At 44.3% G+C, this 72,089-nt stretch overlaps 3 protein-coding genes across 6 annotated transcripts in view; 1 reads left to right on the top strand and 2 right to left on the bottom strand.

The window, feature by feature from the left end:
* The first annotated feature begins 37,847 nt into the window (after positions 1 to 37,847).
* Positions 37,848 to 48,676, top strand: LOC123142296 (F-box/kelch-repeat protein At3g23880-like). Its single transcript, XM_044561277.1, has 3 exons — positions 37,848 to 37,999; positions 38,420 to 39,455; positions 48,596 to 48,676. The coding sequence occupies exons 1-3, from the start codon at positions 37,848 to 37,850 to the stop codon at positions 48,674 to 48,676; spliced, it is 1,269 nt and encodes a 422-aa protein (XP_044417212.1).
* LOC123142941 (disease resistance protein RGA5) lies at positions 48,253 to 54,448 on the bottom strand. 3 transcript variants are annotated; one of them, XM_044561661.1, is made up of 9 exons: positions 54,077 to 54,448; positions 53,093 to 53,975; positions 50,687 to 52,565; positions 50,476 to 50,525; positions 50,300 to 50,356; positions 49,289 to 49,336; positions 49,090 to 49,172; positions 48,757 to 48,874; positions 48,253 to 48,668 (listed from the first exon to the last, which is right to left on the bottom strand). In XM_044561661.1, exons 2-8 carry the CDS (start codon positions 53,905 to 53,907, stop codon positions 48,843 to 48,845), a joined length of 2,964 nt encoding a protein of 987 aa, XP_044417596.1. In that variant the 5' UTR covers positions 53,908 to 53,975; positions 54,077 to 54,448; the 3' UTR covers positions 48,253 to 48,668; positions 48,757 to 48,842. The 3 variants fall into 3 exon arrangements, with proteins under 3 accessions (XP_044417596.1, XP_044417595.1, XP_044417594.1); XM_044561660.1 differs by adding an exon at positions 50,050 to 50,171 and having other exon boundaries at positions 48,753 to 48,874; positions 49,090 to 49,700; positions 50,476 to 50,544; positions 54,077 to 54,447; XM_044561659.1 differs by adding an exon at positions 50,050 to 50,171 and having other exon boundaries at positions 49,090 to 49,700; positions 50,476 to 50,544; positions 54,077 to 54,447.
* Positions 54,449 to 65,594: 11,146 nt separating this feature from the next.
* Positions 65,595 to 72,089, bottom strand: part of LOC123142940 (disease resistance protein RGA5) — an 8,123-nt gene continuing 1,628 nt past the window's right edge. The window contains exons 2-4 of one of the 2 annotated variants that reach the window (XR_006470636.1): positions 66,542 to 68,696; positions 66,218 to 66,436; positions 65,595 to 65,765 (exon numbers count right to left, since the gene is read on the bottom strand). Coding sequence is in view for 1 of the 2 variants with exons in the window: in XM_044561657.1 (XP_044417592.1) it covers positions 66,353 to 66,436; positions 66,542 to 68,696 (2,239 nt within the window). In the remaining variant the exon portion in view is untranslated. Of the gene's footprint in view, positions 65,766 to 65,904; positions 66,437 to 66,541; positions 68,697 to 72,089 lie in introns of those variants that run through there. The other variant, XM_044561657.1, reaches the window with a different exon arrangement.

Raw genomic sequence — 72,089 nt, 5'->3', positions numbered from 1 at the left:
ATTTTACTTAGATTTGGTCGTCTATAACTAGTAGTTCCTGTAGTTAGTTTTTTCATCGTTATTATTGTTGGTTTATTTTTTCCTAATATTAAGTACATATATTACATAAAAATAATGTACTTAAAATTCTCAAAATTGTTTACTACGATTTTGGTAAATGTTAGCAAAGTGAATATGTTTTGTTAGTGTAATTTTATAAAAATATTGATAGCATTAAAAAAATGGTCATAACACTTAAAAACTATTCATGTATTTCGAAAATATATACATAGCATTTTTTAGTAAATTTTTAATAGTGTTAATACACTGTAAAAAAATGCTAGTATATTTCAAATGACATGTTTAGTACATTTCAAGAAAATATATGGTACATCTTAATATTATTTAACCATGTATTTTAAAAATAAATGTGTATAAAAATGTTTCTGATGTGTACAAAAAATGTACATTGTGTATGCAAAATGTATAAATGTGTTGAAAAATAAAATCAAAAATAGAAATAATAAAGGAAAAACATGAAGGAAACCGGTGAAAACCGAGAAAAAGCAAGGAAAATTTAATAAAACCATAGAAAAATAAAAACAAAAAAGGAAAAAGTACAAGGAAATTAGAGAAAACCAAGGAAATCTTCTACAAAAAAAATGGAAATATGGTAAGCAAGTCATACAGAGGAAAAAAAACCCTAAAAGCTGGCCCAGATACAACAACGCACCATCAATACCGCAGCAAAGAGGGTAAGTTTGAGGTGGCCATGAGAGGGAGACGAGGAAGCATAGGCGGTTGGCACCGGGGACGGGCGCTTGAGGTCGCCGGCGCTGCTCATTTCTTTCGCCCGGTGGGTCGTTACCACAGCGGTGAAGTTTCTTTTTCCTGAGAGATACCTGTAAATTTATTCATACTTATAACAATTACAGGCACACTGATATGGATCTAGAATTCATGAAAATACAAAGTAACTCATATGACTATGAATTACAATGAGATATAATCAAAACACCTTTTCTGTGTTATCAATCTCTGCTAGAAAAAATAACATTCTCAAGACTTTGATAAATAAGCTGTAATTGAACTGGAGTAAGGATGTTATCACTCTTTCACACACTTGGCAGAGAGCACCAGGTACAAACTGGTACCAATGCTATATGTTGATGGATCCTATTAGCCCTCACATGGGTGAGTCTATGTCTCGCCTCTAGCTAGAAAGAAAAAGGCGTCGTCTCAAGGTAGCTTGTAACATAGCTCTGATTTTACTTAAATTTGGTCATTTATATACAATAGTTCATATAGTTAGTTTTTTTCATCATTATCATTGTTGGTTTTTTTTTCCTAATATTAAGCAATGAGGTCACTCAGAATATTAGATGATGGAGTGGTTCGTGTTGCAGCAGCTACCAGGTTCAGAACGCGTGTAATGTCCAGGTTGTTATATTAGATCACTTTCGCTTCGGTACACCCCTCCTAAATACATCAACGGCTATGATTATCTCATACCTCTTCATAATAGAGGGCATGATCGTCGTTTTTTAAAGTATGTTGTACGCTTTGAGCACGCACAACTGGGCGGGCCCACTAGGCACTAGGCCAGTTGCCATTCAAAGAAAGGTGTAAAAATCCTGGAAAAAAGGGGCAAGGTTCACTAGAGGAATCGAACTCGTTACCTCGTCCTCCACGCTACGCAGTCTGCCACTCCACCACGCTGCCCGGCCACTGGTGTTTAAATTAGCACAAACTGTACAGCGGCGAGCTCTGCCATCGCCCCCACCTCCACCTCCACCAGCGCGAGCGGAGGTGCCCGCACCGCCTCCCTCCTCCTAAGAAGACAGCCTACAAACCCTCAATCAGCTCTGCACGTTGTGAATCGCAACGAAGGTTGCAAAAAGATGGACTGGACGGGGATCAGAGAGAGAAATGAATTGGGAGGTATTCTCATCTTGGCCATGATGGATGGATGGATGACTGCTTGATTGATTTGTTGCCTCCGCTAGCTGGTTCTAAATCCAAATCTCGTCCGTGGAGCTCCGCGATAATTTAGGAGGATTGGGTGGCGACGCATTGAGGGGATGGGGAGCGATGTTTTGGGGTGGACATGGGGCGCGGAACGTTCCGCTAGGCAGAGTTTTCGTCCGCCCCGGAGAATTGCTAAACGCACTTTTAGCTGAGGGTTAGCGTAATTTTAATGGTTATATCAAATTAAGTGACTCCGGTCGAGAGGTTGCTATTGGTCTGTGTTGTTATACGTAACTTAGGTTGGATGCACTTAGCGATGAATATGTTTGCTTGTTTAATAGTAGTAGAGATTTGTAGCGGCTGGTTCCCATTCCTTTAGTACGGGCCGAAAGCCCAAGAGCAGCCCATTGTCTAATCCATGTAATAGTGAGGAAGGGACATCAATCAAGAAACTAACTGCAGGATGACTAGGGCTTACAATGGAACGGAGAGAGGAAAGGGGGAGCTCACCTCAATGGATGTCGCGCTGATTTGGAGAGCTGCCCCTAGTCGCCATTGTAGCCGCCGGCCAGACGGCGAGCAGAAGGAAGGAGCAGCAGAGGAGCTAGGCGGGCTGGGCTCTGTTCTGTTGGGTCCAAACGCTTTGATGGACTTGGGTCAGAGGGCAGTTTCGTCTTTGTGTTTCAGCCTTGAGATATTAATGAACTAACACTTTGCTCAGTTAAAAAAACACTAATACCATGAAAAAAAGTTAAGAAAAAACACTAACACTTGCTCTTTCTTCGCTTATTAAAAATGGCGACGTATCGACTGAAAACGGCAATTCGATGAAAATCTGGAAACTAATGGCATGGGTTATTGGATGAAGAGCGAAGGGTAGAGATGAAACGTAGGATTGCTAACAGGCCACTTACCCCCCTTTTACACATAACCTCTCATTAATTCCTATGATTAGAGAAATCCTTGGGTCCCTTTGTCTTTTCGTCTTCGAATGATTCCTCTTCCGTCTGGGTAAGGGAATGGACCCACCACCGGCGAGGGCTCGTCCTTAACCGCCGGAGATGGCACCCCGTCCTTCGCCGACGGAGGTCATGCCCCCCCCCCCCACCCCGTCCCGCGCCCTTCAGACCATGTAGTGCCGCCACCCCTCCTATCTGCTGCTCTTGTCTATCCTCTGTACCCTCCCATGCCCCCGCAGGTCATGCCACGATGGCCTGCCTGAGTTCATGGAGACTCTCCCTATAGATCATGTTGCTCCTCTGTCTCCTGCCATGCCCCCTCCTCCTCCTATCTGTACATATGTAAGTCCCTAACAAATCCGTGTATGATGCATCTCTTTTTTTCTGAATTGATATGAACATGAGCGTTCCATCCTTACTCCTTGTATTGATGCATATTTACATGAATTCTAATGAACGTGTCATGGTAATGCCTATTTTTTTGGAAATTGATATGAACTTGTGCGCTCAGTCCATACTCCCTGTGTGAATGCATCTTTGTTTTTTTCTGAATTCTAATGAATGTGTCATGGTAATGCCTATTTTTTGTAAATTGATATGAACATGTACACTCAGTGCTTGGTCCCTGTATGATGCATTTTTTTAAAGTTCTAATGAACATGTCGTGGTCATCCCTGTGTGCTTGCAACAGATCGAGCCCAAGTTAGAGTGTGATATTGCTTTGCAAAACCAAGAATGCAATGACAAACGGCACCTTGATATGGAAATACGTCCTCCCCCGATCATACTTGACAACTTCGGTACCCCTAAAAAGAGAGCTACCAGCGGCCCATTTTGTGTGAGTATTGTTATCACCATAATTTTTAAAAATTTCTTTAACATTCACTAACTTGTGCGACCAATGCATCATGTAATTTCGGGGTTCAACATGTACTCCTGATTGTGATGAGAACTCAAAACCAGCTGTGGGTATGACATTTGATAGTGTCGAAGATGTTGAGAATTTTTACAAGGCTTATGCACACAATGTTGGATTTTCAGTCAGAATTGGGCAGTAAAGGACAATAGATAATGTGGTGATCTTGAAGCGATTTCTTTGTTCCAAAAAAGGTTTCCGAACAAAGAAGGATGAGGAACGCAAGAAGGATTTGAAAGGAGGGAAGATGAGAACACATGCAAGAAAGATCACTAGATGTGGTTGTGAAGCCATGATAAGTTGATAACTGTCAACCATATGCGGGGTGGCAAATACTCGATATCTGCTTTTCATGAAGAACACACCCATCAATTTGTCACACCTACCAAGCAACATTTTATCATGTCTAATAGAGAAGTCATCGAGAATGCCAAGATCACACTATTCACATGTCACGCAGCTAGTAATGGCACATCTGCGGCCTTTCGATTGCTTCATGTTGGTGAGGGTGGATTTGAGTTTGTGGGGTGCACGAAGAGAGACTGCAGAAGTATCACTGTGACATGAGAAGTAGTTTCAAGGATACAGATTCTCAAATGTTTATTGACAACCTCAGAAAGATGAAGCAAATCAACCCAGGTTTCTTCTTTGAGTATGTTCTTGATGATAAAAATCAATTGAAACGTGTGTTTTTGGGCAGATGCGCTTTTGGTAGAAAGAATTATGCTTTATTTGGAGAAATGGTGTCTTTTGACTCCACATACAACACAAATCAGTACAATATGATTTTTAGTCCATCCATGGGAAATCAGCACAAATCAGATCATTTCTACTTGCAGGTTCTTTTTGGTGGAAAATCAAAGCTTAAGTGTTATGTACTGTACCACTTTGTTTTTATGTTAGATTGTAGTAGAAGAAGCTTATGTGTATCTCTGAATCTTGTGTAGGTCTAAAAATACTGGATGTTCTACGAAACCGTGATATGCACTGGATGTTACCACTTTTTTTACTAGATTGTCTTATTTATCCGAATGCGACTATCAATTTTTAATTGAAATGCTCTAGTGGTTACTATAGGTATTATGTTGGTGGTACTTGTCGCTGATTATTTGAGTGCTCTAGTAAGCCTTATACATCATGCATACTTATTCCATGAAGATGTCAAAGCAGACTGGTGCATCTGGTTTAATTAGCATTAATGTACATATTTGCCATCTCAATCAGTTAGTATGCCTCCAAGTTTTTCTACCACAAACAGACTGATACAAGGCTTGCTCTTTCTAACTGAATGTATCAGCCTGATGGTCTCAGGAGGAGTGCATCGGTGGTAGTCTTGCTGGGGTGCGCAAGTTTCTTCACTAGCACCTGGTTCGGGGAAGGAATCATCCTCTTCCCACCTGGATCTGCTGCCAAGACACGGGGAGAGAACTGCAGTAGAAGATGGTGTCGATCTGATGCCGATGCACCAGACACAGCCGTAAGCGCGATCCACCTCCCTAAACCTAATAAGCGCCAGCTCCTTCGCATGGTCGCCCTCACAGGCTGTTGTGTTTCTTGGCGAGCGGTCGTGGAGCTCCCGATGGTGGAAGGAGTACAGTTTGAGGAGGGGTGTTACGGGATGGCAGCCGTGAGTTCCCTGGGCGGCGGCGCGTCAAGAGCGAGAGGCGAGATGATAGGCGGTGGCCGGTGGGTTGCTTGGGCGGTGGGAGCAAGATGAGCGGGATTCGAGGGCGAGATGACAGGGCACCGGGGGCGAGCTAATTTGGGAAATGACAGCTTGTTGGACGGGATTTGGTTTACATATGGTTCAACCGTCTAGAATTGTGGTATGATTTCCGACGCCCAAATCCGGGACAGCCAAACATGTTGGTGTTGGAATTCGCGAATGAATTCTGCGAATTATGGCCCAAATGATGGATGCCAAACAACATGTTAGTTCTTCAATTGCAAAATGTACTGGTTTGATTATAGCATCTGGACTCAATTTTCACAACGACACTTCCAACCTTGGTGCTCGTTTTCTATAGTTTAATTTTGGATGTCCTACCAAATCACCACTGGTCGTCCACACTAATGCCGACACCCGTATTCCAGTGAATTTTTAGCACATACCCATAGTCTGTCACTTTTAATTCAGTTGCAATGCAGGGCTACTTAAACTTCTAATTTAACAGTAATTCTCTAGGCCTAATCTTCTCAAGACAATTTGAGAAGTAAAACTGAAAATATATTTGATTTTTCATATTTAATTCCTGGGTGGATCTTCTCCCCTGCATGTTTGCATGTGGCGGTATACACGTATCTTTCCATGCATGTTTGCATGTAGGATGTGGCTAGGTTATGAGTAAAAGCGAGGCTCAGAAAAACAATATGGAAACATAACTTATTTGTAGATCATTTATAGCGTAATTTCCGGATGCCTTCAAACATCAAGATTTGTGTTTTATGGTCTTGTAGGTGTTTCAGAATGCCTTCTAATAACATACGTGTTGTAGTGAGTGTAGCTATGTACGGAGCAGCTAGTAATGGTGTCATCCAACACAAGAGAATAGCTGGAACAAGAGGACCAGCAAGTAATGGTGTCATCCAACACAAGAGAATAGCTAGAACAAGGGGACCAACTTGTAATGGTGTCATCCAACTCGAGCGAATAGGTAGAACAAGGGGACCAGCTAGTAATGGTGTCATCCAACTCAAGCGAATAGGTAGAACAAGGGGACCAGCTAGTACCGGTGTCATCCAACTCAAGCGAATAGCTAAAGCAAGGGGACCGGACTAGATGAACAGTACCGTGCTAGAATGGATCATATATGTATGACCGTGTGGAAGGCATTGGTTCAACACTTGACTGCATCGATCCAATCCTGTTACCTAGAAGCTATATTTCCCCTGGGACCTTCCTAAGCATGTCATTATAGGCAGCCATCCTCCACCTCGTTCTTGTAGCATATATTGTGTGCTCGCTCCTGTTCAAGACTATGATACAGGGGAAAATGGTCCTCGGTGACGAGCTCATAAACATCCAGAAGATGCTGTGGTGATGGTGTGCAACGTGATACCAACTATCTTCGCGCACATGTTAAGTTTATGTCTGGTGTTCTCTCCTTCTTTCTCTACAAAGGAGAATCAATTCAAGCCTCTCGGAATGGGAAGCACCGAGAAAAATCGGACTAGTATGGCCTCCAACATATGTACTGTCCATGCCGGTCCTCCTGCTAGACTTATAGAGTTCTCTATCACCCATTATCCAACTTGACGTGCTAATTCTTGATGTGTAACTTGGCAAGAAATTCTTCGTGTTCCCGGCAGAAACACAGTTGAGTACAATAAAGAACATATCTGAAAAATGGGTACGTCATAAATCACCAGAAATCGAATGTGTTTGGAGCGTAGAATATTCTTGTGTTCCTCGATATATGGAGACACCAATGAGGAATTTTGTAGAACTGTGTAGTGTGCTTGAGTGAGAGAATGTCCGTCTATACATATTATTGCTTTCGGTCCTAGCGTGCCTTTTCCACCCAGTCTGCCCTCATGTCGTGATTCAGGAACACTAATCGGCTTAACGTCAGGAATAAAGTCAACACAAAACTCGATGACCTCCTCATTTTTATGGCCCTTGGAGATGCTTCCTTCTGGCCTAGCACGGTTATTAACATATTTCTTTAAGACTCCCATGAATCTCTCAAAGGGGAATATATTGTGTAGAAATACAGGACCCAGAATGACAATCTCTTCGGCTAGGTGAACTAGGACGTGCGTCATAATATTGAAGAAGGATGGTGGGAACACCAACTCGAAACTGACAAGACATTGCGCCAAATCATTCTCTAACTTTGGTATAATTTTTGGATCGATTACCTTCTGAGAGATTGCATTGAGGAATGCACATAGCTTCACAATGGCTAATCGAACGTTTTCCGGTAAAAGCCCCCTCAATGCAACCGGAAGCAGTTGCATCATAATCACGTGGCAGCCATGAGACTTTAGGTTCTGAAACTTTTTCTCGTCCATATTTGTTATTCCCTTTATATTCGACGAGAAGTCAGACGGGACCTTCATACTGAGCAGGCATTCAAAGAAGATTTCCTTCTCTTCTTTGGTAAGAGCGTAGCTGGCACGACCCTGATGTATGCCGTCTTTTCCGTGCATACATTGTTGGTCCTCCCGTGCCTCTGGTGTATCATTTGTCTCCCCGTACACGCCCAAGAAGCCTAGCAGGTTCATGCAAAGATTCTTCGTCACGTGCATCACGTCGATTACAGAGCGGACCTCTAGGTCTTTCCAATAGGGTAGGTCCTAAAATATAGGTTTCTTCTTCCACATAGGTGCGCGTCCGTCAGCGTCATTCGAAACAGATTGTCCGTCGGGACCCTTTTCAAAGATTACTTTTAAATCCTTGACCATATCAAGTACATCATCACCAGTACGGTGGTGAGGCTTCTTTCGGTAATCCGCCTCATCTTTGAAATGCTTGCATTTCTTTCTTACGGGATGCCTGCTTGAAATAAATCGACGATGTCCCAGGTACACATTGTTCTTACAATTATCCAAATATATACTATTGGTATCATCCAAACAGTGCGTGCATGCGCGGTATCCTTTGTTTGTTTGTCCTGAAAGGTTACTGAGAGCAGGCTAATCATTGATGGTCACAAACAACAACACATGTAGGTCAAATTCCTCCTGTCCGTGCTCATCCCACGCACGTACACCTTTTTCATTCCATAGTTGTGAGAGTTCTTCAACTAATGGTCTTAGGTACACATCAATGTCATTGCCGGGTTGCTTAGGGATTGGATGAGCACTGGCATCATAATCTACTTCCGCTTCATGCACAACCAAGGAGGAAGGTTATACATACATAGAGTCACAGGCCATGTGCTATGATTGCTGCTCTGCTCCCCAAAAGGATTAATGCCATCTGCTCTTAGACCAAACCATATGTTCCTTTCGTCATCTCCAAAGTGCCTCCACTTTCTTTCGATTTTTCTCCACTGCGACCCGTCAGCGGATACTCTCAACTTCCCGTCTTTCTTACGGTCTTCTGTGTGCCATCGCATCAACTCGTCATGCTCTTTGTTTTGTAACAAACGTTTCAACCGTGGCATTATAGGAGTATACCACATCACCTTGACAGAAATCTTCTTCATGTGGCGCTCGTCCTCAATATCACTAGGGTCATCACGGCTGATCTTATAGCGCATTGCACCGCATACCGGGCATGCATTCAAATCCTCGTACTCACTGCGATAGAGGATGCAGTCATTAGGGCATGCATGTATCTTCTGCACCTGTAATCCTAGAGGGCAGATAGCATTTTTTGCTTCATACGTACCGTCGGACAATTCACTGTCCTTTGGAAGCATCTTCTTTAACATTATCAACAACTTTTCAAATCCCTTGTCAGATACACCATTCTCTGCCTTGCATTGCAGCAATTCCAGTGTGGTGCCCAACTTTTCTTGTCAGCTTCGCAATTTGGGTACAACAATTTCTTGTGATCCTCTAACATGCGCTGCAACTTCAGCCTCTCCTTTTCAGTTGCGCAGTTTCTCTTTGCATCGGCAATGGCCCGACCAAGATCATCAGCGGGTTCATCTAATGCCTCTTCTTTAGCTTCTTTCCGCATTGCTGGCTCAGCTTCTTCCCCCATTATTGTACCATCGTATTCAGGGAATCCATTGCCAGGATAGCTGTCGTCATCCTCTTCTTCATCATTGTTTTCCATCATAACCCCTCTTTCTCCGTGCTTGGTCCAAATATTATAGTGGGGCATGAAACCAGACTCAAACAGGTGGACATGAATGGTTCTTGACTTGGAGTAATTCCGATCATTCTTACAGCCAGCACATGGACAACACATAAAACCATCTGCCCGCTTGTTTGCCACATCCGCAAGCAGAAAAGTATGCACGCATTAACGAACTGGGGAGATCATCCGTCATCGTACATCCATTGCCGGCTCATCTTCATTACACAGCACCAAAATACCAAATTAATACAAGTACATACATAAATTTCATACACACTTATTCTCATAAAACAACATACAAACTCTCTAGCTAAAGCATTTAAATGCAACAACAAATGCGATCAAGATCGCAACTAAGGTAACAATTGATCCAACAGCATAATGATACCAAGCCTCACTGTCAATGCCATATTTTCTAATCATTCTAATCTTCAAGCACATTTTCTCCATCTTGATCTAGTGATCATCGACGACATCGGCAACATACAACTTCAGTTTCATCTTCTCTTCTTCAATTCTTTTCAGTTTTTCTTTCAAATACTCGTTTTCTTTTTAAACTAAATTTAACCTCTCGACAAGAGGGTCGGTTAGAATTTCCGGTTCACATACCTCCTAGATAAAAATATCTATGTCAACTTGATGGGCATAATTTGTCATAAACAAGAAATGCAACAAATAATTATAAATGAGAATATACCACATCCGAATCATAAACCGGAAGGGGGCCGACGGAGATGGATATCAAAACCTTGCCACTGTATAACAAACAACGTACGGGTAAGAAAATTATACAAGTAACTATATATCTAAATCACATAAACATGATTTTTTTATAAAAAATATAAGAACAAGAGGCTCACCAAGGTGGTGCCGGCGACGGGACGGTGCGGGCGATCGACGGTGCTTAGGACGGGGATGGGAAGGCACTAAGTAAACCACACCTACATATGCAAACTAAGAGTTAATTTGAGCTCAAATTGCATATAAATCAAATAAACTACCACATATAATTACTCCCAAACTAAAACCCACAAATCACTATATATACTTATAGAGCATTGGAGCTAATCTAGCAATAAGAGATGAAAGGACAAAATTTTGCTAATCTTTGTGATCACTTGGATGGATGGGGCCTTCAAATCTTGACAAATTTTGGCAAAAATGAAGGATGAGCTCGAGCACTGGGGAAAAACAGATGAGAGGAAGGAATGAAAGGGGAAAACAGAGAGAAATGGGCTCGGGCTCGACGAAGGGTTTATATAGAGGCATCTTTTGTCCCGGTTGGTTATACGAACCGGGACTAAAGGTGCATCACTAGTCCCGGTTCGTGCCACGAACCAGGACTAAAGGTGTTGGTGGGGCCTCAGCCTGCCACCACCTCCTTAGTCCCGGTTTGTGGCACGTACCGGTACAAGAGGTTCAACACGAACCGGGACAAATGAGTGTCGTCCGTCTAGCCGTTGGAATCGGCACCAATGATCACATTAATTAGTGTCGGTCTGTAATTGAACTGGGACTAATGAGGTGAACATAAGGTCGTTTTTCTATTAGTGGGAAGGAGACAGAACACGATATGAGACACGAATATCTGTGGCGACACACGCTCCTTGGAGACGAACGCCTCGCCGCGCCTATGGCTTTTTTAAATCTCAGCTCGAACATATCCCACACAAATGGGACTAGAACTTCTTAAGTAGACACGCACTAGCTTAACTGACCACCACATTGGCCACTAACCCCATGCACCGGCTACTCCCTACATGCATTTACGTGCAACCACTCCCCTCGAAACTTTCGAACGGCAGCGAGCGCGTGCCATACCCCTGGCCACGCCCACGGCGCCCACAACGCATAGGAGGCGGCCTGCTCAATAGATCACCGAGGCCTCGGACATGCACTCACACACCCGCACGAACCATTGTGACCACGGGCGCACACACGTCATCACGGTTTTTTCCTAACATTCCCTCCCCCTAAACCGTGACCTCACTGTCGCCGTAGTTGTTGGAGCTCCCATCGTCGTCGCCGCCATGCATTCGCCACGCGCCACAGCCGCGCGCCGAGGCCTCCACGCCTGTCGCGCTCGTCGCAGACTCATCGCGCGCCGCCTCCGCGTCCGCCATGGCAGCCGTAGCGCCGCGCACCTCCACAGGCCGACACACAGCCCGAAGCTTCATCGCGCAGCCGCCACCTCTGGTACACCTCTGGCAGGGGCCTGTCGAATGACGCCCAAGATAACCAAGCTCTGATACCAAATGTTGGAGCTACTGTCCGGTAACACACGCCGAACCAACCCTCCGGCGACACGAACGCCGGACGGAAGGAGACGAACTCGATACGAGACACGAATATTGGTGCCGACACACGCGCCCCGGCGACTAATGCCCCGCCGCGCCGACAGCTTTTCTGTATTCTCAGCTCGAACTGATCCCACACAAATGGGACTACAACTTCTTAAGTACAGACGGCGACACCACAAGTCTCGTACCCACTAGCTTAACTAACCACCACATTGACCACTAACCGCATGCACCGGCTACTCCCTACATGTACTTACGAGCAACTACTCCCCTGGAAACTTTCCAACAGCAGCGAGCGCGTGCGATCCGCCTGGCCACGCCCATGTCACCCACAACGTGTAGGAGGCGGCCTGCTCAACAGATCACCAAGACAGGGACATGCACGCACACACCTGCATGCACCATGGTGACCGCGGGCGCACACACATCATCACGATTTATTCCTAAGAAATGATACCCAAAATATTTCCCGTTTTACATGCCATTTTCCAATTTGGATCTGGCCGCTCGAGACTACCCAGGTTGTAGCAATTGAACTCAACTGTGGCAGCCGATACACTGGAATGTTCCACACATGGAAGGCACCTGAGAGGGGGTGGGAGAAACGACGAATCCTAGTCAGATGGGCGATGTGCCGCCTGTTCTAGGCCTCACCCAAAATCAACCAAAACACCATTAACCCACACTGCCAAAACACCCTCCAACCATGGCCGCGAACCTAAGCTAACTCGGCGATGAACCAGAGTGTCCGAATCTGTGGACTCAGACCCAAATTGGGTGAACACCCCCAAATATGTCCGAGAGTGGCTCACCCATCATCATGGAAGAACGTAGTAGTTTGGCTATAGCCGGTAGAGGAGGAGCATCGAGACCGCGTGGCCGCTTGGTCGCCGGAGAACGGGCGGACCCCATTCGCTGGTCCATCCTGCGAGGGTTGCAGGGCCGGCCCTGAGATTTCAGGGGCCCGGGGCGAAACTAAAACCTGGGGCCCTTTTATTAGCATATTAGATAAATTTTTTGTGCATCGCAACGAAGACACTTATTAGCTTACCAAATAGTAAGTCAATAAAATATGGGTTAGTTGAGGCGGTTTTAAGACAAATTTGTGGGAAAAACAAAATATGAAAGAAAAAAAATCAAAATAAGGAGGAGGCATAGGGAGGTTGGACTAAGGACAAACTTAAGACGGAGCGTTGCGTTCTTTATAAACAGTAGAGATGGTAATAAGTTAATAAAACAATAGGACAGTTGAGGTGTTTGTTCGGTAAAATTAGTGGGGAAATAATCAAAGATGGGGGAGAGATAAACCAAAACAGGCGCGAGGACGTAGAAAGGTTAAATGAAGGACAAACTTAATGCAGAACCTTCATTCTTTTAGATAGTATATACAGAGATAGATGAAATAATAAGTATATCAAATATTTTCTTCATATATGAAATGTTACCAAGAGCACTTATAGTATTACCTTAGAATTTTCTTCAAACATTCCGTGATGTCAACATTGACTTCTATATGGTCATCGTCTCTTGATTAGCATTAGTTTGCTCATCCACAATGATTTCTGTGATACTATCAACTCATCTAATCATTTTCTCATCTCTTATTTCTCACCACCGGATATAGTAGATCTGAAATTTAGAAGAGACAAGTACTAATTAAAAACTTAACACAAGGTCTTACCGAAAAATTCTAGGGCAGAAGATAAGACCAAATCACAAAGACATAAGCTACCTTATTTGAAAACAACGATGGTGTGTATGGCAAGGTGCCAAGGACCGAGATAGCCTGTGCGCAGTGGGCATTCTGCATCCACTGGCGAGCGGCGGCCGCCGGCCAGCGCTTAGCGCTCGGTGGCTCAGGCGACTTTACGAATCGCGATTAGTGAGATAGAGACGAGGGCTGGCAATCCATACGCAAACATAGATCCATCGGATGGATCGATAATGCGTGTGTAATGTACGGTTAGGCTGCCGAAGCAGGTACAGGAAGTTCCACGAAGCCCAGTTTGCATCTTTCTTCGCCACACCCAGCAAGGCCCAGATCGCTAACGTATGTACGTATATATATGCAGACCAGGAGGGGGCCCCAAGATATTGGGAGAACGTTTTCCTCTCGTCTCTGGCGACTCGAATCCTAGCCGCCGCCAGGGGAGGCCGATCTTCCAACGCCGCTCTCCGGCGGCTTCCCTCCGCTGGCGACCTCGGTCGTCGGTGGTGAGGGGGGGTCGTCGGATCCACACGTGTGGATCGTTTTTTACTCTCTCGTAGTCTAGGTTTTTAGGTTGTTCATCGTTTTTGCTTCGGCGGTGACGATGATAACGCTGAATAAAGATTCTTCGGATCCTTCCCTGACGAGGTCATTGGTCCTATGGTTGGGGATGGATTTGAAAACCAGTCTGTTCAAGCAAGGATGGCGTGGCAGCGGCGGCATCCTCGTGGTGGACCTGTGACCTCGGGCTCCGCCGTTGCGACGGCGTTTGCTCCAGCGTCGACGCGGAGCTTGGGAGGTAGTCCAGGAGCGGATGCAGATTGTGGTCTGCATCGACGGCATCTGGAAGACGGAGCATGTGCTGGGCTCGTGGTTCGTGGATGGCAGATATGGTTTCCTCCTTCGGCGTTTTAGTCGTGGTGGGGTGCCAGATCTGGAGTTCGATGGCGTGTCCGGGGTGTTGCCCACTAGTAGGAAAAGGGGCTTTTACCGCGGTTGGGAAGGGCCTTTTGTCCCGGTTTTCGAACCGGGACTAAAGGGTCGTTATTAAAGCCCTAACCCTTTAGTCCCGGTTCTTAAACGAACCGGGACAGAAGGTCCTCCACGTGGCCGCTGCTGCCAGCCCAGGCAGGGGGGCCTTTGGTCCCGGTTGGTGCCACCAACCGGGACCAATAGGCAGGGCCTTTTGTCCCGGTTGGTGTCACCAACCGGGACCAATAGGCATCCACGCGTCAGCATTTCAGGGGCTGGGGTTTTTGTTTTTTTTTAAGGGGGGGGGGGGGGTGGGGGTTTTTGGGGGGTTAATTTAGGTGTTTCATATATTGTGTTAGCTAGCTAATTAATAGAAAGAAGAGTCCTCTCTTATCTCCGTGTTTGGTCGACCCTACGTACTATATACGTATGGAGGGGACTAGACACGCTAGCTAGTAAGCAAATGAAGGAAACAGAAGATCGTCATGAACATATGCATACAGAGAGAAGTGATATCGACCACCTCTCCTTCTCCGAGAGATTGGTCGAACAACAAGTTCTCGTATATCTATCTGACACTACCGGCTACATATATACAATAATTATCTCTTACAATATAATCTCCTAATTAAATTGTAAGAACACAGGGTCCACATAGTATTCTCCGTTTTCAGTGATCGCGTGGTCAAGGAAGAATGCCGCCAATTCCTCTTGAATTGCTCGCATACGATCTTCTGCTAGGAGTTCATCCCGCATCCGAAACATCTAATTTGAAGAAGGGGGTCAATACATATATATATATATATATATATATATATATATATATATATATATATATATATATATATATATATATATATGAATAAATGAAACTCGACACAAATGATGGTACTAAAATAAAATTGTGAATATTATTGCTTACACACTTCATATTGTTCGTCAGAGTAGCCCCGCTCACAGGTCGTGTGGCGGATAGACTCGCAAACGTAGTGTCCACAGAAATCATTCCCTTGTTCCTGGCACACTGAACTATCGAGTAGTCATCAGCTTTGCTCTGCCAGACGTTCATAACATCTGGCGTTGTTCCTGCAACGGGTTTGGCACCTAGCGGTGCTTCCAGGACGTAATTCTTCTGTGCAGCAATGAGGATAATCCTCAAGTTACGGACCAAGTCCGTGTAGTTGCTACCATCATCTTTCAACTTAGCTTTCTCTAGGAACGCATTAAAATTCAACGGAACAACAGCACAAGCCATCTATCTACAACAATATAGACATGCAAAATACTATCAGGTACTAAGTTCATGATAAATTAAAGTTTAATTAATCAAATTACTAAAGAACTCCCACTTAGATAGACATCCCTCTAATCATCTAAGTGATCACGTGATCCATATCAACTAAACCATGTCCGATCATCACGTGAGATGGAGTAGTTTTCAATGGTGAACATCACTATGTTGATCATATCTACTATATGATTCACGCTCGACCTTTTGGTCTCAGTGTTCTGAGGCCATATCTGCATATGCTAAGCTCGTCAAGTTTAACCCTAGTATTCTGCGTGTGCAAAACTGGCTTGCACCCGTTGTATGTGAATGTAGAGCTTATCACACCCTATCATCACGTGGTGTCTCGGAACGACGAACTTTCGCAACGGTGCATACTCAGGGAGAACACTTATACCTTGAAATTTAGTGAGAGATCATCTTATAATGCTATTGTCGATCTAAGAAAAATAAGATGCATAAAGGATAAACATCACATGCAATCAATATAAGTGATATGATATGGCTATCATCATCTTGTGCCTTTGATCTCCATCTCCAAAGCACCGCCATGATCACCATCGTCACCGGCGACACACCTTGATCTCCATCGTAGCATCGTTTTCGTCTCGCCAACTATTTCTTCTACGACTATGGCTGCCGCTTAGTGATAAAGTAAAGCAATTACATGGCGATTGCATTTCATACAATAAAGCGACAACCTTATGGTTCCTGCCAGTTGCCGATAACTTCGTTACGAAACATGATCATCTCACACAATAAAATTAAGCATCATGTCTTGAGCATATCACACCACAGCATGCTCTGCAAAAACAAGTTAGACATCCTCTACTTTGTTGTTGCAAGTTTTACGTGGCTGCTACGGGCTGAGCAGGAACCGTTCTTACCTACGCATCAAAACCACAATGATATTTCATCAAGTATGTGATGTTTTAACCTTCACAAGGACCGGGCGTAGCCACACTCGATTCAACTAAAGTTGGAGAAACTGACACCCGCCAGCCACCTGTGTGCGAAGCACGTCGGTAGAACCAGTCTCGCGTAAGCGTACGCGTAATGTCGGTCCGGGCCGCTTCATCCAACAATACCGCCGAATCAAAGTATGACATGCTGGTAAGCAGTATGACTAGTATCGCTCACAACTCACTTGTGTTCTACTCGTGCATATAACATCTACGCATAAACCTGGCTCGGATGCCACTGTTGGGGAACGTAGTAATTTCAAAAAAATCATACGCACACGCAAGATCATGGTGATCCATAGCAACGAGAGGGGACAGTGTCGTCCACGTACCCTCGTAGACCGTAAGCGGAAGCGTTATGGACAACGCGGTTGATGTAGTCGTACGTCTTCACGATCGGCCGATCCTAGTACCGAACGTACGGCACCTCCGCGGTCTGCACACGTTCTGCTCGGTGACGTCCCACGAACTCACGATCCAGTAGAGCTTCGAGGGAGAGTTCTGTCAGCACGACGGCGTGATGACGGTGATGATGAAGCTACCGATGCAGGGCTTCGCCTAAGCACCGCTACAATATGACCGAGGTGGCGCACACGGCTAAGAGATCAATGATCAACTTGTGTGTCTATGGGGTGCCCCCCTCCCCGTATATAAAGGAGTGGAGGAGGGGGAGGAGGCCGGCCTCCTAGGCGCGCCCCAAGGGGAGTCCTACTCCCACCGTGAGTAGGATTCCACCCCTTCCAAGAGTAGGAGTAGGAGGGAAAGAAGGAGGAGATAGGGGGGAGGAAAAAGGGGGGCGCCGCCCCCCCCCCTTTCCTTGTCCAATTCGGACTAGAGGGGGAGGGGCGCGCGGCCTGCCCTGGCCGCCCCTTCCTCTCTCCACCAAGGCTCATGAGGCCCATTACACTCCCCGGGGGGTTCCGGTAACCCCCCGGTACTCCGGTATTCGTCCAAACTCACTCGGAACCTTTTCGAAGTCCAAACATAGTCATCCAATATATCAATCTTTATGTCTCGGACATTTCGAGACTCCTCGTCATGTCCGTGATCATATCCGGGACTCCGAACTACCTTCGGTACATCAAAACACAAAAACTCATATTACCGATCGTCACCGAATATTAAGCGTGCGGACCCTACGGGTTCGAGAACTATGTAGGCATGACCGAGACACGTCTCCGTTCAATAATCAATAGCGGAACATGGATGCTCATATTGGCTCCCACATTTTCTACGAAGATCTTTATTGGTCAAACTGCATAACAACATACGTTGTTCCCTTTGTCATCGGTATGTTACTTGCCCGAGATTCGATCGTCAGTATCTCAATACCTAGTTCAGTCTCGTTACCGGCAAGTCTCTTTACTCGTTGCGTAATGCAACATCCCGCAACTAACTCATTAGTTACATTGCTTGCAAGGATTATAGTGGTGTGCATTACCGAGAGGGCCCAGAGATACCTCTCTGACAATCGGAGTGACAAATCCTAATCTCGATCTATGCCAACTCAACAAGTACCATCGGATACACCTGTAGAGCACCTTTATGATCACCCAATTACGTTGTGCGTTTGGTAGCACACAAAGTGTTCCTCCGGTATTCGGGAGTTGCATAATCTCATAGTCATAGGAACATGTGTATAAGTCATGAAGAAAGCAATAGCAACATACTAAACGATCAAGTGCTAAGCTAACGGAATGGGTCAAGTCAATCACATCATTCTCTAATGATGTGATCCCGTTAATCAAATGATAACTCATGTCTATGGTTAGGAAACACAACCATCTTTGATTCAACGAGCTAGGCAAGTAGAGGCATACTAGTGACACTTCTTTGTCTATGTATTCACACATGTACTAAGTTTCCGGTTAATACAATTCTAGCATGAATAATAAACATTTATCATGATATAAGGAAATATAAATAACAACTTTATTATTGCCTCTAGGGCATATTTCCTTTATCACATACGAGAGAAGAGGCAAGGCACAGGATCAGATTTGTGAGAAAATCCATCAAAGGATACGCATCCATCGAAAAGCAGAAGTTCGTGGCAAGGCAAAGCTAGCATTGGAAGTTTTGTGCAAGGGAGCCACCACGTGAAGGCCAAAGATTTTATGTCTTTTGGTTTTGCTATTAGTATGTGGAGATTCGGTTCGTGTACCTGGGGCATTGTGTGGAAAGCTGAGAAATTTTTTCATAGGGTCAGCCATACAAAGGACCATGGTGCCAACAGGTACCAGGTTTAAGGTGGAGAACTTCACGAAACTGAAAACCTTGGGTGATGGCGGACAAGGGTGAAAAATTTGTTGGTGCAACAAAGATGCTTGAAGGCATTGCAAGAAGTCATGTCAGGTAGGATGGAATTATCATGTGATGGGTGGAAATTCGTGGAACATGATCTGGGGCCTGGGTCGGACTAGACAGTCTGATGGATCGACAGAGATGTCGGTTGGTACAGAAGATGGTGTTGGGATCAACAACGACGATGTAGGATCGTGATGTGATGGCCCAAGGGCTTGTGCAGCTTCGACAAGACTATGGCGCGGGGCTGATTCAAGGTGGTGTGCACGCGGAGCTTGAAGTCGACGGGGCGCGAGGGTGGACTGATCATCTACCATGGAGTCATGTTGAAGGTGGAGCTGGATTGAGGGGCTGCGGTGTAAGGATCCAGAGAGTCGAAGCCTATTTCAGCAAGGGGGAAAAAGCGAGTGACACATAATTCGGACTGGAGCCCAGTGGTTTGATGGAAGCGTGAAACTCGTCATCGGTCGGGGATGATCGGTGGTACTTTGCAGTGGGGGTTGAGTGGTGTGGGTCGGCGGCCCTTGGGACTCGACCGGGATAGCGGAGGCTCGGCGCGGTAATAGCGGCGAAGCGTGCGGTATGCACGGGACATGGAGACGGGCCAGGGCTCTGGTGGTCATACATGTGGTGAGACAACTGCGAATTTGACTCGGGATGAGTACAAGCAATGGTGAAATTCCTTCAAGTCTCAGGCAGGCGGTCAAGAAAGGAGCGGTGATGTTGCATTCAGGTAACTCTTAGGTGTGACACCCAATATGTGAGTTTTTCACGTTTACGCAGGTCAGTGATTAGTGTGTGATGGTGTTGAACAGATACTCTGGAAGTTGGAAGCACAAATTAGAGTAAGGAGAATTTAATTTCGCTCGAGCGTTGACTGTGGTCAAGAAAAGGAGGAACTACACGTTGCAGGTGAAGTCACATGGAGTCTTTGGAGTAGCAGCGGTGCTCATGCGAAACTCAAGTCCAATGTACATGAAAGTTTGACGCATGGACGAATTCAAGGTGGTGGAGGATATTCGCCAAGATGGAGTTTATTGGAATTGTGTCGAATATTGTGTACAAGGTAGTTACAGTTGGACTTGTAGTTATATTGTGTTTAGATAGAATATGGAGTCGTCTCCAAGTAGGACACATGTATCCTACGCCTCTCATATATAGCGTGGGTAGACACACGATGTAACCCATGCCAACATAATAGCACAGAAATGCAGGGGAAGCCGGCGGCTTATGCCGGTGTCCAGTGCGACCGGGTGCGGTATTTTAACGGTGTCATAGGGAGGAGCGCCCATAGTCAGGCCCCCGGACATGTAGCCATATCGGTGAACCTCGTTAACAAATCTCGGTGTCGTGCTCGTGTGATTGTTTGATCCTTAGATGATCAACGGTATGCCTCAGATTAATTCTAACAGGTACCAAGGACTCAGGATAGTTCCTCGTGCGAGTGTATGTTTTGCAAGATGGTGTTTGGTGTCTGCATACATCGGACAGGTGCTAGCTCCGTCTTATCCATAGGGAACCAAAAGCTGTCCTTGTTGACAACAAAATCGATATCCCGACCAGCAACAGTCATGACATTGTTGTCTTGGATTTGACAACCTCCAGTTTCTCCACAATTCAGCTCTCACAAGGAGTAAACTATTACCATTTTAGGACCATTTTATCACCGGCCAATGATTCTTCCGATGTATATCTCATCTATGTTAATGGATTTCAACTTCACATTTGGCTCTCCAAGGGGGACAACTGGTTGCTGGTCGATACCATTTGTTTGAGCATGCTAGATCACACACTTGAGGACGAGCATAACGCAAATGTCCAGATAAAGGCAGATCGCAAACAATGTTGAGTTTTTTTCTTGAGGATGGGTGGATGCACATTCTATTTGGATGTCACGAGCAAGACACTGCATAAATTGCATCAGAAGACGGAAAATGATCCACATTTCAGTAATGTCAAGCCTTTTATGATGATTTGGCCGCCTAAATTCCATATGATCAAGGACGACCCTTGAAGGTTTTCATTTTGGACTTCAGATCATCTGTATATTGCTCTTGTTGAGACCATGAAAAGTTTCTTTTAAACAAACAGTAGCTAGTCCAAGCTAACAGTGGGTACTCTACATGTGTGTGAGGCACTTCTCCTTGTATCATTTGTTTTCTTTTAGTGAAATACAAACTATGAAACGGAAACAAGTGGATCTGCAATATGAGGGCGTTCAAGTTGTACTGACTGTAGCTTTCTAGAAGAACATATGTTTCTGGACCAAGTTGATTATTTTGATTTTTTAGTGTTTATAGCATCGACCTCTAGTTGTGTTGTATCATTGTATTCTGAAGTGTTAGTGCAAACAACAGATTGTGCCTATAAAAATACCCCTAGTCTTGTTATCATGTTGCCCACTGTATAGGAGTTGAAAGATGCTCAATCTGGTTTATATACTGCACACTCTATTTTGTTGCCTTGCTATATTATTGCAAACCCAACAAGTGTGGAATTTTGACTTCCTATTTCTCGAATACAATCCCGGTATAAATTTTCTGTTACATACCTGTGAACTCTAAACCTGTAGCTATTTGAGATTGATAACACTTGTTTTTTCATGAATGTTACTTAGTGGATAGTATTTTTTTTCATGAACACAACCTGAAAGTAGGTACGCAGGGTATGCTTGAGCTAATCCATGATATGTGATTCAAATACTCCCTCCATTTTTTATACAAGTACACAAACTCAAATTACAGGTACCAAGATAAAATTTAATACATGTTTTGTAACTCAACTTTTTTTCTCGTATACCGGGATCTTTAATCCACCACATGCACACAAGAAAATTGAATGGAGGAAATAGTTGAGTGTCATTATGACTGCATGCATGCAAGTATTAAACAAGTTGCTAATGTAAGAAAACATAATCAATTTTTGCCTCGATTACTGTTGGTGGCCTTGTATAGATGCAAAATCTATATTCCATAATGACCTTGTATAAGTAAATGGAGGGAGTATTTTTTTTATATAATAGCGTCTAGTCCAAGCTAACAGTGAATAATTTTAGTTTGTGTGGCATTTCTCCTTCTAGGATGAGTATTTGTTTTACTTGAAAACAAAATATACATTTGGATTTCGTCTGTCTAGGATATGAAGGCATTTATTTTGTAATATTGTAGCTATTTTGGAAAATAAAAACTATAGTTCTGAGCAAAATTTGTTATTTAGATTTCTTGGTATTATATATTATATTGACAAACGTTGTTAGACACTTTTCTTTTTAGTTCATCTGACGGTGAGAAAACAAAAGGATGCTATCCAGGATTGCCATGTGAGGGACTCTGGCAGTTTTTTGATGGTCAGTGACAAAGGCGCCGGCAAGGAAGAGAAGAGAGCTGCATTTACTTGCTTGCAATTCTAGTAACTATCTTTGTTATAACTATCCTATGTGTACCCCTATGTAACCGGAGTATGTACCCCTATCCTATGTGTCATGACAACTGTTTGCGACAGAGGCCTGTGTTTCATGAAGAAGACTCCCCTTTTGTATGTTTATTATTGGTGATATTGTCTGATCGGCTTGCGTAGCAGTGTTGTGTTTGCTCTACTAGTGATGTACAGTATTTGTGGAATTTGTCTTGTTGTTCACCATTGCTGAAAATTTGTTTCAGTTAGTGATACTTCCGTAGCTCTATTTGAACTGTAAAGTTGAAATGTTGCTTTGAGGCTACACTCGGACAGTGATACATGGTGGACAGCACAACCCCAAAGTGCACTTGTGCTGGTTGATCCAGGAGCGCATTTTTCTTCTTACAGGAGGTTGATTAAGGAGTTGGTACTTGCTACCAGGAGAATGAATTAGTGATGAATGACGAACAAGCAGAGATGTAAGCTCTGGTAGATGTGTTGATGAACTTCAAACAGCAAGTAACTCAGTAGTAGGAATATTTTGTCAATCCAGTAGCTAGTCAGACTGAATTATCACTTGATGCCAAGTGTTTTTGTTGCAAAGGTGAAGTGAAAAGGCTTTTTGTGTTGCTGGTCTTGATTGCATCATGCCTTAGTGCATTGATTATAAGCAGGACAACCCCGATTCTGAACTTGTGTTTTCATTCCAGGTGTCGGTGCTGAAGTGGAAAGAAAACGGCAGAGGCAGATAAGGTGAGCATAGTGAGGACCTGTAGTTTTTCTGGATTGCTTCACTTGGTCAGCTCTGAAAAGTTCAGATAAGGAGTGCCTTTATTTAAGTTGCTAGCTGCGGTAAATATTCTCAACACTTCATAATGTCCAAACTCGAGTGTACAATTAGACCTCTAAGATGATAAATCATGTAAACTCATACCTTCGAACAATCCACACATTTTGATTCTGTACATGCATGATTCAGGCAATTGAGCGGAAAAGATACAGAAAAATTTGGAGAGCATAAATCTTGAATAACTGCCTCGTTGCTCCATGAGCGAGCAATCACGCGTCAGATGCAACCCAAAAACCTAACCACCCTTCTCCCACTGCAGGATCACAATCGACAGTATTCCAGAGGCCTACTCTCCCGTACAGTTGTGCACGTGGTTAATGAGATGGGATCACAAGAAGCATCACCAGCGAGAGAAACAACGAAGGTTTGTGCGCGAGGAGGCAGAGCAGATGCAATCTGACTAGGTTTCCCTTTTAAACTTCAACAATAGAGAAAGTAAACTTCAATTGAATCTATAAGCGTCAGAATACTTTCGTTGACTGTATATAAGTAGACTAAAACTTAACACGGTACTGTTATATGTTGGTCCCAACTCTCCTCCAACCAGAACGAAGGACTTGCGCATGGCTGGCCGAACTTCGGCCGGCCAGCCAGAAGGAAAGGTTTCCCTTTTAAACTTCAACAATAGAGAAAGTAGACTTCAATTGGATCTATAAGCGTCAGAATACTTTTGCTGACTGTATAAGTACCCTAAAACTTAACGCGGTACTGTTACATCCTATGGTTGCTTACCTAGATATTGCACATGTCACTAGAACTGGTTCAACATCTTCTTCTCAACAATCACGGAAAGTGCACTTTTTTGGTTGATAATAAAGTAAACAGGTTTGGTGTGTCGCGGTACCGGCATGAAGAGTGTGAGGGATTTTAGAGGGATGGTCCGGGCACTTGATGTAGCGACAGCTCGAGCACGGCGGTGCGCAGCCTCTCTACCCCCCCCCCCCCCCCCCCCCCCTCTGGGTGGCAGGCGAAGGTGTGTCGGCCAATGATAATTGGGGTGGGGTGGAGCGATGACTGGGGAAGAAGGCACTCGACAAAAAGACCACGCAACCGACCCATAGCCACCTTTAATATTATTGAAGGAGAATTGACCTAATTCAAAAGGGAAACCGGACCCCCAAAAAAGGTGCAATTAAGGGTAAAAACTCTGATTAGAGATTGTCGATGGACGAGGGAGTAGATGTTTTTTAGCAGGATAAAACCATAGAGCTAAATTACGCCGACACAACAACCCGAGGCAAATAAAACTAGTAAAATGAAATTATTTGTCTCAACGAAGTCCGGTACACATGCTTGCATGCAGAGTTGCTGAACGATCGAGGTATGTAAATACATGTAGTTCAGACTCGAACTGGAAACTAAAACGAATGAATCACAAGCTACTATTGAATGTTGGAACCCAATCCGCCAAATTTATCTCATATGGGATATTCTCAACCATATCCGGACAAGCATCATCCGAGAACCACCTCACGATCTCCATGGACTGCAGGTCAAGCCAGAAGAAACCGCTGCATGACTTGATGAGCACGGTGCCGCTCCTCTCGGCGAATGACACTAGATCGAGCTGGCTTGGCCTTGGTAGGCGTCTGCTTTCGCCGTCCACATTGTCTAGAAACCTTGAGATTGCATCCGTCTCAATCACCACATGTGGTCTCTGCTGCCACTTCCCTGTTTGCTTTGACTGCGCCCAAGCCAACACCTTGTTGCCATCCGCGACTAACATGATCGGGCTTCCACCTGCCGATAACGTCGCCAGGATTTGGTTGTGCCACCTGCTGCGGGGGAAGCTCTCTAGGAGCATCATCACCATCGTCTCGGCTTTGACATGGAGCTTGAGGACATAGGCCCGGGTGTCGGTCATGAACGACCAATACACAGTGTTGTCGATGACCAAGGCCCTGCCAAGGCCTTCTTGCAAGTGACTGCCATGGAGGATAGGAGCACGGATCTCCGTGTAGGGGCCCCACGCGTCGTGCTCCGACGAGAAAGTCTGGACCTGTAGGAATCGGCGGTGTTGTGACAGCTCTACGTACGCCATGACCACTTGGAAATGCCATCCAACAGCAGTCACACCCTTAGCATCATTATCGCCCACGAGCAAGGCATAACCAATCTCACTAGTCGCCCGGCGGCCCACAACCACAGGGAATACCGGTTGTGATGGCAGGGTCTGGCTGCTGCCGGTGGCTGGGTCGGACACACGGAGCTCTTGGTCTACACGGGTGAGGATAAGACCGTCGCGTGACGCGAGGGGGAAGCTGCTGGCACTGGTGACTCTGTGAAGCTCGGTGGCGTCTGTTGTGTCCGTGACTCTGTGCAGCCTGGTGGCATCTGCCTCTGTGGTGTCCATGAGGAACAGTTCCTCCTTTTTCTTGCGCCTGCCCCGGCCATCGTACGGGTACCCGCGGATGAGGTGGCCGTGCAGTAAGGGGAGCACGAAGCGGTTGCCGTGCCGGAGGCGGAGGCACCCATGGAGGCCCGGGACGTCCTTGATGCGGCAGCGCATATCAACGCAGGTGGCGGCGCAGCGCACGAGGGTGGCCGGGTCAGTGCGAGTGGCAATGTCCACGAGCACGTCGAATGGCAGCGATTGGTGTTGTTGCCGCCTGCCTCTTGCTTGCGTCCGAAACATGGCGCCGCCGGCGATTGCCTTGTTTGATGGGTGGCTCTAGAAGGCGAGTTCTGTGCGGGGCAGGATTCGTGTCCCGATGGCCTTACGTGCACGGTCTTTGTCTAATTAGCTTAGATAGATATAGCCGATCTGAATAAATAAACTACCGGTCGGACGCGGCCAGCCAAATAATCTCCCGTAGTCTTCTCTTTCCCTTCTCAGCTCAAGCTGCAGCCACGGTACCAGACTTGACGCGGCCACGACGCATGCGGCAACGCGTTCACCATGGATATACACAACTAAACAGCCAAGCTTGCAGTTTTTTTTTTCCTTTTTTCTCACAGTGTTACAAAGCTATGCCCTAGCTGCGTATATATACGCACGGCCTAGACAAAAGCTAACCAACTCAGACTACATGACCGACTCAGAGTACTAATCCTAGCTGGAGTTCAAATATATACGCATGTTCCTAGACAACGAAGCAAATTCCTAGCTGGAGTTCAAATCCTACAACGTAGTCATACAAAGGTAATGCTTACGTACCTCACTAGTATTGTAACAGGACACCAAATCAGCTAACTAGAACTAGTACTAACTAGTCATCAACCCGTGTGCCTGCACGGGCTAGGAACTACTCTGTTTCAGATTCTTTTTAAGTCAAAACATTAGTTAGTATGCTCTTTCAGTTTGTAAGGAAATTGATTTTTAGAAGGAGGGCAATAGCTGCCTATTCCTGTAACTGCATTAAAAGCATACTTTCAAGAGATTCAGAAATATTTGCGATATTCCTGTACTGCAACCTAAATAGGATGTTGGAAGATTAAATATTTTTTTAATATGTATTTAGTTTTTGAAATAATACATGGTCAACAAAACGTGTTATTATTTTAATACATGGTCAACATTTTTTCTATACACATTCAGCATTTTCCAAATGCTTGATTAATTTTTTTCAAATAGTTGTTCAACATTTTTCAAATTCTTAAATAAAGTTTTTTTAATCATTTTTAATACATGGTCAACATTTTTTCTGTATACATTTAGTAATTTCGAAATGCTTGATTGGCATTTTTCAAATACTTGTTCGACATTTTTTCATAATTCTTAATTAATATTTTTATATAGATGTTAAAAAAATCAACATTTTCTTAATACATGATCACCAATTTTTCTATACACATTCAACATTTTTCCGAATTCTTAATTAAGATTTTTCAAACACTTGTTCAACATTTTTAAAACAAATTTCAATAATTTTTGAATATGTTTAGAGTGTTTTTTGTAAGTACAAACGAAAGTAAAAAAAGAGCAAAAAACGAAAACCGAAAGGAGGCAAAAAACAGAAAAGTGTCTCTGGCCTGCCGCGCGCGTGGTCCGGCCCATCCCTCTTGCCCCTTCAGCGAAGTCGGAAGCTGGACTCGCTGAAGGCGAAGGCGATTCTTTTTTGACGTGTAGGTCGACACCGCATGCACCCCGTCCAAGGCACAGTCCGATTTTTCGGCCAGCCCATTTATGATTTATTACCCACTGGTTTTGGGAAAATTCATTTGTTTTTTATCTCTTTTATTATTCCTTTTCATTTCTCTCCTTTAATTTTTTTAATTTTTCCTTTCTTTTTTATTTCCCTTTTTATTTCTTTTCGTTTTTTTTCTTTTTTCGTATTCCTTTTTCCTTTTCATTTTTGAGAATAATTTTCAAATTATTGAGTGTAGTTTGAATTTGTGAACATTTTACAAATTCGTAAAGATTTTTTAGTATCATGACTATTTTTCGAAGTTGTGAACGTTTTGTACAAATTTGCGAACATTTTTTTAGATTGTGAATGTTTTTGAAACTTGTGAACAGATTTTGAATATTAGGTTCATTTTTTTATATGACGAACAATTTTTTTGTTTTGTGAATAATTTTCTGACAACAATGAACATTTTCTGAATTAGCGAACATTTTTTGAACTTATGAAGTTATTTTATTTGTGGGAACAATTTTGAAATTCGCAAACATTTTCCATTTTAGTTTGTGGCAACAGTGAACCTAGGAAGAAGAGCTACTGGATCAGTGAGGCTCTGTCGTTGCCATGCATGCATCAATTAGCAAACAAAATTAAATGACATTGAATTATTTAATACAGGTCAACACTTGTTATTTTAGACTATATTGCAGGGAAAATTAAAGTTAAAATAAATTAGAGTTCTCCTTCCCCTTTATCTTGCAGTGATGATGATCTGCATCACGGGCATTGGTTCTTCTGTTTGGATTGAAATAGAATTACGATATGAAGAACCGGGTACGTCGGCGGCGACAAGGGCGGCATAAAAGGTGGATCGGTAGTGATTTTTTTTCTTGAACTTCAGATCTATTCGCGACCTATCTGTTGTACCTGGTAGAAGGAACTGTTGTAGAAGTCAAAGGATCCAAAACCAGCAATATTCTAGGTCACTTTTTTCCATTCTTGTTTCAGGGGCACCACAAAAGTTAAATTGCGTGTTTTGTAGTACAAGATCGAACGGGGGATGCTATGTTTTGTCCATGTAGAGTACCTGAGAGTGTTTTCCATGTCATTTGCGAGCTGCTAAATTGTTTCCTAGTTGATAATTACCTGGACGTTTTTTTTAGTTGGAATCTATGCTTCTACTCCAGTTGAGTGATGCATGGCCGTTGGTCATCTGTCTGGCTTGGTTCCTGGTGCAATGGTAGTATTGCCGTGTTGTTACCTACGGTCTACTTTTATTTTTTAGAAACTGTTGACGTATAGTTGATCTGGCTTACTATGACTTTGCTTGAATGTACTGTGTGCTTATAGACCAGAAAAAAAGAGAGTAATGTGCCGGATATGCGCAGCCGGCGACGGCGTGCAGGCCCGTGGTAAACATCAGCTAGCTAGCTTTTTTTAGAGAGAATTAGCGGCATTTTCTGTTAATGTGTATTTTGCAAACGGGCGCCTGCAGTGCCTCGCACTGGGCCGGCCCAACTAGTTTTCAGTTCTCTGAGTTAAAGAGACAAAAGTCATGCCTTATGTGCGGGATGCAGGATTCGAACTCGCAAAGCTGTGGTTCCATCGAACACGCAACAACCACCCGACCCGCTTCGCCTCTGTGAAATCATTGATATTTTTTCCTTTTTGTTCTTTCCTCTTCCTTGTCTTTTCCTTTTTCGGTTCTTTTCCTGTCATTTTTCTTTTTCTTTTTCCTTTTTATTTTTTAAATAATGTGAGAAATATTCAGCAGATTTATATGAACATTTTTTTCAATTTGATGAACTTTTTCCAAAATCATTGAAATTATTTTCAAATTCGATGAACTCTTTTCTAATTCGATGAACTTTTATCGAAATCAATGAACTCTTTTCAAAATCCGATGAACTTTTTTAAATTCATTAACTTTTCTGAAATTAGTGGACCTTTTTAAATTTATAAACTTTTTCTTGAACAAGTGAACTTTTTTCAATTTTCGTGAGATTTTTTTATATCTGAGCAATTACTTTTTAAAACAATTTCGTGAACTTTTTTTTAATCTGGGACCATCTAAATTTTGGACCAGCGCGGCTGTAAATTGTACTTAAACATCACGCAGTACAAGTGATAAGTATTGTGAGGTGTGCGCAGTGGTTATCGAAGTGCGTGCAGGATCCAGCGGCGCGAGTTCGAATCCCCAACACAACTAACATTTTTCCTAGGATTTTTTGTGGGCCGGCCCAGCCCGGGGCGCTGCGGGCGCCAGGAGCGCGAACGGGCGCGAACGGGCGCCTGCAGCGCCGTATAGGAGCTCCCGAATGGGCTGCTCTCCACTTTACATGGGCCTTAACTGCTTGGACCAAATGGGCCGGCCTTAACTGATACGCTGGCACCTGCACTCCACTGCCGCCTCTCTTTCGCTTCACATGCGCTGCGCTCGGCTCTCCACCGCAGCGCCCGACCGGCGACGCCGGCGACATCCCTCCCAGGTGCCCATTCCCATTGGCGGCCGGAGCTTCTTCTCCCGCCTCTCCCGATTTTACTAGCATGAGGTCTTCTCCTTACCTGTCCTATTCCTCTCCCAATTTGGTCTGTCTTCTCGAGGGTTTGAACCCTAGCTATAGATTTGTTCTCCTCCAAAACTAAACCCCTACCTACAAATTGTATGTACTTGTTCAACGTGAGCACAGCTGAGGGAGGAGGAGGGAAGATAGATGATGGATTCCGCTGCTAATGGGATTCCCCACCAGTAAGACCATCTAATCTACCATTCTCTCCTCATCCCACTTCATGTCCCCCAGTCTGTTTTGTACATGTCCTACTTCATGGATGGATGAATGGATCATGAATTTGGGGTAACTCACTGGGTCACTGCAGCCGGATTTGGAGGGGTGCGAGGGCAGGGCCACCAGGCAGCCGCCCGGCGAGCGGCGGCAGGGGCGCAGGCAGCCGGCGCTCCGGCAGAGCAGAGCCGCAGCCGCGCGGAGCCTGGGACAGGGGCTTGCCGCGCGCGCAGGGAGACGCGCCCGGAGAGGGCCGGACGGGCGGGCTAGAGAACAGGAGAATAGGCAGGAGCTTCCTCGGCGGCTGGGCGGCGGCAGGGGCGCCGGGCGCGAACGGCGAGGAACAGCGAGGAGACGAGGGCATGAGGCAGCTATCGGGGTCGACCGGTCGAGCAGTGCGAGGGAGGCAGGCAGGACTGGACTGGACGGGACTCAGAATCCCTTGGTCTGTTTATTGGGCTGCCTCATCCGCCACTGCCCATGTGGGGTCCCTGAGCCTCCGTTTGACCTAATTCTTCCGCCTCCTATAATTCCCGAAACCCTCAGAAGCAAACCCAAAAGAATTTTATCGCCACCGCAACCCTCTGTTCCAAAGCGATCCCATCTGGAGCACTAATCTAGTGCTATGTCGGAGTGCGAATCCACCACGGGAGGCCTCTTCATCAATCTTGTTGCCTTCATGATGATGTGTGAGTAGTTCCTTTAGGATCAATCGGTCCATAGTAGTAACTAGATTTCTCGGTCTCTCTTTTTCATCTTCAATACAATGAAAACCTCTGAGATCAATACGATGTAACTCTTGTGGTATGTCTTTTCATTGTGGATTTCTGTCAAATTTTCCATTGAATATAACCGAATATTTTGAAGTTTCTGTTGTATGGTTACGTCATTACTAGGGAAAACCTTATACACAGAGGTATAGCAGTAGCACAGGTTAAAAGAGGGCGCTACTGTTACTAGGTAGTAGCACGTTTCCATAAACCATGCTACAGATATAGTTATAGCACTAGCGCGTCTCCTGGAAAAAGTGCTACCATTATAATTCCCATCCTGTTGGCGATAGGCTAGGAATAGTAGTAGCGATGCCATAGAAAGTGCGCTACCACTAAGTGCTAAAGAAGAAAATAAAATGGAAAAGAAATAGAAAAATAATTAAAATGAAAGAAGTAGAAAAAAGAGAAATGAAAAAAAGAAAATGTAAAGATAAACAAAAGAAAAAGAAAAATAAAGGAGAAAGGCATAGTAGTAGCGCGTTTCATAAGCCCGCGCTATAGCTAAGTTCCTTAGATAAAAGGAAAAGGAAAAGGAAAATAAATAACTGCTTCCAATAGCAGTAGCGCATTTTGGTAGAAACCGCTATAGCTAACTTAGCTATAGCACGTTTTTCCTACCAGCGCTACTGCTACTTTGACTTAACCCCGCTCGGGTTCAAAATTTTGCTAAGTCCTTCCCCCAATTCCCCATCGATCTCCTCCATCGCCGCCTCACCCTCGCCGCCCCTGCTCCCTCGCTGCCGTCGCCGCCGCCGGAGCCGTGCACCCTCGCCGCCGTCGCCGCCACCGGAGCCGTGCACCCTCACCGCCGTAGCGGCCACCGAAGCCGTGCGCCCTCGCCGCCACTGCTTCCCTTGTCCGGTCCTCGCCGCCACTGCCTCCGGCACCGCCAACGGAGCCGCGCACCCTCGCCGCCCTGCCTCCGTCGCCGAGCACCTCCCCGCGACCGTCTCTCCCCTCTCTATAAGCCCCCCACCCCTCCTCTCTCTCTCTGCCTGTTCTTCCTGCCATGTTAATTTTTGTAGTAGTAGTAGGGTTCATAGATAATGTTTTTTAGTAGTAGTAGAAGATGATAATTAGTAGTAGTGGTGGTATTAATTTACCAGGGTAGTAGGGTTAATAGTAGATGTTTTTAGTTAGGGTAATAATAGATGTTAAGTAGTAGATAATGTAGATGTTAATTAGTTCAGTAGGGTTTAGTTTTTGAATTGAGTTTGTTTAACTAGATGTTAATAGGGCAGTAGGGTTTAGTTTAGAGTAAAATTTACTTCAGTAGTTAACTAAATATATTTTTTAGGAAAAAATTGTATATGCCTAACTAGGGAGTAGGGTTAGAGCTGTAGTGTTTAATTACAAATGTTAGGAAAGTAAAGGTTTAACTAGATGTTAACTAGGGTAGTAGGATTTAGTTTAGAGAAAAAAATCAATATAAAAATATAAATTTCGATTAGTGCTGCAAGTCCAGTAGGTTCTTAATTTTTAGTGATATTTTATTAGGACAAAAATTTAGGACATAATTTGAGTTCTAGGTTCATAATTTGAGTTCTAGGGTTCATAATTTGGGCAAATTTGAAGTGGTCATGATATATGAAAATTCCTCAATTGCATTTGCTCATGTTTATCTGCTGTTGTAGTTGCTCATGTACATGTTCTTAAGTGGTCATGTTATATGCAACATTGAAGTGGTTCGATTGTGCCCAAGTGGCCTTTTGTTGTTTTCCAGGGAATGAAGCTGAGTGGCCTATGTTTTGCCGGAGTGTTGATTCATTTCCGTTCCGGCAAATTTTAGGTGCTCGCTTTGTCCACTTTTTAGCAAAGGTCATGCCGAAATTTCCATGAATTTCGGCATGACTTGTGCTACAAACTAGGACATGTCGAGTGCCCGGGATCTGCCGCACCGGGAAGGAATCAACGTTCCTGCAAAACATAGGTCTTTTTATGTCATTATTCATTTTATTAGGTCTAGAATTAATTGACTAGATTTAATCATAGGAAACATGGCTAGCAACGATGAAGGACAGGGTTCTGGTGATTGCGATGACATCTACCTGGCGGCAGACGAATTTTTTAACCTTGTCGACGATCAACGGGTGTTGTTGCTGGGCCCACCTGTCACATCCGAGACCGACATCAAGACCGGCACCGAGACTGGCGTTGAGACCCAGACCGGCACCGGGACCGGCAAAGCCGGTATAGAACCAAAAGCGAAGAGATGTCGACGCCCAAACCAGCTCATCACTACTAGAGTGGTGGTCACGGAGGTGGACGGCGGCAATTTTGAGCCAAAAGAGCCTACGGAAGAGCGATCGTGTTACAACAATCAAAGAGGATGCATCGTACGGACAACCGCCACCATTAATGATGAGAAACTAAAGAAGATAGAAAATATGAGGCCCTCCCTCCTAAAGAAGTTGCACCAGGTATTCTTGTTCCCGGGCCGGGATGAAAAGAAATATACCAATCCAGATAAAGACCCGGCAATGAAGAAGATAAACAAACGCGCCATGAGCAAGTTTAGTGACGCGTTGGCCGCCTGGAAAGTAAGGGTGAAACATCGGATCATCGAAAAAAAGGAACCCTACTCCGAGATTGTAAAGGATAATCCGACAATTACGGAAGAGCAGTTTGAAATATTCAAGGCGTCTTGCGAAGCCGAAGATGCCAAAGAAAAGTCCAAGTACATGAAGGGGCTCCGAGAGAGGAACATGGGGTGCCACCACACGTGGGGAAGAGGTCCATATGGGCCAAGGAGGACACAGAACGCGAAAGTCTAGGCATCCCAGGCCCCTTGGCGGAGTTCACCGTCTCGCAGGAGCGTGACGTCCTCAGGGCCCGGTACCGTTGGGACCCGGTGAAGAAGGTTTTCTCGACGGATGCAGTCACGACGGAGTTCATGAGACTGCTGGTAATTTTAGCTTCTGATCAATTCGACTGCACGTTTAGTCATATTTGTAAACGATCCTTGTTCCTTTTGTAGAGAGAGCAGCACAGGATTTCGGCCGAAAGCGACTCGCCATCTGAGGCGTTGGCGAGGCCCAAGTGGGACACCCCATTCAACTGGGCATTGAACATATTGAAACAACTCCCGGTGGACACTCGACCGTCGTATGGATGCGTGCACGGCGTTGGAGACGGCGCCATGTGGAAGAAGTACTACCGTGAGACCACAGAGGAGAGAAAAGAAAGACAGAGGTTAACTGAAGAAAATATCGACAAGAAGGTTGAGATTGTGGTTGAGAAGAAATCAGGTGAGACAATCAAAGCAGCGGTAGCTGCCGCAAAATAGGAGATGGCAGCTACGTGTGGTGTCTTGGTTCCGGTTATCGTCAATTGGAGCAGGCAAAATCCAAATAAAGATGTAGCGGAGTTTCCCCTTGCCGACTTCTTCAGGAGCAGCTCGACTAGCGTTGCACCAGCACCTGCTCCCGCACCTGCACCAGCACCTACTACCGCACCGGCTCCTGCACCGGCTCCCGCACCACCTCCTGCACCGGCTCACGCACCTGCTCATAGTAGCCCGTCCTCCGTCTCGGACGTGCTCGGCGGTGCTTCGTCTTTGGCTGAGCTCGACACCCTCACGGTACCTATCACACCAGCCCTCTTCAATAAATGTATAATCTCTAGTTTCCGTTGCCTTTCGGATGTCTCACGTCGCAGACATGTCTTTGTAGGCCGACGTAACCCCATGCACCATATTGTACACCATCAACGGCCAGAAGGTGGACGTGGGGAAGGCGACGATAATGAAGCCTAAGGAACAATTGTTCCACAGCCGGCTGATCCCCCCTGACGTCTTCAAGGTTTCTGTGGCCAGTGTCAAACCGGGCCACGAGAATTTGGCTCCTCCGGTATTAGGGGGGATGACGACGAGACCCCGCGGCGGCTTGGCAATTGCAAGGGGTGGGTCCTATTGTGGCCAAAGAGTCTGCTTCGTCTGGAGGCGGCCGGGAGCACACCCACGACCACGCAACCTCAGCAAGGTATGAACACCAACACCCCACCTACCCAATTAGCGTCGCCTGTCGTGCCGGGTGATAGCAGACGGAGTAAGGAAGAGGCTCCATTAGTCGCTGATGACATCGCCGCCGTCGAAGAAGCAATGCATGATATCGATGCCATAGATGAGGATGACGATGACACTCTACAGTATCTCAATACTGGCGCCTATGACGATGGAGGATTGATGGCTCAGCAGTATGAGTACTCAGAGTTTGAGCGTCATGAGTCGGTGCCTGAATTGCCGCCTCCGGAGGCTGAACGTATTATAGACGACCTTCCAGCACCAAAGAAGCATAGGAAGAGAGCGAGGAAAGGACACAATAAAGCTGCTGCTATGATCCATCCGCCTCCGCAGCCTCGGGTTCAAGACCGTATACCTATCCTCGGTGCGGCGAAATACCATATCCCCGGTGAACCAATCTACCTAAGGCATCGGTAGAGGCCATACACGGCGATCTAAGAAGACTTCATGACGATGTGCCATGGAGAGAGAAAAGCCTAATCGCCTCGAAAAATCCAGGATGCCCACTCTACGTGGTTAACGTGCCGCGGCAAAGGTCGTACGTCGACACATTCCCCGTGGAGAAGTTCTTTCTTCGGTTCGATTACATCTTCGACATGTTTCACTTGAAGAAGTTGGATTTTACGTTTGTCCGCCTTCTTGCCTTGTACATGAACTACATCATCGGGATTGAGCAGATATCTTATATATCTGTTTGAGCAGATATCTTATATATCTGTCGCTGACCTTTACTTCATGCATGAGGGCTTCTTGGCAGTCTGCGCAAAGCACCGTGAATACGCGAGGGACTACATCGTCGAATTCATGGTCGCCAATAAGGAGACGATTCTCGTGCCTTATCATCCCATGTAAGTCATCCGCGTGGATATCCTTCATTCGATTTCAATCATTCATTTGCACGGTGGAGGCTAATTTGAGGTGCACTTAGTTTGCGCAGCCAAGGGTGCGCCGTCCTCATCATCCTTTACCTCCGATACTCCAACGCTCTTTACTTGGACTCGTCGAAGAACATGAACAAAAAGGATTACACCCACATCAAGTCTGTTCTCGACAGTGCTATCTTTTTCTTCGGCGTACGGGGTGGAGAGATCAAGACCAAGAAGAAAAGGGACGGTAGGCCCGCCTTCGGCCATAAGACCGACTTCTGCTGCATCCAGCAACCGAGTGATACTCTTAGTGATGGATTCTATGTCCTACACCACATGCTGGAGTACAGACGGGATCGGCAGAACCTTCGCATGTCACCTACATCCGGCGATGCCCATATTCTGCAATGGGCAAAGAACGTAGGATATATCCCGGATCATCGACTTCGACCTGAGTTCTATCACATCCAGTGTGAACTTTCCCAAATCATCATGAAGGAGGTCCTCGAAAAAACAGGGATGTTCTACGAGGAAGGGCAAATGTCGCGGGAAGACGTCCGAACACGCGTAGCCGCTCAGCGTCTCGACCTGAAGCCTTTCACTAAGCTCGGGGACTATCTCCCTGACTTGGATGGATGGCACGACATGTTGGAGTGATTGTCGATATATGACAATGTGTCTGTTTAGTCCATACTTTCTATATGACGAAACTTTGAGTTATGCACGGCGAAACCTTATTTGTGATGTAATTAAACCGTCCTACTCAACTAGCGAAGATCACTCTAGTTAGGGCATTTCGGGTACGATGAACTTTGTTATTTATGCTTATGATATGTTGCTTCTATTTTTGCCAAGTCTGTCTCTTTCTGTTGCTCAACTATATATGTTGCATATCATTGACTTATGTGACGATGCAAGTGCATAGATCATCGATGGCGAAGAAGTGCTACGCCAGGAGTATACGACGAGTGGCCGGTGTGTCAGGCCCAGGTGTACCGGTTTCCAAGCGACAGCCAGTAGTTAGTTTAGGTTCACGCTAGTGTGCGAGAGAGGAATACAAACTCATGTACTGCATAGTTCCGCTCTCACTCATAGTGTTGGATGATGATTATGATGATGGCATGATTTAATGAGACTATTTGTATGTATATGCTATGATTACATTTGTATGTGTATGATATGCTAAAGATTATTGTATAAAGCCTGTTCAAATACAAAACAAATATGTAAAAAAACAAAAAGTAATAAAACTAACAGTAGCGAGGGGAATTAAGTTAGCAGCAGCGCGCTCTAGTTGAAAGCGCTGCAGCTATTAGCAGCAGCGCGCTGCACTAAAGCTCATTGCTGCTAGCCATGTGTAGCAGTAGCGTGGGACAATACGCGCTACTGATACATGTTAGCTGTAGCGCCGTATCAATAGCGTGCGGCACCGCGCTACTGATACACCTAAAACGCGCGCTAGCTAAAACGGCCCCAGTCACAGAATGGGGAGTGAAGTGCTGCTTTTGAATGGATCTTTTCACGTTCTGGGACTATGTTTTGTTTAGCATATCCAGATATGTGGGCTTTCGTTATCAGACAGGGCTGGCCTACTATTGCTCTGCTCAACTCTCCGCTCTACTGCGAGCGAGAAAGCGCAAGGAGCGGCGCCGCCGGCGAGGAACCCGGGCCGTTCCGTCCCCGGCAGCCACCTCCGCCCATTCGAGGTCAGGTCACTCCTTCCCCTTCTCCATCCCCTAGAAATTTCTTTTCTTTTGCTTCTTTCCTAGCCAGCTGAAAACCCTAGCTGGCTTGATTTCCGCACCTATATCTTAACGGGCTACTTGCTGCTACAGCCGAGGCAGGGAGAGAGATGATGGAACCGGCGGCTGAGATTCCCAAAAGGCAAGATCTATTTTCTCCTCATTTTCCGCATTTTGTTTTGATGAACGTATGTTCTTTCTGTTTTGTGCGCTGGATGTGTGTGAAGAAATTACTGCCTCGATGAGTTTTGTTTGTAAATGCTGCCTTTGTCACTTCAGCGTTGATCCGGATCCCATTCCCGCCACCACAACGCTGGTATCCAAGGTGCTCAACCACGACAACCTTTCCCCGGCCGCCCCGTCCCCTGCAGCAGCAGCCACAGACGGTTCCAGGTCAGGCCGCCACTTATCCTTCCTGTCCTTCTCCACCTCCAAGTTGTTTCTTTTCTTCTCTTGCAGAAACTCCTAGATTGTATTTTCATTCGAACTAAACAGTTGGGCGAGAGAAGAGAGGGGCATAGAACGTAGATACACCATGGATCTTACTCAGATTCCCCAACGGTAAGAACTAGATCATCTGTCCATTGGCTGCTGCATTTTTTGGGCAAAAAGCGTAGGCTGTGTGTGCTGTTGTGTTGTGTCCAAAGGGAAAATATATGATGTATGCTCATTGTGTTGTGTTGGATAACCTGAAACACACATTGACTGAAGAAAACCAGCCCACTGTTTACATTTGATGTGTTCGCAACCACATTGACTGAGAAATCAGCCATCTAATTACTGCATTTTGTTTTATTGCTGCTGCGGTTTCAGGGCCGATCCCATTCCAAGCACGGCATCTGTGGATGCCAAGAAGCGGCCATGTTCCATGAAGCCGGCCGACCCCATATCCAAGGACGCCGACAATACTAGTTCTTCACTAGCACCCCTGGACGACGAGGATCTCCTCCAAGAGATCCTTCTCCGCCTCCCTCCAAAGCCATCTGTACTCCCCCGCGCCTCCCTTGTCTGCACACGCTGGCGCAGGATCCTCTCCGACACACAATTCCTCAGCCGCTACCGCAAACACCACAGGAAACCTCCCTTGTTGGGCTTCTTTGCAGGATCTACTAGTACACACCATGACTTTGTTCCTGTTCTGGATAAGAAGCCTGACTGCATCCCAACCGCGCGCTTCTCCGTGCCCAAGAGCAGCAAATCATATCACCACTGGGACTTCCTCGGCTGCCGCCACGGGCTCGCTATCCTACTCATCAATTGGCGACGGGAGGTCATTGTGTGGGATCCCCTCACCGGACAGCAGCACCGCATGTCTTCTCCTCCGGGACTTCATGAAACCGAAGGGGAGAAATTCTGGGTTTGGCACGCCGCCGTGCTGTGTGCTGATGATGAGGATGGACATGTGCACGGCGATTGCTTCTCTAGCCCGTTTAAATTGGTTTTGGTGTGCAGCGGACGCACGCAGGCTTCCGCTTGCCTCTATGAATCGTTGTCTGGTGTATGGAGAAATATTGTCTTGACGACGACCACAGAAGCGATTCTTCAATTCAGGCCAAGCATCCTCATCGGAAATGCACTTTTCTGGTTGTTAAGTGCAGGTGGGGTCCTTGCATTTGATATTGACAGGCCGAGTCTTGGTGAGATCGAGAAACCGGTGGACGCTCATCATACCGACTGCTTTTCCTTTCAGCTCTTACGGACAGATGATAGTGGCCTTGGCTTTGCAGTTCTTTCAAAACTGAGTATCCATATATGGGAGAAGAAATTGAACTCTGATGCTATCCAATGGGTGCCGCTGCAGAAAATCTTTCCACGGGGAATGCGTAGCGACCTCAAAGAGGTGGAGATGGTGGGTTATGAAGAGCAGGCCCGTACGGCAAGCATGTGCAGAGTGTGCGATTGCACAGGGCCTCTAAAAGTTTGGGGCCCCCAAAATTATCTTAAATAGCATTTAATAGTAATAATCAGAACAATAATCAAGGAATGGTATAGATTTCCGGTGCAACGATCCAGTTTCCAATGCCAACTACTAGTTCCAAACTCCAAGTCCAACAAATACACAAGCACAGGCATTTCTGACCCCCCTCATTTGGATTATAAAATTTTCCCATGCAGCATACTATGAGCTACTACTTTCTTCGTTTCTTTTTTGTCTACATATAAAATTTGGTCAAAGTCAAACTATGTAAAGTTTGGATAACTTTATAAATAAAATATCAACACTCACAATATAAAATCAATACTATTAGAAGCATCATGAAATTGGTTTTCATACCATGTATAGTTTGGTCAAATTAATTTTCATACCATGCACAGTTTAATTCACAATATGAAATTTATAAAAAAGTTAATTCCTAGATGTTGATATCTTTTGATATAAAATTGATCAAACTATGCATAGTTTGACTTCAAACAAATCTTATATGTGGAGTAAAAAGAAACGGAGGGAGTAATTTACTTCAAGAATAAAGAAACTCGATTAGCCTTGAAGCAATTTACTTCAAGAATAAAGAAACTCGATTAGCCTTGCAGCAATTTGCTTCAAGATAAAATAATCATCACTTGCTACTGTATGTAAGTACTACTTCTGTAATTAAGTCTCTATATATAGCTCAGCTCTTTCATTGCATGTATATATAATTATCCTCACTATATTATGCAGATTGAAGATCGTCGAATGCAAAAAAAGACAAATCTATGATATTGGGTTCATTAACACAAATCTCATAGATGACTGGACGGTTAAACATCATGCCAAAGAAGCCGAGGCCAACTTGCTAAAATCGTTGCTTCAAAATCAAAACAAATATAAAATACTCTTTCCTTACAACTTCAAGTGAGTGTTACTGTCTTGTCCATATTCGGTTTCCCTTATTACTCGAGGTTAATGTAATTGATAAGTTATGCATGCGTGCGCAGGTTCCACTTTATTCTTCTAGAGATTGAGCTTGAGGAGGGACTAGTAACCGTCTTAGACTAAAATGCTCGAGAAGTAAGTTCAATCGATCATTATCGCACCATATCGGCAACTTTGTTCATATCCTCATATCAAGTAATAATTATTTTCTTTGTCTCGCAGGGTTTGGAAAGTGTTCACCGCAGAAGCTTCGGGACTGCCAAGGAAGCTGTGATTTACACATCCGAAAGTAAGTACTACTAGCTAGTTCCGCGCATCTTCCATTCATTCTAACTAGTTTCATCAATACCATTTATAATGCTTGATTATCGGTTTGATTGACCTCTGTTTCTCGTAAAGTCGTTGTGGCAGGAAGGCGAGACTAATTTGTGCGAATACTACATTTGCAAGTACATCTACAAAGCGACGACCTCTAAGCGGGGCTACATTCACAATTTTATTTTAATACCATCATTTGTGTTGAGTTTCATTCATATATATGTATTGACCCCCTTCTTCAAATTAGCTTTGGGAGCTGCAGGACGAACTACTACCATAGGATCGCATCAAAGCAATTCAAGAGGAATTGGCAGGATTCTTTCTTAACCATGTCATAGATAAAGACAGAGAATACCATGTGGAAGTTGACATCATATGATAGGGATTGTAAGAGATCTTATATTGTATATATGTAGCTAGTAGCGTCGGATAGATGTACGAAAACTTGTTGTTCGACCAATCTCTCGGAGAAAGAGAGGTCGATCACTTCTCTTTGTATATGTTCATGACGATCTTGTGTACTTAATGGTTTCCTTCATTTGCTTACTAGCTAGCGTGTCGAGTTCTCTCTATACGTATAGTATGTAGCGTCGACCAAGCACGGAGATAAGAGAGGACACTTCTCTCTATTAGCTAGCTAACACAATATATGAAACCCCTAAAATTAACCCTACAAAACCCCCAAAACCCCCAACCCCCCCCCCCCCCCCCCCTTTAAAAAAAACCAAAAACCCCAGCCCTTGAAGTGCTGGCGCGTGGACGCTTATTGGTCCCAGTTGGTGCTACCAACCGGGACAAAAGGCCCCCCTCCCTGGGCAATCCGCAGCGGCCACGTGGAGCCCCAACTGTCCCGGTTCGTATAAGAACCGGGACTAAAGGTATTGGGCTTTAATACCGACCCTTTAGTCCCGGGCCCCGAACCGGGACAAATGGGCCTTATGAACCGGGATAAATGGGCCTTTTTCTACTAGTGTCATATGCTCCGCTCTCATCTATTAGTTTTTCTTCTCATCATATAGCCCTCGCATTATTACAGAGAATATTATGTTAATAGTAGTATGCTAAATAAGTAGTAACATATAGATTTCATAATTAGTATTTCAATTTTTTTTTGTTTTTTAGACAATCTATATATTTTTAGTGGGAATTATTATTTCTATTTAAAAGGCCCAATTTTATGTATCGCACCGGGCCGCCAGATTCTCAGGTACGGCCCTGATAAAGAGGACTCAAATATGATTGTTCTGTCTACATATATTGGCGATTTCATGCTCCAACATGAGTCGATGCGATTCGAAATATTTTCTAAAAGAAATTGCACTTGGAACAGGATACATCATCCCTATAGAAATTTCTATACTGCAGGTAATACCTCGTGTATAACAAGATTCATTCCACCTACTATTGGTTTGTGTTTGCTGTAATATTATTCATGTGATTAAGGGTCTAATAGATCTATTAAAATCATTTCAGTTTATTTCTTTATCAGTTTGGTGATTTTTTGCCATTGTGAATCTTTATATTGTTTCTGGTCTAAATTAAATCTAGCCCAAAAATATAACTATAGCTATTGTTTCCTGGCCATTTCTGGAGAATGTTTCTGTGCTGTTGATCCTTTCAGTATTTTGCTCTCTTACAACTGGAAAGTGGCAACAAGTGCACTAAAAGAACATAGAGAAACCATCTGATATGTGAAATAGTTAATTGATTCCGACATTTTGAAACTGAAAGATTATTCTGTTTTTCCATTTAGTGTATCTCCTTGCGAGATAATGTTTATCTTGATTGATCTTTCTACTAATCATCAATTCATCACAACATTCATTTTTCTTATTGAGAAATTGTACTAATTATTTAAATTCGAATAATACCAAGTAATGATCATTTTTTCACAGATGTTTGTCTTCAATTAATTGTGGAAATTAAATCTAGAGAATCAAACCAATGGAAATTAAACTCCAAAGAAAATCTAGAAAAAGCAGGGAGTGAAATCTTGGCTATGACAATAACTGGTGGTACATATTCTCTTCTGATTAATTCTTGATTTTTTTTTTTTTGAAAAGGAGGAGGACCCCCTGCCTCTGCATCCGGACGATGCATGCAACCACTTTATTAATTATTCACACAAGACGTTACAGAGTCATACAACGGTAAGACTAAAGCCACCGTCTAGGCAACATCAGTCGCTACTCCTATCCAGTTGATGTAGGGATGCTGATAGTCTGGGCCTAATTCCAAACAGACCTCGCATCCAAACCTAACATCTAAGACCTGAGGTCCCAACCAGGACGCCTGCCGGGTATGGGGCACCCACCAGTTCGGTGCACTCCTCAACCAGGACACCTGCCGGGTATGAGGCCGCCACAGCCACCTGCCACCAATCCATCTCCAGTGTTGTACTGCTACATCTACCTTGCCCGGTCTAGCTGCCGTCGACGCCACCACGACGCCACCATCCTTCGCTCGTCCATCATCACACACCCACTGGAGAGACCCCGCTGCTCCATGCCGATGAGACCCACCGTTGTCGACGTGTCAGATGCCACGCCGCTCCTCCGACGCGAAACACCACCTGTTGTCACTGGTCCCATCCCCACCGCCTGCAGTTCCTCAAACCGAGCACCCAAACGCCTCAGGCGGCGTCTCCAAGAAGGGTAGGACACACGTAGTGTCGCCGCCGCCCAATCTAAGGAGATTTAGGGTTTTCACCCGGGCATGGGATCGGGGTGGACGGCAGGGACCTCGACGACGCCTGCAAGGAGGAGAACGACGACCCTGGTCGTCGCCACCGTCGGGATGAACGAGTCATCCAGAGTTTCCTCCCATGTCAACCTCTACCAGCCCCCGCGAACGCACCGAGGCCGACGACCGCGATCGTAAGCCACCAAATGCAGCGGGAGAGAGTCTGCTGCGCGGAGGAGATCCACCGGCGACTCATCGCCCACGCGGTCAAGACGCTGTCCATCCACCCCCCCCCCCCCTGCGAACGTCTCCAGCCGAGGGCGCCGTCGCCATGCATAACGGGGCCGCCGCCCCTGGTCCAGGTCCCTCCACGAAGGCTGGAGTGGCGAGATCCAGCACCGCGCGGCCAACGCCATCGCCCAAGCCCGCCGTCGACCGATCCCGCCGCCGCCGGGAGCCCGCACGCTGCCGGGAGTCCCACACCCATGGATCTGGGCACCCGTGCACCGCCGCGAGTCCGCCGCCTCCGGGATCCGCCACACCGCCAGGAGGGCCGTACCCCGCGGATCAAGACGCCCATGCCACTGCGGATCCGGGAACGGGAGGGGAGACCCTCCGCCGCCGCCGTCGCACACACGGGCTTTGCCCGGCGCTGACCATCGGCAGCGGCGGAGGGGGAGAAGGGCGCTGGAGGGAGTAGGCGGCAGCGGCTGAGCCCTCCCGAGTCGCCCGCGGGGGAGGCGACACGAGAGGGATGAGGAGCGGTTCGCGTGAGTTCGCGTCAATTATTATCATTCTATCTTGCACCTGACATGGAATGGGTGGAAATGTACTGGTCTCAAAAGCTTACTATGCCTTCTTATTGATCCAACTTCTCCTTATTTTTATTGGTTGGGCTTGTTTTGATTGTAGGCAGGGGAGTTGGGTGGAAATGGCTAGATCAGAAACTTTGAACACGTGAGATCTGCTAATGTGATATGCTTGTTGAACATGCAAGGTAAATTTATCCTTTTGCTATGTGCATGCCTTTTTGCCTTTGTTGCTCAATTTATTAGATGATGCATGATTTTTTTTAGGTTTCTAGTGCATGAATTTGATTAGTTTCTAAACTATCTTATTACAGCCTCTTATATGCACATGATTCACAAAGTAAATCTGAATGAATTGACAATCTATATAGTTTAGTTTTGGCCTCTGATTGAGGCATTGAATCGATCTTGTACTAGTTTCTACTGCGACCATATGTACTTATGTGGCATAAAAGCCTAATAACATGTCAACTATAGATAGAGGCTTGCTGTGCCATGTCAAACTAATTGTTTTTTCTAGTGTTGTTCTCTGTTTACTGGTAAGGTACACATGCATTGCACGCATGTTGGTAATCAAATTATGAATAAATACCACCCTATAGCATGTAAGCTTCGAGTCATATATGCATGATGTAGATGTTCGTTTAATTCTTATAGTTCATCTCATCGAAAATTAATTAGTTTTATTAAAAAAAAATCTATTTTAAGATTCATGGAATTGTGCATTGTAAAGCATAAAGTAAAAACAAAAAGTGACAATTAATTTAGAAAAAAAAAGTTTGGGCAATTAAGATATGAAAGATTCTAGAACAAAGGAGAAGTGCTTGTGTTTGGAGGTTTGTGCATTATGTTTAAGTTCAACCATAGAGTCTTCTAGATTGTACATGTGGCAGAATCTGGTGAAATGTAGATGATATCCAATGGCCAGTAGTGCTCGGATTTGCCTTCTCTATACCGTCGGATTGGCTTCATCCAACGACCAACTTTCAAAGTTATTCGCACACTATATAGGGGTATAGATGATGGTAGCTTTCCCAAAGAGTGCTTGGATCATTCTGCTTTGAATTTTTCTGTATATAAAATGGTGAAGGTTAATATTTATTATTGATATCATACAAGGTTTGGCTTTTACTCAGAGAAGATTACAAACTGGCCGACTGAAGTGACATTGATTGTTTTGCAGGTATCTAGAGTTGAATGGGGGTAGCTCAGATTACAAGCCGCAGAAATGGTTAAATGGTGTAGGTTCTTCTGTATGCTCTGTGACATGTAAATGCGGCCGCCGTACAAACTGTCCCTCTATGCAGTATGTAGGTTCTTCCCTTTTGTATGTAGTGGCCAATAGTGGACTTGTAGGATTTGATTTTGCAGCTTTTTTGTATTAGTCAACCTGCATCATGCCTTGACAGTGACTCATGGAGTTGTTCGGGTTATGGTTCGGCTCTGTGATGTGAGGAACTAACTAATTAAGTTGATGGCACTTAAAATATCATCTGATATTTGGCTACTTGTTCATGAGCGGGCTGCTTGGACAAGTTACTTTGGTCTGTCTTAAGTGAGACAAGTTACAGAAAAAGGGTGTTCCACCTGTTCCGATGCTTTATTTCGTTGCCTTGATTGCAAAGGCCGCTTAACTTCAGAAATTCTTGATTTGGTTCACTTTCATTGATCTATGTTGTCTGTGTTCTTGATTTATGATCTAGCTTGTATGTGCCTTGGCTATTTTCTGGCATTGGATTGCACGGATGTTGCACTGTACATCTACCTCATCACAGGCCTGAATTCTTGCAGCTCATCTTGGCAGGGTGCCATATCATTTGAACTGTCACAAACCATCTATATCGTCATCTTTGTTCTTCTCTAAATTGTGACAGTGAATGCACCACAAGGACAATATCCAGAAGGTCCTTAGCGGTAACTGTCACTACAACCAAACATGGCCCAGACACCTGCCATTAACGTTGAGGACTCACTGCCATTATGTCTGCAGAACCTTCAGGTTATAGCGACCGAAGGACATAAATCACAAATAGTATTCTCCAATATCTGTTGTTTTCTCAATCACAAAAGCTTCCTGCCAACAATGTAACATGAAAAACAATTTTCTCTTGCCTTTGGCTCCATAATAAACTAACAAAAAAGTGTTGATTGAACTTCCAATTCATGATGTAGCATCATTGCTTTAACCTTAGGCTAATTTCTTTTTAACACTTTTAACATTTGGCTCCATTGCTTAGGGCAAGTGGTACTGCGCAGCAGGATGCAGATCTAGAAGCTAATTTCCCTTCAACCTGCTCACATCAAGAATGAAGTATATATTAGTGTAGGGAAGTTCATACGTGCTATCCAATGAAATTTGAAATCTTGTGGATTTAAGAGAAACTCTATAGATGATGTCCATCAGAGCGTACATGAATACCATCTACTAGTTATCTCATAGCCTCTGCAATATATGGGTTGGGCTGCACTGCTCATAGGCGAAATAACAGAGCCTTCAGACTTTTGCCACTTAATTTTTAGACAGGGGACTGGGAGGAATAGCTGAAGCGAAATATCAGAGCCTTCAGTAATGGCCCCCTTCGCCTCTAGGCGCTGAAGGACATCATCCAAGCTGGTTATACTCTAAATTAATGAGGGGGTGAAGGGTTGATGAAGGAAACTGCAAGTGGGGTTTAAGAATGCCTGAAATTAAACATATATGCATTCTAGCAAGTACAATGAATCGAAACTGCAATGCGGATCCAGTTAAGCACCTGGAAAATAGTAACAAGCTTTAACAGACACTTCTGAAACTGAGGCTTGATATGCATCATTATCTTCTCATACAACACCGGCATTTGCCTAGCAGCAAGATGATGGTCGTTAACCACAGTTTTGTGGCACAATTATTTGATATTTGTGCTGAAGCTGAAAGCAAGCAAAAGATTCAGAGTCCAGTTAAGTGTCCTTCTCTGCAAGTACGTACGCAAAACAAGAGGAGGGCATGTCGATTTTGAACAAGAATGCATGCTTCAGACAAATTATCAGAAATATGTAGTAGATTAAATTAATTTAGTTTTGAAATAACATGGCATCAGTAACAGAAATGCACGACCACCAAATTCAGTATGTGCAGTTCCTTTACTTATTCACATGCAACTCCTCTCTTTGGCAAGCAACAAGCTACACTGGCAGTTACCATTACTAGCTGTTGTAGCTAGTCTCATCATTGCCACCACAAGCCAAGAACATCCAACAAATTTCTACTAGAAACAGAAGTTATGTAATAACACCATTCATCTTTGCAAAAGTAAGATTCCATAGTATGCATCGTACTCTGTCTCACCAACCTAGCTTGAAAACAGGAAGAAAACTGGCGATGTAAAATAAATGTATCTGAAGCTAGAATAGCATTTCATATGGATCACCTATACATGCTGTAAATGATTATCAACATACACATTTGTAAGTAAAATATTTGTATTGTTGCTGCTATTGCTCAATAACCTCCATCCTGAATCCTTCAGTTTCTACTTGGAACAGATATGAAATGTATGAAGAACAAGGACATGAAGAAGTTCATGATGGGTGGTATCTATGTCAATGACAAAGGCGACATCAAAGAAGAGCAACGAGCCACATTTCGTCTGTAGCAGAGAGTCGTGAACCAACTTTATCTGCTGATACCTACTCCGTAGTACTCACGCGTGATCTTCAGAGACAGAGAGTACGCCAAGATGGATCGTAGGAATATGGACCAAATAGTTTATACAGGAAACCATTATCTTGGAGGATTCTGAAGGTGAGCTCAAGCCTGGTTGCTGGTGCTCCAGTACAGTTCATAGGCGAGACCACTCTTTCAGACGAGACATATTTTATGGCAAAATCCATAATTCCCCAGAGGGATACCAGCAACTACTTTATGCAGTTCCTGAATTGTAGTGGTGAATGGATGAACAAGCATTTGTGTAGGCCCTGGTGAATGGATGAACAATCAGCAGTAAAAGAATGAGTGGCTAATAAACTCATTAGTATAAAACCTGCTTGCGAGGAGCAAGTGAAATTACAGCTTGAGTTTCAAAGCCGACTCTCGTAAATAGACGGACAAAATGATGTTATATGATGGGAGATTGTACATAGTAGAACAAGTAGATGAACATGTGAAACACCTGCAATTTTACAATAACAAACACATTACAGGATATGCTACATCCAAAACTTTAATTTATTCATTGTGGTCTCAAAGCAAGCACAAACAAGTTGGTCGTGGCGCCGATACTGGACGACACCTGCTGCCTGTTGGTGTTGGCGCTGAAGCTTTAATTCGCTCATTGGGATCTCAAGAATTGTGGAAACAAGTTGGATGCTGTGGCAATACTGCAGCAGCAAGAGCTGCCTGTAGGTGTTGGTGCTGAAGCTGAATGAAAACAAAGGATGCAGGTGTCAAAGGTTTTCGAGATAGATGAAAGATACCAAACGCACAAAGAGAATCAGAGAGGACCTACAGTTTCTCCTGTGTCTTCTTTGGAAATGCTTTGGGGTCACATGGGCAGCACTGCCAAACAACAAGCTACCGCCATTATTTCTGTTCCTAGCTCCTGTAAATAGTCACTTCACCGCCACCTGGAGAAATCAACAGACCAAAAGTCTCTTAGCAAACACAACATCCATATATGGATAAATACTTTGTGACCAGCTAGAGTTATAAACTTGCCACGCATCAGCAAATATAAATCAAGTACAATCATGCATCACGATGGCTAGTCAGGCAAAAATGATGGAAATGAGCAAGGACACAAAACAAGTCGACATTTGAGCTTCAGGGCCACTGAGCGTACCTTGTACACGAATGCTCCAAGCCAAGCGAAAATCCTCTTTGGCTTGAATTTCGGACTTTTCCTTCTCTGTGAATAGAATGTTCCTGCATTTCTAACATAAATGACCAACTCAACACGTCACTTTCCCCTCTATTCAAACAGGGTTGCTCCCTCCTCCTTTTTCCGGGCTTGGGACCGGCTATACAATTTTAAGTGTTACCTTAAAATGACATAGGCGGAGTTCCACCCCCAAACCACACAAACACACCTGAAAAAAAAAAACTAACACCACCAGCCCCATCCTCAACCACCAAAACCAGAAATAAATAAAGTTAAAACACACATTTTTTTTATTTTTTATTTTTCAAAGGACTAAGAAAATGGTAATACAATGTACCAACACTTCTTTTTTCATTTTTTTCCTTTCTCGGTCTTCTTGGTTTTTTTAAGTGACTCGTTCGTTTACATAACGAACAAAACCGCTGATGCTACAAGAAAAAAACCTTTAAAAAAATTCTTCCCCAATGATGAAAGCAAACAAACTTTTTTTTGCCTTGATGGACAAGTAAGCCCACCAATTCTTCCTTTCAACTGGCAACGAGACTGTAGAAAGCAACAAAGGTACAACCAACCTGTAGATAACGGGCAGCAAACAATTAGGAGTGATTATGTAAGGCAAGATATATGCAATGATCGATGTGTGTACATGAACCACGAACTCTTTTGATAGGTACTTGTCAGCCGATGAAAAATAAGTCTGAACTTGATGCAGTACAGATCTTTGGGACATGTAAATAGAGGATATTCTTAAAAATAATTCCAAAAATACTAGTTTATTTTTTTTGTGGGGAAAAATTGTAGTTTAATTTAGCTAAATGTAAAGTGCCATTCTTTTCATCTAAAAACATAACAGAAATGGTGTTGTGTGTGCGCTTGTGCATTGAAATGGAAAAGGAGAGACTGAGATTTATACACACGTACAGTTAAACTTGGTGGCAAGCATGATTGAAGGAAGGGAAAAAGGTTCAGGGTTGACTCGCCATCGCCATCGGATCCTCCTCTATGGTGGCATGAGATATCTGGTCCACCACATCATCATTCAACTGGAGAAACAAGAAATCAAGAATGTGAAATAAACCACTATGTACGGAGAGAGGTGCATAGTACATGTATGTAACCATGCAGAGGTAGTAGACAAGTAGTTAATGTGAGTTGCCAGCTGTATGTATACCTCTTGGTCGGTACCCGAAAGTTCCTGCTTGGATTCGCCATCTTCATCCTCGTCAGACTATAATTAGGAAAAAGCAGGCAAGGATAAGTTAGAGGAAAATATGCTGGAAGTGACATGTCTTGGATGTGAGTGATAAGATGGGATATTAGTATATGCTGTAGTGTACATACATATACCTTTTCATCTGCAGAGGATACTCCCTCGGATCCGCTGTCATTCTCGTCGTCTGAATCATCACACATATACTGAGGAAACAAATCAGAAAAATTAGAAGATTGTTACTCATCTTTGGCAATGCACAGAATTATTCAAGAATGAAATGTATATATGGGAAATACATGATACACACGCGTCCGTATCTGAAAAATCATGTACAAACGTTGGTACCTCTTCAAGGAATCTGCATATCTTCAGTTTGGGACGGTTGGGATGGGTTTCTGCGGCTTGCCTCAGCGCTGCCTCTGCTCCATCCACCTCCTTACCACTGCTATCACAACAGTTAAGGTCGTAGCAGGCTTCCTTGAGAAAAGGCATATTTCCAGCCAAGCCAACGTCATTTCCCGCTCTAGTAAAGCATCTCAAGTCCTCAACCATTGGCAATGCTCCCTCTCCACACACAATCTCTAGGTCTGTCCTGAGATATGTCAGGTTCTGGAACTCATGGCTACTAACAGTATATGATAGCCAGTCTACCACTGAATTTGATAGATAGAGGAAGCGGAGTGAAGACATCCTTCCTATGATTTGCAGGTCCAGTGCTTCCAACTCTTGCACTTCAATCCATAGGTAGGAGAGGTGCCGAACACAAGAGGAATTCATCCAAGATGGACGCCTGGGTATTTCCATGCCACGCAGTGCGAACAGACGGAGCTCTGAAGGGGGAGCCCACTCTTCCCAGCCATAAACTTCAAAATCCACTCCATCATTGCTTATCTCGAGACTCTGGAGTCGCTGCAGGTTGTAGATAGACTTGACCAGAGCCATGTACGTGCTCTCTTCCATCTCGTCGAAACGGATTCCGAGCACCCTCAATTGCGTCAGCTCTCCCAGCCCGGTTGTGAAGTCTAGAGATTTGTCCGCATGGAATAGCGTCAGCTCTTCTAGGGACGTAAGTTTCCCTATCCTGCCCATCATAATTGTGCCTTTAGAAGCACACAGACACATCAGCTTGCTTAGCTCATCAACAGAGGACGGTAATTCTTTTATGCCAGTGTCCTCCATATTCAGTGTCTGCAAGAACTTGAGTTGATACCCTAAGTCACGTGGGAGCTCGGTAACAGGTGTTCCCATCAGCCCTAGGTACCTCAGCTGAACCAACTTCCCCAGCTGTTCAAGGTGACAACCTCCTACAGAAAAATCACAATTCTCTAGCACCAGTACCCGTAATACTTTAAAACTCATAAGTGGAGGCAGAACAGGATCAACAAAACTGATAGCATTAAATGACCTCACATGCCCCATATCCATATGCTCAACGGATCCACTATGGATGGCTAACCTACGAGCACTGCTACTCGTGCTGGTCGAACATCGGTTGAGTTGCACATTATCTTGTGTTGTAACAAAGTTTAATTCGCTTGACAAGGTGCGGATGAGATCAAGCACAATGTCATGAACACGACAGCCATCTATCGTGGCCATAATGTCCGGTTCTACTGACTGGATCATACTCCTATTTATAAGATCATTATAGTAACTCTGTCCCAGCTCAAATGCACTGATCTTTTGATCCATAGGTATAAAGCCTTCCGCTACCCACTTCCATATCACCCTATTTTTGTGAATAAAAAAATCTTCTGGATATCCACTTAAGTGCAACAAACAAGTCTTCAGATGGTAAGGTAGATCATAATAGCTAAAAGACAATATTTGTCTTGTGTTCTGAATAGCTTCATTGTCTTCCTGACCAAAACCAATTGAGTCAAACACCTTACACCAGACATCCCTTGGCTTACTAACAAGCAAGCTAGCTAACGTAATGATGGCCAATGGCACACCACCACATTTTCTGAAGAAATTATCGGAAATTTCATCTGAGTGATCATCAAGACTTGTGCCTTCATCACCAAATATTCTGCTATGGAATAGCTTTTTGGAGTTATCATCAGAAAGTGGTTTTATGTTGTAAACACCACCAACTTTTTTGGCAACTTCATGAATACGAGTAGTTGTGATTACTCTACTTCCGGAGTTACTATCCACCAGAGCACATTTAATTATTTCCCATGTTGATACATCCCAAATGTCATCAATAACAATTAGGTACCTATTTGCATGAAAAGATTTGAATTAGTAAAACTACAATAAGTTTACAGTTTGCATTCAAACAAGAAGCATGTCATCAATTAGATCCCACAACTAAAGCAATCGCTATACAGTACTGTACAAATACCAGGCTTTAATAGAAGTGAGGATTGTGTGGTGGAGTCTAGCAATATAAAAAAATCTCTAGGTGACAGAAACTATAATGTATATCCACTTCTCAATATAGAAATGTCCTCGACTTATGTGTTGTTGAAAGTTTTACTCCTTACATTCCCAACAGACAGTGTTTAGATTTCATATAATCCCCAATGAAGCAACTTTGATCATTTATACGTGTAGAGTTATGTAAAGTAAATAATCATAGAAAATATTGGCATGCATCTATGTTTGTTACAATGCAATGGTATTATTTTTATCCACGCATATAAAGGATTTATCATTAACTAGTAATAAAATTTAAAAGAATTGACTCACAACTATAGAAGCGTCTATCAGTAGTTGCTAGAGTACGATGGGAGTAACGCATACCTCTTGTTTGCGAGGAATTCTTGCAGCTGGTCGATGAGTTGTCTTTCATCCATCTTTGATTCAGTGATGTTCTTTTGCTTGTCAAGTTCATGGAGGATGTCCCTAAGGACTTTCTTCATGTCAGGATTCCGACCCACTATAACAAAACCCCCACAATCAAATTCCTTCTTAAGATTGTCATATGTTGCCTTAACAAGAGTTGTCTTGCCCAGTCCTCCAAATCCAACGACAGAAATAGTCTTGAGGTTTTGCTGGGCCACATCATCGCTCTTGTACAACCTCTTTGTTAGCTCATCGACAGCCTCGTCGATGCCGACAAGGTTAGATACTTTGTTGTACAGAGTTAAGAGGCGGGGATCAACCTTTGTTGCAACACTAGCATCACTGATAACATCTTTGTATCTGTCGAACCGCTCCTTCACCTCTTTAACTTGGATCTTGACGTCTTTGATGTCATTGGCTATTTCGCGACGAATCTTGAGCTTGGTGACCTTCTTGCAGGCCTTCTTGATGAACCCGAAGAAGGTGTGTGGCTTTGTCGGCTCAAGACCCTCGACACGCACCATGAAGGAGTCGAGGCTGTCCTCGATAGCAAAGGACAACTCCCTGACATCGTTTGCCCAAATTTTGACCAGCGGATCAAGCTGGTCTAGTGGCACATCGGACACCTTCAGTAGTGCAGCTTGTATGACCAGCAGCTCATCCATCAGGTCCTTGATCCGTTTCTTCAATCCCTTCTGCAGGTTGTACTCATCAAGAAGCAGCTCCCCCAGCTTGGGGAGTAGGGTGCCCAACGCCCCCGTGGCAAACTCCATGGCCGGCCGACACGCTGACCGTCTGCAGTTTGCAAGCTTCTTTCTTGTTCTTGTTTTGCAATTTGTATCTGAATATCGCAATAGAATGAAGAAGATTATTGATTATTCAAGTATCAGCAGGACCAGGCAGATGGATCTAACGGAAGGTGAGGAGAAAAAGGAGTCAAACCTGGGAAATTAAAATTTATCACGAGAGTTGGAGCCAAATTTGACAGTTCCACGCTCCCAAAGCCGATCTGGACGACAGATTAGCTAAGCTGACTGGAGCGCAGCCGGATCTGGTTGTACATGCCGCCAAGGATTTGCCCCCTGGAGCTCGGCACCACCGTACCGCCGGAGCTCTGCTCGAGAGGCTCGAGGGAGACGGAGCAGGCGTCTCGGCGGCAGGCCTTGTGGATCTGTCACCGCGGCGACGGCCAAAGGGTGGAGGAAGGGCGAATGGGAGAGGCTGGTCCTGCGGAGCAGAGGAGGACTAGCATGGAGTCAAGCACGGTGTTGGACTGGGCACCCGTGGAAAATGTTTGGGGAATTTTTTTGGTGGGGTGGGAACAGATTTTGGGGGTCTTTGCTAGCAGTTTTTGTTGTTAAACGAGATCAAACCATGACAGTTTTTAAATGAAATTTGCCTTCTCGGAAAGAAACTGCCTGAAGAAAAATCTGTGAAGTCTAAGGTAATTTGCCAAGATGGAACACGGTGCTAGTCTAAAAGGGTCTTCAATAGAAAGATAGATGTAGTTGCAAAAATAACTACTCACTCAGTCCGATGAAGAGTGTACATTTGGTTCTAAAATCTGTCCACAAAAGAGTGTACTTTTATCATCATAATGCACTTTAAAATAGAAAAAAATGTTTCTCTCTCATTAATTTCAACCACATGGTCTCCTTAATTTCTATATGCACTTAGCTCGTTGGAGGTTGGGTAATTAAAAAGAACAGAGATGATTGCTTGCACCTTTCCAATGTAATTTTTTCACCACTTCATAATTTATCCTAAAATTTATGTACGTACACTTTTCACCGGATGGATGGAGTAACTTTTATAGCGTGAAGGCTAAAAGATGCTGCTCCAACATATGATGTAGATGCAAAAAAATAAAAAATCACCTCGTTCAAGTGATGTAAAATACAAACACTTCAAGATGCAAGTTTGCATCTCCACCTGCCAGCTGATGTGAAACTCCAATCATGAGCCAACCACCAACCGCCGCTTTATTTCAGGCCCCCCGCCCGCTCGACGCATGCCCGCCTTCGCCTGCGGTGATTTTTTGGACGGAAACATTGCTGCCGCCACCCGTACGTCCATCCAGGACCCCGTCGCCAGCCGCGCCGCCGTTGTCGCCCATTCACCCATCCCCGACCCCGCCACCCGCCGCGTCACCGTTGGCGTCGAGGAGCCACCGATTTGAATCCATCCCACCGTACTTCCCGCCGCTACTCGCCCACCGCACCACGGTGCCACCGCCCCGCTGCCGGATCTGGCCGCTCCACCTCCCCCATCCTTGGTTCCGCCGCTGCTCCAACTTCGCCGGCCTCCAAATCAGCTACTTTTCCATCGCCAGACTCGACCTTCTCGCGCCGCACGGTCATCGCCCCACCGCGACCAATCTGCCGCTCGATTCGAGCTCCCGCCCCCGCATTTGACCTCCCGGCTCTCGTCGCTCGACCGCAGGCGCACCTACTGTCGCCGCTCCTCCCGGCGCTCGGCCGCTGATGCCAACTAGTTTTACATCTTAAAATACATCATTTGTTGGAGTAGGAACTTTACATCACCAAATATACACCATTTCTTGGAGCTAGAACTTTTTTGAATATGTATATATCTCCAAATTTGCATCATCTCTTGAAGATGCTCTAGGGTAATGTGGCAAGTCAATCGAAAGAGTAGGTCTAAACTTAGCATGCATGTTAAAAAAATAAAGATTTTTTTATATGGAGTGGTTTTCAAGAAATCTACTACTCACTCCCATTAAAGTAATTGATGCAGTTCTAATACAACTTCACAATTTCGGTCGAAAGGAGTAGCAGTAAGACGTCGGACATAATGTTTGATCCCCGACAAGTTAATTAGGAGCGGCAGGCAGGAGGAGATGAATGCACGGCCATGAGTAGTCTCGGGGGTTCACATTGGCAAGGTTCTGGCACATGCATGCACACCGCTCTGCCTGGCTGGTGCCTGCCCCGAGTACTCATCCATCAATACAACGTCGCAGTCGTCCATTTGTATTCTTGCATCGTCGCTGTGCATCTCTGTGTGGGTGTGGCAGGTAGACAATAACTGCGTCAACCTACTTTTACCAGGATGCATGCATCTCAGACTAGAAATTGAAATGGCAAGCGTGACTAGAGGATCGATCGATCCCAGGCGTACATGTGCATCAGCTAAACAAATAATAATACCATACCATGCATGCAACTACAAATACCAGAGACTCAGTGGCTACTGTTCTTGCACGGAATTTGTACACAAACACACCACCAGTTCAAATTTGCAGCGTAGCGATACACTGATCTGATCTGATCCTATGTATTATCCTTCTAATGCAGAAAACTAGGGATGCAGAGTCCAAGGTATCATGCTCCGCAAGTAGTACTGTACATGCCAAAGTTAAGCATGACTGCTTCATACAAAGTAGTACTGTACTAGCGAGAGTGGACGTCCTGCACGCAGTTATCCGGTCGGTCACGCGTTGCGTGGTGATGCGTGCAATATGATTTGCAAAAGGAGATACCTCGCTTGATACAGACAAATACACTGCCCCACGTCGGTCTAGTGGGCTCTGTCCGAGGTACATGTCTGACGCACGCAATTGACAGGCCGCGCATGGTGTGCAGTGTGGGCATTGTTTTTTTTTTTGCTTCGCGGGCCCGGTGATTTGCTTGTGTACGGACTGGGCAAAAAGTCCTTGGTAGTTTTTCTCAAGCTCTACCCCGTGGTTGGTTAGCCCCTGCAGTATATATCCTGGTTAAATTTCATTGACACAATAAGCCTTGATTTGCTAGTAATAAGAACCAGCGCACCTGCACGAGTAAGTTCTTTTGGCCAATGTTATTCTGGTCGCTGATTCTCTGTCGGAATGGTGACTTAATGTTCAAACAATGCAAAAGGAAAGCTATACTTAGTACTCCTTCCGTCCCAAAATTCATTGACACAAACAATGCAAAAGGAAAGCTATACTTAGCTACAGAATGTCGGAGTGAGTATAATCAAACTTTAGAAGTTTGGTGAATTTGTGTAGCACTCTGAATATAGACTGGGGAAAAGAATATAGTCTGAATCAACCTTGGCAAAAAATGGTCCTTTTTTTTTTTTAATCATGAACCCGTGTTTGGTTACAGAAGTACGCGTACCCCGGCAGTACGTATCCTCTATCCTGGTTATTTTTCATTGACAAAAAGATGTGAACTGCTACTAATAACACTCAGTGGTCTTGCATGAGTAAGGTGTTTGGCTATTGTTGGTCCGGGTACAGGCAACGGGCAAAAATCAAGGACTGCGTCTTTGGCGACGAAAACTCGGCCTATATGCATATCTGTGCGTCTGCTAGACATTGCAAAATTCAAATCAAATTATTCACTCACGATGGCCTCACCCTCTCCGCTCACTCCGACAAGGAAGCGGTCCTCCTTCACTTTTTCAAGAATTTGGTTGGCACAAGTGCACCCGTGTCCACCTCCTTCAACCTCGAAAGCCTGCTCTTGCCCAACGCGCTCAGCACAACTCAAGCCGCCGACCTCCTGAAGCCTTTTACCCTAGAGGAAATAAAGGAAGCCCTTTGGGCCATGAAGGACGACGCCAGCCCTGGGCCGTACGGCTTTGGCCCGTCTTTCTACAAATAATCCAGCACAAGAGAACTGCTCCATGGCTAACAGCTCACTGCCAGCAGCGGTTGCCCTAGAGAACCAAGCACATCAAGAGACGCTTCAACTCCATCCGGGATCAAGTCAAGGTTGGAGACATAGAGATTTGCAAGATACATACAGATCTGAATGTTGCAGACCCGTTGACTAAGCCTCTTCCACGAGCAAAACATGATCAACACCAAGGCTCCATGGGTGTTAGAATCATTACTGTGTAATCCAGATTATCGACTCTAGTGCAAGTGGGAGACTGAAGGAAATATGCCGTAGAGGCAATAATAAAGTTATTATTTATTTCCTTATATCATGATAAATGTTTATTATTCATGCTAGAATTGTATTAACCGGAAACATGATACATGTGTGAATACATAGACAAACAGAGTGTCACTAGTATGCCTCTACTTGACTAGCTCGTTGATCAAAGATGGTTATGTTTCCTAGCCATAGACATGAGTTGTCATTTGATTAACGGGATCACATCATTAGGAGAATGATGTGATTGACTTGATCCATTCCGTTTAGCTTAGCACTTGATCGTTTAGTATGTTGCTATTGCTTTCTTCATGACTTATACATGTTCCTATGGCTATGAGATTATGCAACTCCCGTTTACCGGAGGAACACTTTGTGTGCTACCAAATGTCACAACGTAACTGGGTGATTATAAAGGTGCTCTACAGGTTTCTCCGAAGGTACTTGTTGAGTTGGCATATTTCGAGATTAGGATTTGTCACTCCGATTATCGGAGATGTATCTCTGGGCCCACTCGGTAATACACATCACTATAAGCCTTGCAAGCATTGTAACTAAGAAGTTAGTTAAGGGATGATGTATTACAGAACGAGTAAAGAGACTTGCCGGTACGAGATTGAACTAGGTATTGAGATACCGACGATCGAATCTCGGGCAAGTAACACACCGATGACAAAGGGAACAACGTATGTTGTTATGCAGTTTGACCGATAAAGATCTTCGTAGAATATGTAGGAGCCAATATGAGCATCCAGGTTACGCTATTGGTTATTGATACGTCTCCAATGTATCTATAATTTATGAAGTATTCATGCTATTATATTATCCATCTTGGAACTTTTATGGGCTTTACTATGCACTTTTACATTATTTTTGGGACTAACCTATTGACCCACAGCCCAGTGCCAGTTTCTGTTTTTTCCCTTGTTTCAGTGTTTCGAAGAAAAGGAATATCAAACGGAGTCGAAACGGAATGAAACCTTCTGGAGAAGTTATTTTTGGAAGGAAAGCAACCCGGGAGACTTGGAGTGCACGTCAGGAAAGCAACGAGGGAGGCACGAGGCAGGGGGCGCGACCACCCCCCCTGGGCGCGCCCTCCACCCTCGTGGGCCCCTCGTGGCTCCCCTGACGTATTTCTTCCGCCTATATATATCCATATACCCTAAAACGATCGGGGAACAGAAGAGATCGGGAGTTCCGCCGCCGCAAGCCTCCGTAGCCACCAAAAACCAATCAGGACCCTGTTCCGGCACCCTGCCGGAGGGGGGAACCCTCACCGGTGGCCATCTTCATCATCCCGGCGCTCTCCATGACGAGGAGGGAGTAGTTCACCCTCGGGGCTGAGGGTATGTACCAGAAGCTATGTGTTTGATCTCTCTCTCTCTCGTGTTCTTGAGGTGATTCGATCTTGATGTATCGCGAGCTTTGCTATCATAGTTGGATCTTATGTTGCTTCTCCCCCTCTACTCTCTTGTAATGGATTGAGTTTTCCCTTTGAAGTAATCTTGTCGGATTGAGTCTTTAATGATTTGAGAACACTTGATGTATGTCTTTCCGTGCGTATCTATGGTGACAATGGGATATCATGTGATTCACTTGATGTATGTTTTCGTGATCAACTTGCGGGTTCCGCCCATGAACCTATGCATAGGGGTTGGCACACGTTTTCGTCTTGATTCTCCGGTAGAAACTTTAGGGCACTCTTTGAGGTTCTATGTCTTGGTTGAATAGATGAATCTGAGATTGTGTGATGCATATCGTATAATCATACCCACGGATACTTGAGGTGACATTGGAGTATCTAGGTGACATTAGGGTTTTGGTTGATTTCTGTCTTAAGGTGTTATTCTAGTACGAACTCTAGGGCTGTTTGTGACACTTATAGGAATAGCCCAACGGATTGATTGGAAAGAATAACTTTGAGGTGGTTTCGTACCCTACCATAATCTCTTTGTTTGTTCTCCGCTATTAGTGACTTTGGAGTGACTCTTTGTTGCATGTTGAGGGATAGTTATATGATCCAATTATGTTATTATTGTTGAGAGAACTTGCACTAGTGAAAGTATGAACCTTAGGCCTTGTTTCCTAGCAATGCAATACCGTTTACGCTCACTTTTACCACTTGTTACCTTGCTGTTTTTATATTTTCAGATTACAAAAACCTATATCTATCATCCATATTGCACTTGTATCACCATCTCTTCGCCGAACCAGTGCACCTATACAATTTACCATTGTATTGGGTGTGTTGGGGACACAAGAGACTCTTTGTTATTTGGTTGCAGGGTTGCTTGAGAGAGACCATCTTCATCCTACGCCTCCCACGGATTGATAAACCTTAGGTCATCCACTTGAGGGAAATTTGCTACTGTCCTACAAACCTCTGCACTTGGAGGCCCAACAACGTCTACAAGAAGAAGGTTGCGTAGTAGACATCAAGCTCTTTTCTGGCGCCGTTGCCGGGGAGGCTAGGTAAGCGGCACTCACACCCCGTCAACTAAGCTCTTTTCTGGCGTCGTTGCCGGGGAGGTGAGTGCTTGAAAGTATATCTTTAGATCTTGCAATCGAATCTTTTAGTTTCTTGTTTTATCACTAGTTTAGTTTATAAAAGAAAATTATAAAAAATGGAATTGAGTTTGCCTCATACGCTTCATCTTTTTAATATCTTTCATGAGTATGATGGAAAGGAAAATTGTGCCAAAGTGTTAGAAGAAGAATGCATTAAAATGTTTGGCACTGAATCTTTGAATGATGAGCATGATTGCAATGTTGTTAGTATGAATTCCTTGAATATCCATAGTACTAATGATGATTGCACTAGTCATGATGAAAATATCTCTTATAAGCATGTCAATTTTTGTGGAGTGTATTGGGTTTGCAAGTATACACCAAATAGGGAAGATAGATATTGCAAGAGGCATAAGCATTTAGAAACTAAATTTTTGCAAGAAAGGCTAGATGTTTGTGCCGAAAATTTAAATTTTCTTAGCTGTACTTGTGAACTTTGCAATGAACATGATCATTTCAGTACCCAATGCAAATTGTTTCATGATCATGTCGTGTCCAAAAGTTGTGATGACTTGATTTCCCCTGCACATCATAATGAACTTAGTTTGCTCTTGGGTTATGAAGAAATGAAATGTATAACTAAGGTTATTCCAGAATTTGCCCTTGATAGAGTTCTTCATTTTGATCTAGAGGAAATTTATATGTATTGCGTGGTGAATTGCATTGAAAACCCTTATATTGCCAACTACATAAAGAAAAGAAAATAAATAGAAGATGAAGAGAGTACTAATGAAAGGGAAGAGACTTCCCAATATCCTCCTATTATTTCTTATGATGAATCAGGTAACGAGGAGGAGCCTTCTATTCAACCAATTTCATTAATAAGGAGCTCCAAAAAGAGGATTGAACCCACACATGATGTGGTGAAGAAGAAGAAAAGAAAAAGGAAGAGAGGTAAAAAGATATCTCTCCCAAATAATGTTGCTCCTATTATTGTTGTGCCTCATGAAAATGAATCAAAAATAATTGTGGAAGATGATGCACTTGATGATGATCTCGTTATGCCTATTGCTTGTTGTGATGATTATGATTGGGAAGATAATGATACTTCTTATGATCTTGAAAATCTTTTTGGCACTTGCTTGGAAGAATATGATAATTCCTATACTATTGGTGCTATCCATACTATTAATTATGAGAGTGATTATGCTTACTATATGAAAAGGCCCAAGCTTGGGGATGCTATGTTTGATGAAGATGATGTTTTTGAGAATATATTTGCTGAAATTAATGTTTGTCCCAAGCTTGGGGATGCTATGTTTAATGAAGATGATATTTTTAGTCTCCCAAGTTTTGATTTGCAAATTTATTAGAATGATAGCATGCCTTCTACCTATGACGATTATCTTTATGAAAGTGGGTTTGGAAGAGTGTCAACTTTAGGAAGTAATAATCCCACTATTTTGGAGGACGTTGAATCTTATAATATTTATGAAAGTGGATTTGGAGAGGTCATGACTTTATTTAGTGAGTCTTGATGGCGGCATTCTGCGAGTATATCTGAAGCAATAATGTACTCTCTTCGTTCTAAAATAGATGACCCAATTTTATACTAACTTGCCACCAAATAGCCCCAAAAAGTCGTCCTTCATATGTATTGCTCTATGCAAGCGTAGTTTAATCTGTGTTACATCATGGCCAGTGAAGCGACTGGTACGTCTGAATGCATAACCTGTTTCATAGCGTAGATGCACGAATTTGGTTGTATATATTGACCAATTCTGCGTATGTTCATAGCTGCTGCATTATTGAAGACAGACAAGTAAATTAAATTTTAAGGTTGTTAGCCCATGTAGCATACCCACTGTTACCACCTTCCATGTTCCTCCCATGTTACCAAGCCAAGTTTTTTTTTTTTTGCTGGAATACCAAGCCGAATTGCAGCTAGTTTAATTTTTTCAGCCGGCCGGCCAAATTACAGCTAATCTTCTAATAACCAGACTAAGTACTTGGTGAACAGTAGGTGGACACAAGTTGGCACGATTCCATACAGCAACTCCTTCCTCACATGCATGCATGAGCTGTGCCGCTCGAAGACTTGATAAAAGCTTTTTTTTGGAATAACTTCCGAACTATTTATCAACTGTCATGGTAGTATAAAAAACACCAGAAATAAAAAATACATCTTGGTCCGAAGACCACCTAGCGACGACTACTTGCACTGGAGCGAGCCGAAGGGGCGCCGCCGTCTTCGCCCTCCCTCATGGGAGCCGGGCAAACCTTCTTGTAGTAGACAGTCGGGAAGTCGTCGTGCTAAGGCCCCATAGGACCAGCGCACCAGAACAACATCCGCCGCCGATGAAGAAAAGCCTAGATCAGAAGGATCCAATCTGTGTACACACGAACACAGACGAACGAAGACAAAGATCCACATGGATCCACCGAAGACAAACGCCGACCGAATCCCATGAGATCCGCCGGCGACAAACCTCCACACGCCCTCCAACAATGCTAGAAACAATATCGGAATGGGGACAAGGCGGGGAGAACCTTATTCCATCAGCAGAGAGCCGCCGCCTCTTCGCCTCTCTGAGTAGGATACAAACCCTAACAAAACTCAAAAGAGTATGAAAAAACGAAGCCCTCCCGCCGGCAAGGCCGGGATCCACCATGCCGCCATGGCCCTAAGACCATAAAAAACGAGGTAGACCAGCGGCGGCACCGGCGGGAGGCACAAGAAACCCTAGCCAAGGGGTCCTCTTTTCTTCCCGTGGAAGAAAGAAAACTATGGACCACCACGACTTGATGAAAGCCCAGATCGATTGATTTGTTTCCTGTCCCTCAGCCGTCCCTAATCTTTACCTGTGGCGGATGAGTGGACTCCGATAGACGGCGGATGCTGCCGAGGAGAATCCGCACCGGTTCCACCGTCCTGCTACAGCTAAAGGGGAATGCGATGTGCTCATGTTCTGAACCCTCCTGTCAGTTGCCTGCTTTGGTAAAGCTGTGGATTGATTCCTTGGGCGATTTCAACAATAATGGAAGTATGGAATATCTGTATCAACACATTTTTCAACCTGTAGTGATGTAGCTTAATTTCCTGTAAAACCTTAGCTATTTGGACCTGTATATGCTGGGAAGAAGAACTGTATATGTTGAGTAATCTGCTTCTGCTGCGGGATCGTGGTTCCACTTTTTCTGCAGATAGATGCTTCTTATGGCATTTGCAGAAGCCACTCTGTAAAATAACAAAGACACTTCTGAAAAATGTAAGCTTGGTTGTTGCTATGTCAAGATAGTGGTCAGACAAATGAAAGCTAAGGATGCAGAGTGCAGTTAGGTCAGGTGTCGTTGAATGCGTGCACAAGGCAAAGCTGGCATTTGGGTTCTGGACAGGAATGCATGGTTCTAGAAAGAGCGGGGTATCAGTAGACAGAGAAGCGTGACTTCTAAATTCAGTACCTGCAGTTTTTTTACTTCTTCACACGCAACTACTGCAGTAACCAGAGTATTTCACCGGTCTAGCTTGTGCATGCCAGTGTTCTGTGCATGGCTGTTCATCAGTTTGCAACATCTTGCTAGCTAGCAATGCGGCACGTCTGAAACTAGATAGCAATGCGCACGTTTGAAAACTACTTCAAAATACGTAGGTGCATAACTTGCTAAAAAGGTCCACGGTATTCTCAATAGTCCAAAATACTCTGTTATGTCAAAACCACAGTATAATTTCCTTACCCGGACGTTGTTTGTTATACAGTGGCATGGTTTTGATATCCATCTCCTTCGGCCTCCTTCCGGTTTATGATTCGGACGTGGTATATTCTCATTTATAACTTTTTGTTGCAACATCTGGCTAGCTAGCAATGCGGCACGTCTGAAACTAGATAGCAATGTACACGTTTGAAAACTACTTCAAAATAAGTTGGAGCATAAAAACTTGCTAAACAGGTCCACGGTATTCTCAATACTCCAAAATACTTTGTTATGTCAAAACCACAGTATTTTATACCCACAGGCTAAATTATTGTAGTTTTACAGTACATTAGTTTTAGAAAGAGAAACATTCTTAGTTGCAAACACAAAATTCCATATGTAGTACTCCTTTTGTACCACAATAGTGTATATTATACTCTGTCTCAACAAACGAGCTTGAAAAGTTGAGGAATATTGGAGTATTAACAATTTTTTAACTTAGAATTTATTAGCACCGAGAAAAAGAAGAACCTAATCCTTTGGTACCCTTCAAATCCTTGTGTACCCGAAGCTAGATATATGTTGTAACTCATTATCAGCAGATACACAAGCAAGTAATTAAGAACTTGAACAATAAGACATGCATAGTATAACACAAGCCGGCAGGAAAGCAAGTAACCGATTCCTTCAAAGAGGAGATGTACTGCAGAGTGGTTTAGACAAATGAGTGGCAAAAGTGCAAACTAATGTTTCATAGAAAAGATTGAAGAACAAAGAATACATGTATTAATGAGCAACAAATGAATAAATAGCTTCGATATGACCGGAATAATAGAAATCTAATGAGTGATTTAGTGTCGGTACTCACTGTGATTGAGCGCCTCAATGGAGAGATTCATTGGCTTGAACATGCAGACCTTTGATACATCAAATATTTGTTTCATTATCTAAAAGAAAAGGAAGGTAGCTCTTTCTTCTGAAAACAATGGAATAATATTTCTCCTAAATGATTCTTTTATTTCAACCATGATCGTTAAGTCAACAGAACATATATATTTTCGTCTAAAAGCACATGGGTGGCCTCTCCTCCTTTTTCCGGGCTTGAGACCGGCTATGAGATTGTAAGTGTCACCTTACAATGGCATAGGCGGAGTTCCCCACCCACCCTCCCAAAAAATAAAAAATAAAAGAAAAAAAGCACACCCAATAAAATAATGAAGACATTTTTTTGGTTTTTGTATTTATCAAATAAGTGCGAGACATAAGCTACAAACATAATAAGACATTTTTTTCATTTAATTTTTCTTGGTGCAAACATAAATTTGTAAAAAAAATACTCCCCCCCCCCCCCCCCCCAAAAAAAAGAAAAGCACTCTATGTCTATTTTTTTTAGTTTTTTTTGTTTTTTCTTTTACAACCTAGTCTAATGCTAAAGCAGAAACCTATTTTCTTTTGTGATTTTCTTCGCACCCATGGACGAAATAAGCTGACATCTTCCAAGTGGCGACAGTAAGTCCATAGAAGCCTTCAAGATGGCCACCATCCTGTAAGCAGAAAGTTTAATGGTGGATTTCTAATTAAAAGGTGAAACCGTACAGATGAATTGCTATATACTATTTCCTAATTTGGGAATTTGGAATCTCCAAAAAAAAATTGCTTACAAACATCAAAATTACACTGGGGAGTTGCTTAAATTTTTTATCAGTATTACTTTGGTAAAATGAGAAATGAGAAGAGTAATTAGTTAAAGGCCAACCGGGACTAAAGCCCCTCCCGTCCGCCAGCTGTCGACCGAGCGCGCTGGGCCCAGATAGTTGGTCGCGGGTCTCCTCCCGAACCGCGACTAAAGGCCCCTTTTATCGTGGTTCGATTGTTTTGGGGACTAATGGGGGCGTATGGAAGCCTCTTTTTCTACTAATGTGATGCCAATATAAGAAGTGGACATATGTGGATACAAATGGGAGAAAGCGAGAGACAGAGGCTGCCCGTTTATTACCAGCTTGAGATACATGGAAGAGATTTAAGGTTGGCTGCAAGTGGCTTCACCATCGTCTGCCTGGAGATATATATAGCGTGTAACATGATATGTGGATCTCTATATAGCGTGTGAATAAATATGATGTAGTAGTTTCTATGCTTGGTCGGTAGCATCGTCGTCGTGGCCGTAATAATAATCTTCATCGTCCTCACTATCGGTGGCATCACTTTTGCGCGCCTGGAGATTTATTATTTAAAAAAACGGCCAGCCGGCCATCAGCGCCTGGAGATACATACAGCGATCAATCGATGGATACGATGGACAGTGGTATGTACTACGTACCTCATCCTGGTCGGTGCCTGCATGGTCATGTAGCCAACTCTTGAATTTGGCAACAAGGCCACGTATCTCTTGTTGGCCGTACCTCCCGACTCGAGGCTCTGCCGCGTCACGTAATCTTCTCTCGAGTGATCTAATCATGCGACGTGTCCTTTCCTCCTGGTGTGCAGCAGCACGGCCCACATCCTCGGGTCTCTCCAAACCGCCTAGGACCTCCACGAGATTATCAATGAATCTACCTGCCTCCTCATCGTAGTTTTCTTCTTCTATGTCGAGATCGAGATACACAGCATTGGGACGGGTGCCGGAAGCCTGCCACAGCGCTTGCTTCGCTTCCTTTACTTCCCTGTAGCTGCTGTTAGTGCAGTCAAGGAAACACCCGACAAACTTCAGCAAAGGACAGCTATTTCTCCTCCACGGCACCAAGCTGGCAGCGTCCTTTCTTTCAGCGCTTGCACTGTATACCAGCTCTTCAAGCATCGGCAATGCTCCTTCTCCAACAGCAATCTCTATCTTCTTCGTGAACAAGCCTCTTAGCTTGTGAAACTCATTGCTGCCAAAAGTATATGATACGTTCCTTTCATCCTTACTCCAGAGACCAAGTTCGAGGAGCGACGGCAACCTGCCGATGGTTTGAACATCCCGAACTTCTACCGCATCCACATGCAGCAATAGACGAGAAAGGAGTGGAACACTTAACTGATTGATCCATGATGGCACCCTCGGTATAACTATGATAGGCAGAAATAACTCGTACAGCTTTGTACAGGGTGCCAAGTCTTCCAAGCTATGATTGGGGTCAACCGAATACTTGGTCTGAGCACCATCATCCACAACTGCCAGAGTATGAATCTTGTGCAGGTTGCACAGAGATTCCATCATAGCCTTGCCTGCAGACTCCTCCATTTCACCAAAATATATCTTGAGCACCCTTAACTTCGTCAGCTTCCGCACCTCTGTGCAGAAGTTTGGGCACTTCTGCACTGAATATAGCTGCAGCTCTTCAAGGCATGTCAGTTTCCCTATCTCTCCCTTCATCACTGTACCGTTATCAGCCCACAAGCACCTCAAATTCAATAGCTCACCAACAGATGGTGGCAGCTCACTTATCAAACCTCCCCTTACATCCAGTATCTCAAGAAACTTCAGATCATGCCCTATTCCTTCCGGGATCTTGACCGCTGTCTTCACTAGCCCCAGGTACCTCAGCTGCAACAACTTACCGAGATGCTCAAGATTACTACCTTCCGAAAAAACACAGTCCTCAATAACTAGCACACGCAGTACTTTAAAGCTCAAAAGCAGGGGAATACTATTGCCACTGCACTCGACAACATTAAATGACCTTACATGCTCCATTGCAATGCTATAGTTGTGTTCCCCACTTTTTCCATGAACCGCTAATCTGTGAACCTTGTTGGTTGACTTTCCTCCCGGACATGTGTCGTGATGCTCCATATCATGTACTGTGACAAAGTTTACCTCATTTGATACGGTGCGGATGAGATCCAGCACCATGTCATGGACACGACAACCACCTCGGCCATCATTATCTTCAGGATCTATCCACCGTATCATGCTCTTGTTTACAAGCGTGTTGAAATAGATCTCTCCAAGTTCAAATGACTCCATCCCTTCTCTATATGGTATAAATCCCTCGGCAACCCACCTCCATATCAGTGATATTTTATCAATTAAACAATCTTCAGGAAACACACTAAGATACAATAAACATGTCTTCAGATTGGACGACAGATCATAATAGCTAAAAGATAATATCTTTCTTGTGTTATGAACATCGCCATTGTCTGCATGCCCAAAACCAATGGCATCATACACCTTAGACCAGTCCTCACTGTGTTTCCCAACAAGCAAGCTAGCTATTGTGGTGATAGCTAATGGCACACCACCACATTTCTTTAAGATTTTGGTAGTCACTTCAGCAGGTCCTTCACTACCAGATGTTCTTGTATAAAATAAGATTTTGGAGTAATCATCAGAAAGTGGTTGCATGTGATAGATACCACCAGCTTTTGTGGCGACATCAACAATACGGGTAGTTATGATTAATCTACTTTCTGGATGACTATCCACGAAAGCACACTTAATCACGTCCCATGTTTGTGTATCCCATATGTCATCAATAACAATAAAGTACCTATTCACACGAGATGAAAAATTGTTTAATTAGCAAAGTATCTAATATACTACCTAGCAGAACAAGAAGCACAACAATGCACCAGAACCAAAGAAAGGCGCTAACCGTAAATAAAAAAGATAAAATACATCTCAACTTTAGAAGTGTTCCTGTGATGTACTGAGTCTTGATGAGTAAATAGTATAAAACTATCACAATTAGGGGTAGGGTTCCAAAAAACAATCACTTTTTAAAAATTTGAAAAAGCCTACCACAAGATGGTTTGCTATTTCGAAAAACACTAGTTGTTCACTGGGTTAAAGTTAAGCATGATTATGGCATATTGGACCCAGTCATCAAGGCCACATGGCAACTTAATTCAACATGTTAAGTTATACTAGCACCCGGTCCCATCCCCGTCTCATCTACCCCATCTCCGCCCACACCAGCCCCTGCCAGAAACAAAGAGCGACCACCTCGGCAGCTTCCGATGCGGTGCTCCGACGAGCTGGTGCTCCAGCGCGAGCGAGCTCCTTGCTAGTGCTGGTGCTCCGAGAAGGACAAGCTAGTGCTCCGACATGGATGAGACCCTCGCTAGTGCCCTCCTTCCTCTCTTGTGTGACGCGGCGAGCACGTACATCCTCGCCATGGACCAAGCTACCGAGGCAGGGTGTTACGTCGACATCGTCCGAGTGGGAGGAGTTGCGCTGAGCTGCCCACACATTTTGTGTGGTGTATAAGAGGAACAGCCCACACACCCACGTGTGGGCAAAAAAAGTCACTAGTAGAAAAAGGGCCTTTAGTCCCGGTTCTGGAACCGTGACTAAAGGGTCGTTACTAAAGCCTCCCCCTTTAGTCCCGGTTCTTACACGAACCGGGACTAAAGGCCCTCCACGTGGCCGCTGCCTGGAGGTCCACCTTTAGTCCCGGTTGGTAACACCAACCGGTACTAAAGAAAATTTTATGATTTTTTTATTTCTTTTTTTATTTCTTTTTTGATTTTCAAATTTCTGAATTATTTTAACCTCCAGCCTGAGCACGCTTAACTTCCGGGTTCTATTCTCTCTCGTTTCCAAGTCTGCACTTGTTGTTTTCCTGACAATAGTAAGATGTCAATCCTATTAACCCTCAGGAATTTAGCTTGAGCATGAAGTCATACATTTCACTGTTTGAGTTTGAAACTATTGTTCTAAAAAACAATAATTATTTAGTAACACTAATATTTCTTGAATAAGTAGTTTGACCATAGTTTGACCACAGTTTGACCAGATTTGACAAAATTCAAAAAAACTGAAATAATTATTTAGTAACACTAATATTTCTTGAATAATTAGTTTGACCATTGTTTGACCACAGTTTGACCAGATTTGACCAAAATTCAAAAAAACTGAAATAATTATTTAGTAACACTAATATTCATGAATAATTATTTAGTAACACTAATACTTCTTGAATAAGTAGTTTGACCAGATTTAACAAAAAATAAAATAAAAACAGAAATTTGAGCATAACTTTTTTTCCTTTTAGAATTTGAGGATTCTAAACATTTGCAAACATGCCGTAGGGTGTCAAAATCTGAACATTTTGATATATTATACGTTTTTTTTTCTGACATCGTATGCAAAAGTTATAGCCGTTTTACATTTTCCCTACACTTTTTGCAAAACATGTCCAAATTTAAGTTTTTAAATTTTCCTAACTAGTACATGTAGTAACATAACTACATCTGGAAGGATTTTAATTTTTGAAGTTTTTATCATTTTTTTTTGCTTTTTACAAAACTGAAAAGCGATCCAGGGGGTAGAGTTTGAAAATGGGACCTTTAGTACCGGTTCGTGCCATGAACCGGTACTAATGCCTCAAACCCCATTAGTACCGGTTGGTGGCTCGAACCGGGACTAAAGGTCTAACCTTTAGTACCGGTTGGTGCCACGAACCGGTACTAATGGGCATCGCACCCTTTAGTCCCGGTTCGTGGCACCAACCGGGACTAAAGGTCCCATTTGAACCGGGACTAATGCATGTACGGTGCCCTAGCCGCTCGAACCGGGACTAATGCTCACATTAGTCCCGGTTTGTAATGCAACCGGGATTAATGCTCTTTTCTGGCCGAACCAAAGCCCTATTTTCTACTAGTGAGTAATGCCCACACACCTCTTTTTTTCCCTCCCGATCCCTCTCACACGCGTGCGTGTGGGCCAAATAGATAATGCCCACACGCCCCGTACGTGAGGCCTCGTACCTCGTGGTCCCGCACGCCCGTGTGACAGTCACCGCGCATCCCGCAGTTGCCATGGCCCAGACCCTCGTCCATGTTCGTTTAACTGCAGTTGTCATGTCGCTGAACTTGGGTTGCCATGTCGGACAACTACAGTTGCCATGGTTGCTCAACTGCAGTTGCCATGTATGGTCTGATCTACTGCAGTTGCCATGATTTCAAAACTTTAGGAGTTGCCACCCACTAAACACTAGGCAGTTGCCATGTAGCACTACAAGAAGGCATGGCAAAAAAACATGTTCATGTAAAAGAGAGAGTTGCCATGTGCTCACAAGCACGCTAGGGCAGTTGCCATAAAAGAAAGAGTTGCCATCTGCTTACGTGCACGCTACGGCAGTTGCCATGTACCATGCAAAAACACATGGCAACTCGGGTAAAAAAGGGTTGCCATCTGCTTACAAGCAAAGCTAGGGCAGTTGCCATATACCTGCAGAAACACATGGCAACTGCCAGCTTTGGGTGTGGGCTAGGAGACGGGCGTGTGGGCGAAGTGATAAACGCCCACACACCAGCCCCTTTGCGTGCGTGAAACTAGTGTGTGGGCGAATTGCTAAACGCCCACACACCAGCCACCCGTGTGGTGAAAAAAGGACGTGTGGGCGACCGGATGAATGCCCACACACCAGCTTAGTCCTACGTGGCACACAAAAACTGCTAGAACGCGCCAAGATTCATGCAGAATTGGTTGGACGTGGATCCATGCGTGTAGGCGAGTTGCCAGACGCCCACACGTGTGGGCGTTAGACTTTTCGTTATCTTTTTGGCCCCCCTAAACATCCCCGTCTAGCTCCGCCACTCGCAACGAGCATGTTCCGGGGTGTACAAATATTCTAGCAGCACTGGCTGGAGCCGACCAGTAAGCCATGGCATGTGCGCAGCCAGTAGGGAGCTGGTGCTTCGATGATATTTGTCGGATGAGGAGCTGCTCACTAGTGCCCTCCAAGTGATGCAACTCCACGTCGCCATGGATCCATGCCTCCCGTGCTCCCTTCCAACTCGAGCTCGTGGTCAGCCGAGGAGGGGATGAGCTTGCCGGCAGGGGCTAAACAGGACCCACGCCGTGGGGGCAAGGATGACGCCCACAGGTGCCCTTCATCGGCTCCAGCGACGAGTCCACTAGCGGCGAGCCAAGCGTG

The sequence above is a fragment of the Triticum aestivum genome, chromosome 6D (genome assembly GCF_018294505.1).
Source record: "Triticum aestivum cultivar Chinese Spring chromosome 6D, IWGSC CS RefSeq v2.1, whole genome shotgun sequence".
Taxonomy (NCBI): domain Eukaryota; kingdom Viridiplantae; phylum Streptophyta; class Magnoliopsida; order Poales; family Poaceae; genus Triticum; species Triticum aestivum.
Note: the sequence above shows the minus strand (reverse complement) of the source record. Positions and strands in the feature narration are given on the sequence as shown.

What these genes read in the sequence shown, in the direction of transcription:
- LOC123142296 (XM_044561277.1), top strand. Translation starts at nt 37,848, where the DNA reads ATGAGTTTTGTTTGTAAATGCTGCCTTTGTCACTTCAGCGTTGATCCG. An exon ending in GCAGCCACAGACGGTTCCAG is followed by an intron (nt 38,000 to 38,419) that starts GTCAGGCCGCCA and finishes CTGCGGTTTCAG; the next exon opens with GGCCGATCCCATTCCAAGCA. An exon ending in ACCTCAAAGAGGTGGAGATG is followed by an intron (nt 39,456 to 48,595) that starts GTGGGTTATGAA and finishes TGGGATCTCAAG; the next exon opens with AATTGTGGAAACAAGTTGGA.
- LOC123142941 (XM_044561661.1), bottom strand. Translation starts at nt 53,907, where the DNA reads ATGGAGTTTGCCACGGGGGCGTTGGGCACCCTACTCCCCAAGCTGGGG. An exon ending in GAATTCCTCGCAAACAAGAG is followed by an intron (nt 52,566 to 53,092) that starts GTATGCGTTACT and finishes TCATGCAAATAG; the next exon opens with GTACCTAATTGTTATTGATG. An exon ending in TATGCAGATTCCTTGAAGAG is followed by an intron (nt 50,526 to 50,686) that starts GTACCAACGTTT and finishes GTGATGATTCAG; the next exon opens with ACGACGAGAATGACAGCGGA.